Source organism: Beta vulgaris, chromosome 3 (assembly GCF_026745355.1).
Source record: "Beta vulgaris subsp. vulgaris cultivar EL10 chromosome 3, EL10.2, whole genome shotgun sequence".
Taxonomy (NCBI): Eukaryota; Viridiplantae; Streptophyta; class Magnoliopsida; order Caryophyllales; family Amaranthaceae; genus Beta; species Beta vulgaris.
This window is the reverse complement of record NC_079204.1, coordinates 43,107,853-43,179,941: the sequence shown is the minus strand read 5'-3', so window position 1 is coordinate 43,179,941 and position 72,089 is coordinate 43,107,853. Positions and strand designations below refer to the sequence as shown.

Here is a 72,089-nt window from a genome sequence, read left to right as displayed (position 1 = left end):
GATCCGCTATATGTGGATTTAGGTCCTATATTTGTAGACTCGTTGGATCTGGGACAGATCTGGATCTAACTTCTGAAAACGGATTTAGATTTGGGTTTATAAGGACTTGATCCATATCCGACTCGTTGCCATCCCTAGTCATACATAACTTGAAAATCATCTGCTAAACAATTACTCCCTCCGTCCCAAAATACTCTTGACACTTATCAAGGCACGTAGTTTTAAATGATAAATTGTTGTTTGGTTATCAATTGTTATTTTATTGAAAAGTAGATGTGATAGGAGTTAGTAGTTAGTCAAAGTAGTATTTTTTTATTTTAAGGAGAGAGAATGTGGGCCATGTTTAGAGTTGGTAGATAATAAGAGTAGTGTTATTTTATTTGGAGGAGAGAGAGTGTGGGACAATAGTTAAAAGGTAGAATGATTAAAGTATTAGTGGGTCTTATCCTAAAATAGAAGTGTAAACAGTATTATGGGACAGATATAAAAGAAAAGTGTAAAAAGTATTCTGGGACGGAGGGAGTACAATTTTAAGAATAAGAACCTCTCCGGATATTCGCAACTCAACATTATTGTGTACTAAGAATATCAACAAGTCAACTATATCAATCTGGCAGATGGATAAAGTTGTACATGGGTCGGGCGTCGTCCACTCGTCCTAACTCGACATGACTTTGACTTTGCCCTGGAAGATTCTGCTATTTAATTAACCCGACACTTAAGGCCTAATGATAGGCCAGAGGTTGTTTATGGATGTCCTTGGACTGCCACGATTGGCCAACCCGTAGCTTGTCAAGCTCTATTTCAAGCAAAAAGAAAAGAAGTATTAATCATTGAACAATTAATAAGTGAGCTTAATTATCGAATAAATATAAGTAAAGCGGGCTAAACAAACATACTTTTCAAAATACGGGACAAGGATGATATGATGACCTCCTAAACAAGATAGATGCTTTGAAACTCATTTCGATGTAATCTTTCATTTCGACTTTGTTTTTCAAGCAATTGTCATCTCGTAATATGTTTGGACATAACCAACCAAACATTATTGGGCCACTTGATGTTCCAATCAATTCATTATATAATAACTTGAGAAATCATATTGATTATAGTAAACTTACTATGGAAGTTGAATTGAAAACTAATTAAACATATATACTTATTATGTATTACCTCATGAAAGTTTGTATCATGAAACATTCAACTCTTCCCTACATAAGAATTCTTTATATCGACCTTAGAAATGAATGTCGATGACTCCTCAAGGTAGTTGAATTGTTGCGCCCCCAAAACAACCTCTATTACACTATCATCGGGTAAATCGCTAGCGCACTCATGCAACCAAAAGCATGGAATAGTATGCCTCGCAACACCTCCGGATCGAGAATAAGTGGGTTCTTTGCACATGAAACATTTACCTTCACCTTTTTATCAGGTGAACATGCCTTCTTTCTGTCATGTGAACCGACCTTCCTGAAACCTAGTAATTCGTTAAAAGTAAAGATATTAGTAGCTATATATCATAGGAAATAGAAAATAAGACGCATATATATATATATATATATATATATATATATATATATATATATATATATATATATATATATATATATATATATATATATATATATATATATATATATATATATATATATATAATATAATATATATATATAATTATATATATATATATATATACCAGGATTAGGCCAAGGATCTGGGGGTTTTAACAGATAATACAGAGATAAAATAAAATCTTAAAAATAAAACATTAAACAATTAAAACTAAGGCGGTTTAACCAGCCATTGCTTAAAATGAAAGACTTACAAATCGTCTTGATATGAAACTGAAAATACTAAAGAGAGCTACAAATTTATTTGTGGAAGAAGAGAGAGAGGGAGAGAGAGATTTTCTGAGGAGCTTTTGTTCTTGTGTATTTTGCTCTGCCCTTAAACTGAAGAAGAGTCTTCAATATATAGGCAGGGGAGAAGTAGTAATGTCACGTTGTTTTACTGTGTATGAACAATTTGTCTTCTGCTTTAAACTGTTCACAAATTTGTCTTGTAGAAGCTTTATACTGTTGATGAATAGTTTTGTAGCTTTATACTGTTGAGAAACTTGTCTGTTGCTGTTCAAAATTACTAGTAAGACTGTAGTTCTGAAGCATTTTGTCTGTTTGCTGCGTAAAACCTGTTGCTGCTTTGAGGATAGTGAGCGATATTTTTTTTTTTTTTTTTTTTTTTTTTTTTTTTTTTTAAGTCTGGAAACCAGCATCTTCTTCATCGTCACTCAGGTGGATGGAGGAGTCTGCTATTGTTTCATTGTCCGAGGTTATGGAGGATTCAGACATGCTATTAGCTAGCTGTCGAAGGATCCGTGCGTAATCTTCGGGGGTTTTAGCTGAGGCAAGCAAGGAATTTGCTTGTGATTTACGGGCTAGGAACTGAGATTGTTCTGCCCCTGATGTCATGATACCTGTGTTACTATTTTTCTTTAGCCATTCTCTAATGGCTGGTTCGAGAATAGACTGCGGAGCATTGAAATTTGACCACCATCTAGTTTTAAATTTTCTTTGTAGGACCATGCCCCCTTGATCTTGGTTGATTTCGAGGAACCATTGACAAACCCAAGGGAGGTAGAACTTCATTGAAAATAAACATAAGGCAGGAAAACGCCTTTCAATATTTGAAGGTTTATATTGGGTTCTAAAAGTATTATAGCTTTTTGTGACTTCAGGGTGAAGGATTTCTGTAGAAGAGCCATAGAATTTCCACCAATGTGTAAACCAAGATGGCAATTTTTCTGGCTGTATGGTTTTAGTGTTAAAGTAGATTAACCAAGAATGGGATAATCTATTGTTTTGTATTAGGAAGGTGGAGAACCAAGCCTGTTGGTAATCCCAATAATTAAAGGTTTTACAATGTGGGAAAGTGTTGTTGAAGCTAATAGGGAAGGCTTTGTGTTTTGAAAGGTCTTGATTCCAGTCGTGAGGACTGAGAACCTTTAGGATTTTGATGGTTGAATAAGAAGGCTCAGTATGTTCATTCTTATAGAAAAAATGCTTGAATTCAGCAGAGCCAGTGGTTTCAAGGATCGTCTGGTAATAATCTGTTGTTTTAGTACGATCCCATGGTTTGTAGAACCAGTTTTTCCCAAAAATCTTTTGAATTGAAACATAAGGATCATCATCATGATACCCATGTTCAATAGTTATAATGTTTTGAGAAGCAGTTTTTACAAAATATTCGGAAGTCTCATTTTTCTTTGGTTGAGCCAACACAACCTGAGAGCTGCCTGTTTTAACAAATTGTTTTTGAGGAAGGGTTTTTTGGGAAGATTCTCCTTCCTCTGGTTTTGAAGTAACTGTAATATTTTTACCTGCGTTATTTTTGTCTTCTATGACTGCTTTGTTGGAGTTAACCTGGCTTTGCTTTGAGCTTTGGAAAGCTTGGAGTATTTGGGGGTGTTTTAGGATAGAAGAAGGGTGCTCAGAGATGGAAAGGAGCCAGTCTTGAACTTCCTGAGTTCTATCAATGGAGGAGGTTTCACTTTCCATATTCTGAACTGCGTCGTACCAGGTTTTTATTGGCTTTTGTGTGGTGCATATGGTTTTCTCAGGAGGAGGTCGGGACTTCTCCTTATCTTTTGTCTTTTTGGCATTTCTGTAAGAAATTCACGGGTTAAGAAGTCAGGGATAGAATTCTCTTCTCCTTTTATATGCTCAATCTCAAATTCAAAAATGCTTAAAATAGACTGCCATCTGGCAAAAATGTGTTTTGCAGCAATGTTTTGGACATCCTTTTTTAAAACAGCTTTAGCAGCTTGACAATCAACTCGTAAGAGGAATTTTCTATTTAATAAATCAGACTGGAATTTAGTAATACAAAGAACAATTGACAACATTTCTTGTTTTATAGTAGAGTATTTTTTCTGGGTATCATTCCAGTGCCCTGAGGTAAACCTGATAATGTATTCTTTTCCATTGTCGACTTGTTTTAAGATACCTCCGTAACCTTTGTCACTGGCATCTGTTTCAACAATTTTAGATAGGTTAGGGTTTGCTAAACTAAGGCATGGAATTTCTAAAACACGGGTTTTTATTGTTTTAACAGCCTGGGTATGGACATCAGACCAAGGTGGTGGGTTTTTCTTTAATCTATCATGGAGAGGTTTGGCAATTCTACAAAGATTTGGATAAAAGTCTAAGACATAATTTAAGCTACCAAGAAATCTCTGTAGCTGTGTTTTGTCTAGGATTTTATCAGGAAATTTGCTGGTGAATTGGAGAGATCTATCAATAGGGGTAATAGTTCCACAAGACACCAAGTGACCAAGGAATCTAATCTTTGTTTGAAATAAGGAAATCTTTTTTGCTGAAACGACGAGACCATTTTTTTTTGATTAGATAGAAAAAGGTCTTTAGATTTTTGAAATGCTGGTCAATCGTGCTTGAGTAAACTAGCACATCATCAATGTAAACTATGCAAAATTCTGAATAGGGGTTAAAGATATCGTTCATTATCCGTTGATATTCAGAAGGAGCATTTTTAAGGCCAAAAGGCATTACATTCCATTCATATTGGCCAAAAGGAACAGTAAAAGCGGTTTTATAACGGTGTTGTGGTTTGATCTGTATCTGCCAGAATCCAGATTTCATATCAAATTTTGAAAAGATGAAAGCATGGTGTAACTTCTGCATCAAGTCTTTTTTATTGGGTATAGGATAACGAATCCATCTAAGGGCGTCGTTAAGAGGTTTATAATTTATAACTAATCTGGGTGTGCCACGTTCAATTTCTGAAGCTTTGTTAACGTAAAACGCTGCACAACTCCAAGGGGAGCGGGATTTTGAAATTAAGCCTTTACTTTCGAGAAATATAATCTCTTCATGACAATGACGTTCTAAATCGGCATTCATCTGGGTTGGCCGGGCCTTGGTAGGGATATTCTTCTCATCATAATCTGGTTCATAAGGTAAGTCGACCATGTGTTGCTTTCTATCCCAGAAGGCATTTGGAAGATCAGAGCAAACTTCACGTTCAAGGAGACTTTGGAAGTCAGCTATTTGGGTTTTTAGAGCACTACTTTGTAACTGATCTTCGATCTTTTGTAAATGGATTTTTTGTTTTAGATCGTGCACATCACTTTGCTTTCGGTTGATAAGAGAATTTATCTCACTATTGTAAATAGAACTTGCTTTTATAATGTTGAGATTCCTAGTTTTTGGTTTTTCTAGGAAAAGGAATTCTAGTTTCTTATTTTTGGTTTTGAAGGATATCCTATCATAGCTAACATTGTAAGGGGTTATTATATTTATGAAAGGTGTTCCCAAAATTACAGAATGGTGTATATTGGTAACAAGGACAAACTGGCTTTTTAGGAAAGACCTTGATTAAGAATGCTGGCTTCAGTTTTTCCTTCTATTTGCATCTTGGTGTTATTAGCCGAGCTAAGTCTTTCAGAAGTTTTTTGATGAAAACGTCTCGGGACAAGACTAGATTTAATACAATTTAAATCTGCCCCGGTATCGAATAAAGCTATGGTATTAATTATGAAATCACTAGAAAATTCAAGTGTAACCTTTATATAATATTTTCTAGAACTGATCTCTTTTAAAACAAAGAGGAAATCCTCTGGGACTTTTGGGCTATTTTCTTCACCTGGGTCGGTGTCAGGATCACTCTCGTTAGGGGTGTCTGTAGTAATATGAGAGGTTAGAAGTTGAATTATGGCAGAGTCATGCTGTTGTTTTGTTTTAAGATCTCTTATGTCAGCTTTAATGGTTTTAACTTCGGCCTGAAGATCCTGTATGGTTCTTTCTGGCTTCTTTCTAGAACTCCTCTTTTCTAAAATAGAGGTGAGGTTGTATGGTTCAGTGCTGGGGGAGGGGGGGTTGAGATCTTTTTCTTTAGGTTTTTCTTCAAGGGATTCACGAAGGCGCTCAAGGTATTGTTTTTGTAAATCAGGGTTGCTAATATCCTGGATAACATCTAGGATAAGGCTTTGTTCTTTGGTTAGAACGTTTAGGGATAAGGTTCATCTTCTTCCGAAGATGAGGATTCAATTTCATCAATCTGAGGTCCATGACTCTCAGCAGAATTATAAGATTCAGTCTCTTCATCAGAAGATTCTATTAGAAGAGCTGAAATTCTTCCTAGAGTCTCATCATCTAGGTCAAGATTTTGGATCTTGTTAGAAACTCTACAATATCTGGCAGTATGACCCTTTTTCCACATTTGAAACAAGTTATATTTTTAAAGTCGGTTTTGGGGTGGTTTGTTGGTGTTTCTTATGGGACTTCCATTTTCGTTGCTCAAAGGGTTTTTTATGGAAGACTTTCTCAGTCTTTTTATAAAACCTTCGGGTTCTATAGGGTTTTTGGTAAGTGGTTGGTTTACTACAACTTCCTTTGCAAGTTTTTGCTTGGGGGAAGGAGTTATCAAACTGTTGGCAGAAGGATCCTAACTCCTTTTTAGTTTCTTTTAACTCCTTCTTAAGATGTTTTTGAAGCTTAAATCCTGACATATTTGAAGGCCTTGTTTAGAGGTTAGGCTAACTAATTCACCGTAGGTTAGTCTATCATAAGGGATGATATGTTCCCCAAAGTCTTCCCGGATTCTGTTTCTGACTTTTTCTCCTAGGATGGTTGGGAGTCCTGCTAGGAATTTTTCTTTCCAAAAGGGTTGGTTAGAATCTTCCCTAAGCATAACCCTAGTGAGAAAAGTATTCTTATACCATTGAAAATCACTAAGTTTTTTGCACCTAAGATTAGATAAAAGATCTGCGTTTTTATCTCTTAGATGGGAGGAATCTCCAATGAAATGTAGAGATAAGGTAAAGATTAGGGTCGAGACAGAATCTTGGGTTGGTTTCCATTCTGGTTGAGAATGGGAACCCCATCTTCTGTTGTTTGGATAGCATTTAAAATGTCCAGTTGCTGTTGTTTGGTGAGATAGAAATCCCACCATCCCTTTAACTGGCCAGAGAAGCCTGCAATTAACAGTTCTGCAACCGTTTTATCTGACGTACCAGATTGGGTTTTATAAGCATTTGAAGCCATGGTCATCTGTTGTAAAAGGTTTAAAATCTGGTGTTCACTCATGCCATCTATGTTCCATTCATAAATGGAAGATGCGTTATATTTTGGTTAACAATTGTGTTAGGCTGACTTCCAACCTGGAATTCACTAGATCTTATAGGAATAACATCAAGAGGACCAGAATTTTGCCAAGAGAGCTTAGCTATTTCAGGTGTTTTGTCATGGATGGAGGTAGTCTCGGTATCGGTGTCTTCACCTAAGTTTAGGACACTGATAGTGTTATTCTGGACTGTTTCTTCCTCAACAACTCGTGAGGTAGAAGGTTCCACCCTGCTAAGTTGGTCTTTGATAGCGAAGAAATTCGGTTTTTGAAGTCATGACCTCGTTTTGTGCCTTTTGCGAAATCTGAAATGGTTTAAAAATCGGATTTCGGAGGATCTTATCTACAGGGGTTGAGACCGAGTTTGTATCAGTTTTAAGGTTATGTTTCTCAATTCTGGAAAGTTGCTTTCCTAACGTGTTGAAGGTAATATTGGTGAAGTTGTTTTGTAGGACAATATTTTTGAGGTTTGTGGTATCTTCATCTTGAGGTATCTTTAGAGGTGAGGCCTCTACCTTGTGTTCTCCTACGGAGAAGGTAATTTGTCGCAAGGGAGGATGGTCAGCTTGAACAGTGCCATCTGGAGTCTCCCAGACGGATGTCCTTTCTGCTGGTGTTTACAGGTTCTATGGATTTAAAAGGGTAAACAATGTTGTGGTCAAAACTATAGAGTTCAAACCAGTCAAAAAATAAAATATGAGCTTTGTGTTGAACTAAAAAGTTGTAGTAACTTTCTTGTATTTGTGCACGTATATCTAGGAAATGTTCAAAAAACCACGTTCTCTTTGAGAGATTATGTGTGGCATAAAAGTCTTCATGAACTAATTTTTTATTGACCTCAAAGTTCTTTTCAAGGACGTTTAGCTCATTTGCAATGTTCTCAGTTATAACCGAAGCCGATGGCGAGTCTGGAGGAGACTGTCGTTCAGCATAAACGGGGTGTGGAACTTGGGTTCTATATTCAACATTTTGGATGGAAGGTGAGGGTATATCTGAGGTAGAATACCTTGGCCTTTCTGGATAATTATTTCTAGGACAACTGATTTGTCGTTTGTAATGCATGTTGTTTATAGAAGGTAGATGAGAAGACCTTCCAAGGTTTTCAACAGAGGAATGGTCTGAATATCTGGAGCTAATGCTCCTGTTAAAACTAAGTTTTACACTACCATCAGAGTACTGTACAACTTGTTGTAAATCGGTGTTAGGTTCTGGAAGAGCTGGGGATTGCTCTTCAGGTTCAGCTGCTCCCTCGAGGAACCAATCATCAGGAAGACTGACGTCATTCCATTGTATTGGTCTAGGGATTCTTATGTTAGACCTAGAAAGGTCGGTTTGGAGGAGGAGAGTTTCTCCTTCTTCTTGCTATGTTGTATGTTTTTAGTATTAAAAGCAGACATCATGGCTTTGTAGTGGACTTTATAAATCAAAGCTACTGGTATAGAACCATCGAACATTTTGTAATTATGAGTTTTGATTTGCAAAAGCAAGGAGGATAAGATATTTTTATCACTTAAAGAGACACTGAAATTTGGATAACAATCGAACGAGACTGGACCCATGCATAAGCTTGACTCTATTGTTCCTAATAAGGAATCATTAAAGTCTTTGAATCGGCCATCTCTGAGAGCCACAAGGACTGAAGAATTCAATCCTTCTTTTGTAAGAGGTTTTAAACCTACTTGAACCAATCCTATATGGATGTAACGATATCCCTTTTCAACATGTTTTTGCAAGGTTTTAGCTGAAAACAATTTTATAGTATCAATAGGCTTTGTTAAATGTATATCACGTTCTTGGGTTTTGATAATATAATCAGTTTTAAAAATGTTATATCTACTCATTTTGTAAATTTGGTCTTTATTGACTCTGGGTATTTCCCAATTGTCAATACTTTGTTCAAGATTTTCAATAGTAAAAGTTTCATTTTTTACCAGCTTATTGGCTTTACTACTACTACCATGAGAAGAGGATGAAGTTCCTCTGCTCCAAATAGAACTCATGATTCTGGTTAAAAAACTTAGACCAGGGTTAACACTTGGTACAAGCCTTATAATCTACCTGCCATAGAGAAGGTGTAGCCCTATGGTCTGACCGCCACTTTTGGGACTTACTGCCTCTACAAACCTTAAAAATAGCCGAAATAAAAAGGACTGGAGCAAGAGTTAAGAATGGAAAGTACTATAACCAGAAAGATAAAGTTTTATAAGGAACAAAAATACTACAACCCCCTATATATATATATATATATATATATATATATATATATATATATATATATATATATATATATATATATAGTATGTTAATCAGTGTACCTCGTCTGAAAATCGCACCAATGAACCCGGCCATGGAACATAACTGCCAACTACATGGCTCAATGCAGTTCAACTTCTGGTTGCGGTAGCGGAAGAGGTAATTCTCCAAAACAAGACACAATTACATTGATGGTGACTACATAGTGGTTATCGTCCACTAACTAGTTATGCAATCGTACTCGGTGGTTATCGTCCTCCCCGATCTCATCCAGAATTGCAGCCTTGATAGACTCCACATCTACAACCATCGAATTCACACTACTTACACTTGATTTTGTCACTGTAGTGTATTGATCACCATATACCTTTCTCAAACCGAGGCAGACACCTCCTGTTATGCTCACGTGTCCACTGTGGTCTTTTCCTAAAGTTCCGTACAATGCATCGATGTGTCCTTTAGGAGTGAACTCACTGGATGCCTCTTTTTCTTTCAAGTCAATCTACATAAGGATAAGAGAGAAATGCTCGTGAATGCAAAAGTTATATTATACCTTATATAACCATTATAAAAAATTTAGGGGTTAAATGACTTAAAATCTAAGAATTTGACGCGAAATGACCTGTATATCTTTCCAATATGAGAGTTTCCAAAAAATCGACTCCTTTTTTACATAATCTTGTAGGTCCATCAACCTCAGTCACAGGTTTACAAAAGATTATTTCAATGCCCTTAACCTAATTATACACTTCGGTACCAGTTAATGGTCTACGAGCAACTTCCTCTTTAACTGTCCCATTGAATGCGTTCTTCTTAAACCGATAGGGATGGTTGCGTCTGAGGAGCCTTCATGTGCACATATAGACATGTTTGCAGCCCTTAAGGTGTGTAGACTTCATGTCATCTATACCAATTAGGCATGGTTGTTTTCCTTTAGTCTTATACCCAAATAAGTTCCTATAGGCAGGATAATCACACAAAAGCATGCATGGCACGCAGAGTGAAAATGTCATTAGCATACACATCAAATACTAACACTTCTTCGTTCCACATTTATGTCATTTCCAGGTTGTATCGACCCCGATATAAGAAGCAACAACATGATGTACTTGCGTTTCATGCACAACCAAGGAGGCAAGTTATAAACTACTAAAACTACTGGCCATGTACTATGCAGAGAACTAAGATTGCCAAAAGGGTTCATGCCATCCGTACATAATCCAAGCCTCAAGTTCCTATCCTCATTACCAAATGCCTTGTGCCCCCTGTTGATATTTTTCCACTCAGGCGATCAGTCGGATGCTTCGACAGATCGTCTTTCTTCTTACGATCTGCATGCCACATCAAATTCTTCACATCACCTTTAATTGAGAACATGCGCTTAACTAGGTATTATGGGTAGATACCATAACACCTTAGATGGTGGTCCTTTACTACCCACATCACCTTCACGCTTGTACCTCGACAATCTACAACGTGGACACTCATATAAATGCTCGTACTCATTACGATAAAGCACACAATCGTTAGGATAAGCATGTATCCGCTCGTACTCCAAACCGAAATGACACGTGAGTTTCTTAGCATAATAGTACGACTTTGGCAGTTCATTTCCACCAGGGAGCATATCAGCTTAAACTTCCAACAAGGATGTGAAACTAGAGTCGGTCCAACCAGATTTCGACTTAATGTTGAAGAGTATAATCACAACGGAAAGTTTGGTGTACTTTGTACAACCTGGATACAAAGGCTTTTTAGCAGCCTTCGACATAAACTCAAAAATACGAGGTTGTTTACACGACTGATCTTTAACCTCGTTTATCATCTCGTCTACCTGATCCCTATCATCATTCCCATACTCATCATACCAATTCTCATCCCCGACATCATCACCGAGCTCTAAATCTTTTTTTTCTTCACATACATCGCTCATTACTCTAGACCATCCTATATACTTCCCCTTCTCAACATGCCAAACCCATATGTGATATTGAGGCCTACACCCACGACAAAAGACATGCTCCCTAATAAAATGTATACTACGAACGTTGCTCACATTTCCACAATGGACACAACGACAATAAAAGTCGACTGCTCCGGAGGATGCTTGATACCATATCATAGATTGTCGTTGTCGTTGCTCACAAACTCAATCGATTCACGAATACCATACATCCAAGTACGATCCATTTCATTCAAGAAGACCTCTAATAATTAAACACAACAAATAATCATAGTGTATCAATCATTATTGAATTACATACACATGCAAGAAAGTTAGATATTCAAATCACACAAAGACACATGCAAGCTAATATAATGACATGTTCAAATGTATGCATGCAGTCGAAGGTCCTTTACACTCCAACCTAACCCAGCCTTGGACGTCTAATCTCACTAGTGAATATATGCCAACTTTTAGATTCTAAGGAAAATCCGGCAGCATTTCCCTATAGTTCTCCAAGTACACAATGTAGATAATTGCTTATCTACATATGTACCCACACTAGTAGAATAAATGTTATTTGCTGCGGTCAAAAAGTGGCCTATTGCTGCGGTATTGGGCGCGCAGCAATTAAGGGCGCAGCAATAGGTAATAATTATATTGCTGCGGTTTTAAACCGCAGCAATATCTACAAATATTGCTGCGGTTTTTAGTCCAAACCGCAACAATATTATTATGTATTAGCTATTTAACAGAGAATATTGCTGCGGTTTTGGGCCCAAAACCGCAGCAATATGTCCTAGTAACAATTTTTTTTTTTTTTTTTTTTTTTTTTGCATTTTGCAATCACATATGAAAAATTAAAATCAGGCAACAAACCAATCCACTATCCACAAAATTCGCATATGAATTGACACAAATTCAATGTGCACAAAATCTCAAAATAAACGATGAAAATAAGTTTGTTTATAAGATCTTATGACAACTTAAATTTTAATTACAATGACTATTACTAAAAGAAAAAATAACAAAAAATATATTAAAAAATCCTAAAATAAAAATTCTACCGATCTAAAATAACAAAAGAAACGAAAAAAAGGAAAAAAAAAACAGAACCCAAAAAACAGAATGAATCCTAAAAAAACAGAAAGTATGAAACCTAAGAAAAAAAAACGAGGGTTGAAATCAAACAAATCCTAAAACAAAGAATTTACATATCTAAATTACGAAACCTAAAGAACATAAATTCGAAATTATGAACACAAAAATTCTATAGATCTAAAAAAACAAAAATACCGAAAAAAAACGAAAAAAAAAAACGGATCTAAACTATGAAACCTAAAGGACACAAATTCGCGACCCAATTACAAGGTGTTGAAGAAGCCGGAGCGAACGAGCCGCCGGAGCGAACGAACCGCCGGATCGAACGAGCCGGAGGGAGGAAGCGCCGGAGCGAGGAACGAAGACGACTGCAAACGAACCGTCGGTGGTGTGAGGAGGAACGAAGACGAGTGCGACGAGGAGATCTGGAGAGATAGAGAGGAAGAAGGCTGATGGCGTGAGGAGGGAGTGAAGCGCACGGTGGGTGAGTAGGCATAAACCGCCGGTGGAGTGAGGAGGAAGGCTGGTAGTTGTTAGGTGAAGAGAGGGAGGAAGGAGATCTGGAGAGGGTGCGTGAGAAATAGAGAAGGAAGGAGATTTAGAGAGGGTGAGGTCGTGAAAAGAGGAATGAGTGTTATTATGAGAGGGAAGGGAACGGCCCTTTGAGTTTTATTAAACCCTAATGACCATATTGCTGCGGTTTCTAAAAAGAACCGCAGCAATATATTAAAATGATAATTTTTTTATATTATTTAATATATTGCTGCGGTTTTTCTCAGTAACCGCAGCAATATATTTGGTCAAATAGTCAAAAAGATTTTAAATTTTTTTTGTTGAAATCATATTGCTGCGGTTTTTCGCCAAAACCGCAGCAATATGGTTATTTTATTTTATTTTTTCCTTTTTACGTGATATATTGCTGCGTATGGGTAAAACCGCAGCAATATCACCGCAGCAAATAGCATTTATTCTACTAGTGCCAGAGAACAATGTAGAGAAACGATAAGCCAAGACTTTCCTCAGAATTGAAAAGAAGACACACATTCACTACCTAAATGAGATCAAACGACCAAGAACAGTCCCATACTCGGGATTATTCAAGACTTACTCCTAATGAGTAAGTCTTGAATGGGTATCTAGGCATATGATGATGATTTATAGCTAAAAACTACATTGTTTTCATATAATCTCATATCAAGAAATATATATACATCAATAAATTATCATAACTTAATCAAATTAAAATGCATGACAACTTTATCTAGCTCCTCAACAAATCAAACAAAAAAACATGCAAAGAAATTAAACTAGTTACCTCTTAACACCAATGAAAGTAAAAAAAAACAACACTCTCACTTGCATTAATGTTTTGAAATTAAAAAAAATGAAAAAGAGGGGAATCACAGGAAGAGGAGGAGAGGAGAGAGTGAAGGTGGCATTGCATCGTCGGTGGTGGTGCGTTGTCGGTGGTGGTTCGTCGCCATCGGTGGTTGAATTAGGGCTTCGGTGGTTAGTGTGCGTAAGTCAGTGAGAGTGAGAGGGAGTAAGTGAGTGAGTGATAGAGTTTAGCAAGGGAAATCGTGCGTAGTTTTTAGTAATAAATGTGTGCGCTTTCTTTTAGTAAAATGAAGGGCTTTTATTCCCTCACCGCAGCCCTTCACATAAAGGGTTGCAGTTACCTTAAAAGTCGCTAACCACAACCCTTCATACTTAAGGGTTGCGTTTTCTAAAAACACAGCCCTTAAAGCGCAACACTTTCAATTTTTTCTTCTAGTGCAAGTACAAATGGCTCATGAGTTTCACGTAGACGACCAAGGTCCACAAGAGTGAATCCGCAAGAATCATCTTTTTTGTGCACAACGTTGATTATCGTCAACACACTTGCAAAACAAGATGCAAATATGAAAAGTCCAGTAGTCCAGCTCCCATGTTTCTTCAATGTGCTCATAATAATTGTTGTCGGCAAGTACAAGCGACTTATCTTTCGAGTTTGCGTATTGTGTAGATGATGCCAAAAGTGAAACACCATTATTTGTTGCGATGTCGGCTTCAGATCTTGACGTTCAGTTCAAAACGTGTACCCATTAATGTCATAACCCTCATAAGAGCGTACAACTTCATGAGGAACAAATGTTAACCACTTGACTGTTTCAGGATCACTTTTATCCAAATCATTCACTACTCGTTTATGAAACCAATCAATGAACGTCTTCTTATGCATTTGCGTCAATGTCCTTATTGATTTTTCAGGGTTACTAACACGTAATTCCTTCATATATTCATCTAAATAAGGATGGATAGCTGATACGTGATGCAACATAAATAAGTGAGCTTGTGTAGGCTTCTCTACAGAAGGTGAGATGAATTTAGAACCAATTGTACCCTTGCCCTCAAGTCTGCCCTCGTGTCGAGATGTTGGAGTCCAACAGGATCAACACTAGCAAAATACTCAGCCACAAAATTACTGACTTCTTTACCCACAATCCCTTGAATTATACTACCTTCTGGTTGTGCAGGATTTCGGATTTTATCCTTCAAAGTACCCATATATTGCTCAAAAGGATAGCACCATCGCATAAACACTGGACTACACAACTTAATTTCTCGAACTAAATGGACAATGAGATGGACCATAATGTAAAGAATGCGGGGGAAAAACATCTCAAATTTGCATAGAGTTTCAACTACTCTGTCCTGCAAGGAATCGAGAGTCAACGGATCTAGGACTTTGCTGCATATTGTATGGAAAAATGAACAAAGTTCTGTAATTGTGTGCCTCAAATGCTCTGGAAGTATCCCACAAATTACAATCGATAAGAATATTTGCATCATGACATGACAAATCGTGAGATTTCATACTCGATAACTTCAACTCACCATTGAAAGTAACAAATCGTTTCATATTCAATGAGTAGCCAGTTGGAACATGTGTTTGATTATATTTGCGATTATATGATAGATGTTAAGAAATTGTTTTCTGAAAATTTGCTATATGCATCTATATATTCCTACACTACTAAGTAATACAAATTCACCACCTAACACATTACCTAGTAGCGAGTTTTACTATTGATGTTCATATTTATACATTAACTCTTAAGCTCTTACCTATACGGCTATACCTACTCCATCTTGAGGGGAAGGTGTGGTATGGAATCCACCTATTAGTTCCAACCTCATTTTCTCATGTGACTTCATAGTATGGTTTAGTCAGATTAAGTTCAAGTTATTATTTATGCTTTGATTTGGTTTGACTACTTTTTGCATATTATTGGTGTGATTATTTTAGATGAAATTTAACCGTCGTTTTACACTATTATATAAGAAAAGTATATGACTTATAAATTTGTCTCAACTTGTATTTTGAATAAAAGTTATTAATGGAAGTAAATTTTATGATAAATGTCAATTGTCACTTAAAATTATTGATGGAAATAAGTTTTATGAAATAAAAGATTATGTTTTGGATCATTACGGTGTGATCTGGTATGATTCAGATTTGTTGTCTTGTTATAATATGATTTTATACTAACAGGTACGAATTAAGTTATTAAAATAAAATAGGTTCGTATTATCATCCAAAAATATTCTTCAGATCCTTAGAGAGCTAGGCTAATCCCTATCAAAGATTTAACCTAAATTACTTTCCAGGGATTAAATAAACGCGTATGTAATTGCAAGAAATCCAAGAATCAGTTCTTTGCAATATTAAAAGGTGGATGTGGCTATTATGCACAGATAAAGTAGCACACACCCACTAAAAATCTCTGTATAATAATGATGTTAGCTTTACAATAAAGACCATATTCTTAAAAATTCATTAAACCTTGATTCACCCAGTTGTTTTTATTAGGCTATCCTTCCATTAGTTAGGTCAACTCTAATTGTGGAATCAAATATAGCCTATAATAATACATCTGATGGCTCTGTTAATATAAAAAAAAGAAATTTATTTTGTGTATTACTAAACTCCACCCTAATTTCATACACTGAAAATCCTATCGCATAATATATATATATATATATATATATATATATATATATATATATATATATCTATTATATAAGTCAAGAAAGGAGGTGTGGTGTCATCTTTTGAAATGACTAAAAGACCCTCTAATAATTTAAAACAATAATTTTCTTTTTATGAAAAATTGAAAAATGAGAATCAATGAAACTTGCCATATGAGTAGGTCAAAAATGGAATATGCAATACCATTAATATCTTGAAAAACTAGATTGACACAATCAATTCACGAAATCAATTAGAATCTTCAACAAAAAAAAAAATTAGCAATATATCGTGATAACATAATATTTCATAATTATAAAGTTCAAACAATATGGTTTATTAACATTTATAATTGTTAAAGAACTATACTAAAGTCGCTGAAAAGAAAGTTATTAAATTATCGACCAAATTTTACAGTGACGGTATTAAACAGTTAAAAATCATTCACCTTTAATTTAAAAAGATAATAACATCTACAAAAGAAGCTCAATAATTTACATCACTATCAAAATAATTTTAAATAAAAAAAACATGTTCATTTATATAACTACATAAGATTATTGACACACGCATTGTGTGCATTTGCAACTAGTATATAATAAATATATATATATATATATCACAATTCACATGTATGCCATTTGTTCTTATCGGTTGATTACTACTTCTTCAAATCAAAAAAGTAAATTAATTGATTCCACTAAGGGCACTATCTTTCCTTTTTCCCCTATCTTAGAGCTTCATATTACATCTTACTGTGCGCTTATGAGTTATGAGGCAAATATTGTCTTACTTTTCGTTGCAATGATTTAGCTCAAGAGCATTAAATTCAGAGAATTCATTATTTTCTTGGCAATTTCCAATAAAAAAAAGATGTCACTTTCATGAAAGGAATCCTAAGCAATTATATTTCAACTATTCAAGCAAGGTTGGTGAGTTGATTGGTATATTCTAGTATTAGCTCTGGAGTAGTAGAAACACTTTATTATATTTTTTCTTATTTGGCAATGAGAAAGCTAATTTTAACATTGATCTACTTTTTCTTTGGTAAGCCCCAAGAACTAAGAAATTTAGCCTTGATGAATTGTACAATATTGTTGTGTAGTGGAGTTTCAATCTCAATACAGTAGCTTAAGCATTATTATCTGGTTATGATGGATTGATGGTCTCTACAAGTCCAACTTATACTAATACCACTCTAGTAGATGTCCTTTCCATTTTGTCTCAAAACTCACAAATTATTTTGGTATTTGAAAATTGGAGTTCATCTTCTTCACTCCGGCATTATACAGTATTATAAATTTTAATGATTGTGATTGAAGTATATCAACATAATCTAATGTAATTATTTAATATGGAATTGGTTCATAGTTATTTTGGGAAGCAAGCAAGGATTTTTGGGCAGCAAGGTAATTTGGACGAGCAAGGAAAATTTGAACAGTCGTCCTAGTTAAAGTAGGACTTGTTACCATATTCCTAGTTATGTTAGAATTCTATACATCTTAGAACTTTAGTGTCGTTGAGCTTTTAATAAAGAGTCTAAGGTATAATGGAACTCTTCAGAGTAATAAAGTCTTATGATTAGAATTCTAGTCTGATTAGATAGTTTAATCTTATTAGAAATTTAACTGTGTTAGGTTTTTAGTCGTCTTAAAAGTCTTTTGCTTACTAGTTGTTTTTACTACCTTGCTACCTGGGATGAGTTTTTCTGGTTTGAAAAACTTTAAGGGTCTTATTTGTTTGAGATTCTTATTTAAATTATAATGCTAGTTATGACTAGCGCATTGTACTAGTCGTAGGGGACTCAAGCCTTTGTTGATTGAGACTAAAAGCTTGCTATTCACTCGATTGAAAGTCGGATCTTGCCTTAACTCCCATGATAGCATGCCTCACCTCAGAGCTTCACAAGAGCAATCACAGTCGAAAGAGCATTGCTGATTTACTTATTAACTAGATTAGGCGCGCGTGTGATTAGAGTAGGTTTATGATTGCTTTTTCTAGTTGGTTTACGATTGTATTAACACAATTACATTGGATAAAAGATAGTTTATAGTTTATAATTTTGAATGTGAGTTATTTGTAAATTTGGACTAAATTTCAAGCTCTTTGTTGAGTTTAAGAAGTGAACTTTTTTAAGATCAGGTGAGCTGTTTAGCAGGTAAAGCTAAATGAAATCATCTAAATCCTTCTAAATTGACTTAAAGGTGAGTAAATATCTTTAAACTGGTTTAAAATTCTTAACAATTAACAAACCATAACTGAATGAAGGTTTAAAGTTAAGTCAAATTTCGTTCATAGAATAATATCATTTAGTTAAAATGAGGCGTTCAATTATGTATTATTATTATTATCAAATCTATTTAATTATTTAATTGTATTATATATATAACTAATATAATCCAAAAGTCAATGTTGAAAGTTACCACATTTGGCGTCCTAATTAATTTGACTCCATTTGTCGCACCAACTAAGATATTAGGTCATGATTTTGTAATTTGAATAGAACATAAATAGAGTTTGAGATATGTGGTAGAGCACTCTCCTCTGATCCTTGAGGTCAGGGGTTCGATCATTACCCCCAACATTATGTTGGGGTATTTCCTTAGCATGCTTTGCATGCTTTACCAGCCAATGTGCTGGTAGTTCCTACAAGGCTAGTAGCCTTGGTAGGGGTTAGCCCTTGGGCTGACTTAATTTCCCAATCAAAAAAAAAAAAAAGTAGATACATAGATTAGTAAATTGCTTATAATTTTTTAATATATAATTATTAAAATTATAATATTTGTAACATTAGAAACAAGTTGAAAAATAATGTAAAGCAGATCCACTTATAATATATCTAAATTTCGTAAAAATAAAATCAACAATCTCTCTAAATTTTTATATAAAAAAAACTAAGATATTCTTTGATCAAGTCAATCAACGACTAACAGAGCATATATATATACTAATATATTAAAAGGTGTTCTTAACCAAGGAACGGCGTCACGTGACGCTCTCCCTTAGGTTGTTTTACTACACATGATTCATATGCAACCAAAAAAAATGTAAATACATTGTATATGATTTGATCCATGACTTCAAGATTATATATGTTACTATAGTCCTAACCACTAAACCAAATGATAACTATAAGTATCCGGAGCATAGACCGAACCTATAAATTAATGACACATGTCACAAGTCTAGTAGGAGTACAAGAAAAAGGAAAAAGAAACTCAGGAGTGATGGAAATTCAAGAAGGGCAACATTTTGGTCTTTTCTTCTTCCTTTTTTTTTCTCTTTTAAGCTAAAGCTAACTATTAATCCCTTCTTTATATTGATTGAAACAATTTTCTTCTCGTACTTGTCAATGCAACTTTAAATTTTTGTATTTTTATATATCAATTATTAAAATAGTAAAAGTTGATACTTCATAAATATATATGTTGAGACAAATTTAATATCTTTTTTTTTTTAGCCAGAAAAAAAGAAACTAGGGAGGAACCCAATTAACAGGCCACGCTAAAGCATCCTTACGGATGATCGTGGAAAAAGCAATATTAGGAGATTCAAACCAATAACAGAGATTAGTAGTGGAATGGCCATGATGTGTCATCCAGTCAGCAGCAGAATTCGCTTCTCTAAAAACATGCTGAATATTATACTTATCAAATTTTCTCAAATCATCCGCTGCATCATTAATAAGAGCATTGATGGACCAGGGAATTTTTCAGACTCTTTTGATAGCTTGAATGACCGAGAGATTATCACCCTCAATAATAATATTCTTAGCCCCCAGATAGAGAGCTCCCCTTATACCTTCTCGTAGACCCCAGGCCTCAGCAACTAAAATAGAATTATTATCAGCAATGGCATTAGCACCACTAAGCAAAAGATTTCCCACAACATCTCTAATAACAAAGCCATAAGCTGTGCTACCATCCTGTAACTTGAACCATCAAAATTAAGTTTAAGAAAATCAAGAGGAGGGGGGAACCAAATAATATTCTGTCTAGGCTTTTTAGCTTCTTTAACAACTTGTTGACTATATTCCAGATTGGAAAAATTAGAACAGGAACAATCTAGATTACGCATATAAGCTTTGATCATAGCTCCTAATCTGGCAGGAGAAAAGCTTTCCTGACGAAAAGTGATACTATTTCTAGCATACCAAATGAACCACCACACAATAGCATAGAAATTAAGGTTCTTAAGAGTCAAACAAGACTTAAGATTGCAAAAATACTCAATAAAAGAAAGATCATTATTATCAATAGGAAGGGAGAAAAAACTCCATTGACATTAACTATTTGTAAAACATCATGCATAAAAGGACAGTCTAGAAATAAATGATGGTCATCTTCAGAGTGAAAGTTACAAAAAACACACTCTAAAGGAAGGAAAATATGACTCATTTCTAATCTCTTTTGGTAGGAAGACCATTCTGACAAATTTTTCACAAAAAGAATTTAATCTTGGGTGGTATGGACAAACCCCAAATCCAAGAAAACCTAACCTGGTTGGACGGATCTAAGCCATACCCTTGAAGCAGAGCAGCACCTGATTTCACCGAATATTCTCCATCAGCAGTAAGACCCCAAAAAATCCTATCTGCCATCATATTATAATGGATAAAAATTTTACAATATCATTCACTACATTAATCGGAACATAATTTAAGAGAAGTTCTGTATTCCATTGAGCAGAATTTGTCATGAAAAAATTAACCATCAAGTCCTCTGTCCCACTAATAGGGGAGTACTTATTTTTAATGGTAATTAAACACCCAATTATCATTCCAAAATGAGATATTCTCCCCATTTCCCACCATCCATCTAAGCCCTTGCTTAAACGGCGTACGAAGCGACATTAGTTTACGCCATTGCCAAGATACATTAGCTTTAGTTGTATAAGTAAATAGGTGTCGTGTTTTAAATATTTTTGCTTTACGAGTTTACCCATAGATTATTAGGCATCTTAATTATTTTCCAAAGAAGTTTAAACTGAGAGCTAATTATTAATTTTAGCTTTTCTCAACCCCAATCCTCCAATTTTTTAGGGTACAAATCTTATCCCAACCTATCAAGTTAGGAGCTTTAGAATTCGATCTTTATTCCAAAGAAAATTCCTATAGTTTTTATCTAGAGAAGAGAGGATAAAGGAGGGAGAGTAAAACTTTGCATTTGAAAGCTAGCTTTAGAAGCTAGATTAGACTGATTAAAATGCTCTACCTGCTTGAGATAGAGAATTGGCTCTCCACTTGGTAAGCTGAGAGGAGACTTTTTCTTGAATGAACTAAAAGTTGCATTTTGACCTTGCTACTAATGATTGGGCAACCCAAATAGTTACCTAGTGATAGAGAATCTTCCATCTGGAGAATTCTGAAAAACACTTAATAATTCTGGGGTATTTGTAGTACATTGAAAAGCAGACTTATGAAAATTGACAAGTTGGCCTGACATTGAGCAGTACTTGTTAAGAATAGATTTTATAGCATGACAACTTTCTACTTTAGCTTTTGCAAAAATCATTGTATCATCCGCAAAAGTTAAAAAAGGAATGTTAACTCTAGAATGACCAAGGCTGACCCCAACAATCGAGAATCTATAGAACTAGCTTGAAAAATTGACGAGCTAAAATTTCTGCACATAGAAAAAAAATGTACGGAGAAAGAGGTCTCCTTGACGAATACCTCTAGAAGGGAAGAACATATCTCCAGGAATACCATTACATAATACGAAAAGGACACTATTGTGATGCATTGATGGAGCCAATTAATCCATTTTTCACAAAAACCCAATTTTTTAAAAGTTGCAAAAATAAAGCTCCACTCTAGTCTATCATAAGCTTTTTCCATATCTAATTTAATAGCTAACCACCCTTCTCTTCCTTTTTTATTCTTAAAAGAATGAAACACTTCATGAGCTAATAAAATATTATCTTGAATTTGTCTTTCAGGGACAAAAGCCCCTTGTAAAGGATGAATAATCCAACCAACACTACTTTCAATCTATTAGCCATAATTTTTGAAATAATTTTATAAATAGTTGAGCAAAGACTAATGGTCGAAAATGATTTGGGTTAGAAGGGCTTCTATTTTTGGAATTAGAGTGATAAAAGTATGATTAATTTCTTTTAAAATTTTTCCTGAGTGAAAAAGGCTTTAATAGCCCTATACACTGAGTTTCCCACAAGAGTCCAATACTTTTGATAAAAGAAAGGAGTAAACCCGTCTGGACCCGGAGATTTATCGGTGCTGATCAAACAGAGCAATATTTACTTCTTCTATCGATATATCAGCGCATAAGTCTATATTATCATTTTCGGAAATTATACACTCTAATAAAGAAAGATCAGAGTCATAATTAAAGCAACAATCCATATTCTTAGAAAATCTTTTCTTAAACGCATTAGTAATACATTCTTCTACTAATTTTGGTTGAGTAACTAAACGATCTGACGGGTCTTTAATAGAAGTGATTAAATTACGATTTCGTCTAATTGAAGCACACACGTGATAATACTTTGTGTTTGCATCCCCAAATTTTAAATTATTTGCCTTAGCCTTGATTTTCCAATACGAGTCTTGAAAATCTAATAATTTTGTTTGCTTAGCCAAGAACAAATTTTGTTGTCTAATTAGATGAGGGCAATCATTATGTTCAAGTAATTGATTTTGAATTCTACCCAACTTTCCTTCGACGTTACTTAATTGTCTAGCTATATTGCCAAATCTAGTAGTGACCCAAGATTTAGCCTTTTCCTTTAAAAGTTTACACTTTCTTGTCAAGCAATACATGTTCGAACCCTGAAACTTTTGACACCAAGTTTTCTTGATTAAAACATCAAAATCCTTTCGAGTTGTCCAGATTTTATCAAATTTAAAAGGAGGAGCTTTTAAATTACTATGGGTTTTGATTTCCAACGATATAGGACAGTGATCAGAAGATGTGAAAAGATGATGACTAATTTTCGCATTTGGGAAGGCATTTAGCCAACTTATACTCGCAACCCCTTATCTAACCGCTTCCAAAATATTATTTGAACCACTTCTTTTTCGCCAAGTATATGGGTTCCCTTCAAACGGGAGTTCTATGCATTCAATAGCAGAGTAGAGATAATTCATAATAGCTAATCTGGAGAATCTAAATTCAGCCCCACCTAGTTTATCTAAATGGGAACTTAACTCATTAAAGTCCCCTAATATAATGAAAGGACTTTCGAGCAGTCTAATAAAATCAATTATTCATCCCAAAATTCATACTTTGAATTATAATTAGGAGGAGCATAGATGAAAATAGCAATAATAAAGCTAAAATTAATGGCTAGAAGCTCAATTTTACAAGCCCAAAAACGAGAAGCTTTACTAATGGGTGATAGAACAAAAGGATTACAACTATCATTCTTCCACATTATCCACATACCCCCTGCTAAACCCATTGACGGAAGGAAGTCAGAGTGAGTGAAGCCACAATACCTAACACATCCCTCAGAAGGAGGAGTAGGCACTTTAGTCTCACAGAGCATCATAATTTTAACTTTATTAGATTTATAAAATACTTTCACTTCTTCCATAGCTAGTGGCCTCCTCGAACCTCTTATATTCCAACTACTGATAATCATAAAAATAAATATGTGGAAAGCAAGACTGAACTAAGTCTTGCCCTTCGTCAGATCTAATAATTATTTTCTCCAAACACACATTACATGATAAATACTTTAGTTGGGCAAGATTTCTGACATTGAAAAACCTCCATAAGATCTTACATGATAACAGGAGATAATGAATAACAGACAAACTGTAAATAGTCATCGGAAAAGGAGTAATAGCTTGCAAACAAACATTAAAGTTTTCTTTAGTTGATCTCTGTTGCACAGAATAGTCAAGGCCTTCTATTGGCATACTTTGAGAAAAAGATCTTTCTTCATTCCAATAGCTTCTGGGGCCTAAAATGGAATGAAACATTCCAATCCAATAGCTTCTATAGCCTAGATTAGAGTTTTTATAAAGGAAAAGGTTTTTGAAAAACAACCAACAAAATCCAATCCAATAACTTCTATCGTCTAGCTTGGATTTAGTTAAATTGGACAAAAAAGGAGCAGTCATTCCACAATCAGAGGTAACCAGAACAATATGAGAATAATTGAGAGACAAACCAACCATAGCTATGGGGTAGGACTTTAAGCAATATCCGAAAAATGGACATACTAGAAAAACGAGAATCCAAAAGAAGCCAATTAATATAATCTTAAGAAGGAATTGAAACTCCTTCTTAGCTTGCAAGTTTATGACTAAATCATAATAACTTGTAATTCTCACAAACAAATAAAGAAAATAAAACGTCATACTAGTTGGAACGAAGATAAACATCTCACCATATACTAGAAAAGAATTTACATATGAAAACTTTTCTAACAGAGCTAAAAACCATACATAGTCTCTATCCCATACAAATATATCAACAGCTACACAGTGACAGAGCCACCAGTAGCACACCGCAACAGACATTACCCAACAGTCATGAGGCTTGGTCGAGACTTTGGGCGCAATTATATATTGGGTGTAAATACGAAACAAATTCAAAAGAAATAGTAGGACAACTTTCGCAAGGATCCACAAAGCATCTATTCAACTACCCTTTAAAGGGAGTCCACCTGCCTTCATAGCATTCAATCTTATGAAATTAGCATTAGACTTAAGAAAGTTCATAACCAAGAATCTGTTCCAAGGCAATAATACATTTGTCTCATCCATTCTTACAACCAAAAAAATAGATTTTAAATGGTCTAACCAAGAGAAAGTGAAGAGAAATCTTTTAAGAACCAACCAAAGAAATCCGATCCAATAATTTTTACTGTCTAACTTAAATTTCGTTACTTTAGACAATAGAGGAGTGGACACTCCAAATCCAAGAGTAACCATAACAAGCTGAGAAGAGTTGAGATCAATATCAACCATGGCTATGGAATTTGACTTTAAACGACATATGAAAAAATGTATACAAACAGTATACTAATCCACACGAAGACACTAAGAGTAGTCTTTTGAAGCGATTGAAAAATCTTCTTAGCTTGCAAGATTATGAATAAAACATTATAACGTGAAATTCTAAAAAACAAACAAAGAAGATAAAACTTCATATAACTGGAAAGATGATAAACATCTCAACAAAAACTAAAACAGCAGAATTAACTACTGACTTTTTTCCTAAATAAGGTAAAAACCATACCTTATGATTCATCTTACATGAATCTAACTGAGGGAATTGAACACAATAGGGGAAATGGCTTGATATAGCCAACCTTATGAATCGACCATTACGAGCAGACAACGAGGATTTGGAGACTTCAACAACTACTCTAGAACCCACACCCATAGCAGCTACTACACGGTGGCAGAGCCACCTGCAGCACATCGCCGCAGACAAAACCCGCCTATCAGTAGGCTTGGTCGAAGCTTTGGACACCAACCCTTCAGCCGAAATCAAGAAACCGAGCACCAACAACACCAAATAAAGACCCACACCAAGAATTAAAAGAGGAACCCAACACAAATTGCCCCAAAAATCCCTAGCCATGAATCGAACTTTGAATTTGAATGGAAGGAAGATGAATCCTTTAATCCAATCAATTGATTGAACTCTGAATCCCATGAATGACAAAGAAGCTATTAAGAGCACTAACAAGAGGAGATGGGAATACCTCTCATAGCCGGACTTTTTTTTTTTCCCGAAGAAAATAACCTCTTCTGGAGGTTTTCTTTTTTACTGCTTACTGATTTTTTTGAGCAAAGGATTTTGTTAATTGCAATGAAAAATGATAACAGGAGGCTAGAAACAGTAACTAAGAGTAAGTTATCATGCTTGATGATTGAAGATTTCTCAAAATTGAATTGGGGATTTTTTTCATGGCTAGGGTTTTGATACTTGGAATTGGGGCTTTTTTCTCCTTTCTTTTCTCTTTCTCTCTCTACTTTTGTCTCTCTCATCTTTTTGTTTTTGAGACAAATTTAATATGATTCCACATAGTTGTTTTTTTTTTGTTACATGTATAACTTATTATCGATGACTAGAGTGAACTAAAGTATGTGAATAGCACGCTAACTAAATAGTTGCTATAAATATAAAAATATAGGGAATATATAGAAAAATGCAACTAGGAGTCTTATGACTCTTATAGCCTGTTCTCTTTGGCATAAAACAGCTGAATTGAACTAAACTGAACTGAATTGAACTAAACTGAACTGAACTGAATTGAACTGAACTGATCTGAACTGAACTGAACTGAACTGAATTGAACTGAACTGAAATGAATAGTGATATGTGAGAGTAAAAGTATTGTCAAGAGTTGGTCTGAACTGAACTGAACTGGTCTGAACTAAACTGAACTGATCTGAACTGAACTGATTTGAACTGAACTGAACTGAACTGAATTGAACTGAACTGAACTGAATTGAACTGAACTGAAAATAAGGTGTGGAGAACAGGCCCTATTAGTATAAAGAAAGTAAGAAACTCATGAACTTTTTATGAGCTTCTTTCTAATTGAAGATTGAAAAAAGTTGATTTTTTTTTAAAAAATAATCTATTCATTGCCTGAAAATCCAACTTTCCCTTTCACTCCTTGGTCTCACTCCTATATCTTAACGTTTGTACTCTCTCAATGTATCCTCTTCCTAGCCAGCAATTCACCGTATCATTCCTCCAACATTGAGTAATCTCATCTATTTTTCTTTATAAAGTTAAAACAATACGATTTTTCTAACCTATGCATCTAGTGCATAACTATTTGTTTTTATCTTTATTCAACTAAAATAAATATGGCATGGTTAATTAAAGATATTATTCACATAATAGGAATTAGATATTAATTATAAATATAATAACTTTAACTAACTATACTATATTTTTCAATTTTGTTGAATAAAGATAAAAACAAATAGTTAAATCTTTGCACTACGTGCATAGGTAAGAATAATTGAAAATAATATATTAATATCATTAAAAAAATATACAAATGAAAATATTCTCAAAATCTTATATGACATAAATATACAATAATTTATTATTTGATCTCGATGACTAATCTATTATATAATATCTTACTATTTTTAGGATAACATATACTACCTCTGTTTCAAATTAATTGTTACACTTACACTTTTCACGCATGTCAATGCAAAATTTTGAGGACATATATCTTTAGTTTTGTATTTGTAAAAATTATAAAAAGTACATATTAATAAAGTACATACTAATACGAATCTAACAAGATCCCACATGACTATGTTTTTATTCACGTATAAATTACAAACGAGGGTCAAAGTGCAATTTGTGAATAGGGTAAAATGTCAAAGTGCAACAATTAATTTGAAACGGAGGTAGTAATGTGTTACCATTAGTATGTATGTAAGAGTTGATGTATTTAACAGTGGAGGATTACACATTGAGAATCAGGATTTGGCTATTTAGTTACCAGCTCGGATCATATAAGTGTTCAAAGAGTATTTATACAATAGAAGGGTTTGTTTATTAACTATGCTTGAATTGTTTGATTAAGATATATTAATCACATCCATCATTTACAGTAAAGAGCATAAAGTAGTCACGGAAAAAGTTTGTAATTGCGTAATAATTTCAGGTGATGATCAATCATTTCCATTCATATCTAGAACTAATGGCTTCTGTTTATCGTTAGGGTGGAGGCCTAGATAATCCTGATCCAGGAAAGAAAAATAACAAAAAGAAGTTAAAGTAGAGAGCATACATTTTATCGCATATTATAGCGTAAAATAATAAGACTTCAAATTTTTTTGTCTTTTTTTCATCTCGCAATTTCATTTCATTGTCCAAGACTACTTTTTCATTGCAGCATGGAAGTGAGAGGGGTAGGGACAAGATAAGACATTTCTAATGATAAATAATGTTTGATACAAAATGTCATATTTTGCGTTTATTTTCAGGAATTTATAATAGCTATATTGAAATTGTAGCCATTATATTGGTTTTAATCTAACCATTCAAATCTAAGAAGCAACCTTGTACGTTCGTTTGTTTGAGTTAAAGAAAAATTAAATATATAGTGAAATTTAAGTGTCTATTCGATATTATGATTAGTTTTTCAATTTTGGTTTTATGAATATTAAAGTATATAATAGAAGGGGTATAATAAATTTAAAATTAGTCATACTTATACAAACATGTCAATTTTGAAAATTGACAACAGAAAACTTAAAACTACTTATAGTTTCCATACTTTTGTTCTTAGTTTTTAAAAAAATCTGAAAACTAAACACAAAAAAAGATAATAAACAAGCCATAAGCTTAAATTTAAACCAATAAATTAGTCATAACTAGGCTACAAATTTCCGTTAAGCTCTACAATAGTAATCATAAAAATGCATAGGCATCATTCCAAAGATCTGATGGGAAAAGAAATGCATTTATTCATAAAGATGCCATATCATCCCGTTTCTGGCCTCCAAAGTTGGGGTTGGATTTGACATTATATTTGCATGTGAAAGTTGAAAAGCAATACGGAAGTCTTGAATGGTTCGAGCAAGGGTAAAACACAAATTCTGAGTGGATCCGCAGCCGATAATATTAACAATTTAAGATAATAATATTTCGTATTATAAAATCCTATTTTTCATAAACGTACTAAACGCATTTAGGTAGATTGCCACTTTACTTGTGACTGTGTTCTGGCCGGCTTGATCTCTCTATCCTAAGTTCCTACAAATGTTCAGTTACCGAATATTTCACCAACGCACTGGGGTGTGCTTAGTTTGACTTCCACTTACACAAGTTTAGGGTTAGGAGTCTCCACTATATCCAAATTGAGAGAGGGTATTAAGATAATAAAAATGCATATTATTCTCGATAAGGATAGAAGTGTTGTTGATTATCTTCTATCTCTTGAAATCCTTTTAGGATTATATGTACTTTATCATGTACTTTTCTTCTGTTATGTTTGAAATGAAATGTAGGGCCTTTGCACAAAGATTTAGGAGAAAAAAGAGATATAAACTAGTAGAATAATTGCTTATTGCGGCGGCTTCTGAGTGGCCTACAAACTTTTAGATGGTTTGGTTGAACTTATATACATACTATAATAATTTACTTAGTTTATGGTTTGAATAGAAAGGGGTCAATGATAATTCCCGAGTTGTAGTTAACTTTTTACTTCCGCTGCAGTTTATTTTTTTTAAAAATGTTTTCATTTCAATAAGACTTGTGTTTCACCGTAGCGGTAACACTCCCAAAGTCGATGCAACGTAGTTTAGACGTTTATGGATTTTGGAGGTGTTACACCAAAACCGCACCACCGGCATCCGACTATAAGCTAACTCTTCTACTTTTCTTCTTCGAAATTCAATTTTCAATTTAGGGTTTGCAAATTGTGAAATTAGTTGTATATAATTTTCAATTGAAGGTTTTCAACTTTGTTTTTTTTGTAGTTGATTATTCAAGAACTCATTTTCTCTGTTTAGGTTTATACTTTATTCATTTTCTCCTTCATTTCTCAATTTATGGTTCATAAATTCCTTTTCAGTTTACTTATACTTGTTAAACTAATTGCTAATCATCTCTATATTTCCAATTGTATATAAAATACTGATTTGTTTCATTTAAGTTAGCTATATTTGAATCTAATTTTACAAGTTCCTGATTATGTGTTTACTATTATAGTTTACAAAATTTGCTTCTTGTTTGACAGAGTTGAATGTGAATATGACATGTGACCAAGTTGAACTTTCTTTGGAAAAAAAAGGAAAAATGAGTCGAGTAGCCTATAACCCAATGCGGGAAAACCGGTACCAGTTTTCCCGAGTCGGGTCATGGACCGCATTTTCAAGTACCCGCAAATGCGGGTACCCAAAAAGTCGAGAACCCGGTGATGGACACCCCTAAGTGTGGGTATCTAAGGGTAAATCACTAAAGAAAAGTGATAATGTTGGAATGAAAAGTGATAATAAGATCGGGGAAGAGGCGAGTATCCCAGATGAAGGGGAAAATGAACAAATGTGGTTGACAATATTCCTAGTTCATAACCTATTGATGATCCTAAGCTTGACATGAGCAATGCTGTTGCAAAGGATACTGGACAGGATAAGCACCATCCTCAACCTCCAGTATGGAATATTGTTACAAGAGGGCAAAAAGGGAAGGATGTGGAGATTGTAGGACAAGGGGTTGTCATAACTTAGTGGATGATGCTAGTGCCAATACATTCATCATCTCTCCTGGATGATGATATTGTGCACACGGAATGTTAGGGGACTGAATAGCCCGGCTAAAGTAAGGGAAGTTAAGAAGTTTTTAGGCCTTAATAAGATTTCTTGTGATGCTTTTCTTGAAACTAGAGTTGGAAGTTAAGAAGTTCTTGCAAAAATTTGGTGCTCAGTGGAAGTGGGAGACTACTTATGAGTGTTCTCCTAAGGGAATGATTTGGCTTCCCTGGCTCCCTACTAGTGTTGTTGTTCAAGTCTTACATAAGTCTCAGCAAATTCTTCATTGTTTACTGGAAGATAAGCTTACAGAGGAGAGATTTTCTTTCTCAGCTAATTATGGACTTCATACAATGGAGGATAGGAAAAATTTGTGGCATGGACTAGCTCAACTTAATGTAGGTATTCAGGAGCCCTGACTCTACTATGGGTGACTTTAATGCTGTGATCTTAGTTGATGATAGGATTAATGGTGCTCCAGTTACAACCTATGAAACTCAAGATTTTGTGCAACTTCTTGATAACTCGGATTTATGTGAATATTAGTCTAATGGGCATTTCTTTTCATGGTCTAATAATGGCCTTGGTGATACTAGAGTTAGTAGCAGAATTGACAAATGATTGGTTAAATCTTATTGGATTGATAGGTATCCTAATCTTGTTGTGGATTATATGAATCCAGGATTATCTGACCACTCTCCTCTTGTTATGCATTGCTATGCTAGAGTGCAGGAAAAAGGTAAACCTTTTAAGTTTTTCAATTACATGGCTGACCATGGTAATTTCATAAACATCATTGAAGATTTTTTAGGAGTGGTTGAGGATATACAGAGTATCTTGGGAACGCTTAAAACTATGAAGCTTCATATTAAGCAATAACAGATGAGGGATTTTGCTAATATGGATGATAGGATTACACAATTGAGGGATACTTGAGCAAGGTGCAGTGTCAATTGCAAAAGTTTCCTACTTCTGTTGAGCTCATCAATGATGAGAAACTGGTTGTCCTTGCTTTGAATAATATGTTGGTTATTGAAGAATCAGCTATCAGGAAAATTTTCTAGAATCCTCTGGCTTAAGCATGGTGATGATAACACCCATTTTTTCTTCCATGTTATGAAAGAAAGGTAATTGCAGAACAGTATTGATAATTTATACAATGCCAGAGGTGAAAAGACCACTTAGGTAAATGATATTCAACTTGAAATTATCAATTTTTATAAAAAATTGTTGGGCTCTGCTGCTGTTAGCCTACCTTCTGTGGATTTGACTGTTCTTATAGTCGGGAATCAAGTGTCTGGTCTTGTCCCTACTATGCTTTCTAATGATGTTTCATCTCATGAAATTGATATTGCAATATGGGCTATTGATGACTCTAAACCACCAGGTATTGATGGGTTTAATAGCCATTTCTGCAAAAAGGAATGGCATATCATTAAACTTGATGTTTATGATGTTGCTAGGACTTTCTTTTATACTAGTGAGTTTTATCATGTTATTAAATGTACCTTGGTTTCCCTAGTGCCTAAAGTCCATAATCCTTTTCATGTTAAGGACTTTAGACCTATAGCATGTTGCAAGGTCCTTTTTACAAAATTATAGCTAAAATTCTCACCAATAGAGTGTAACAGATGATTAGTACAGTTGTGGATCTTATTCAAGCTGTGTTCATGCTAGGTAGAAATGTATCTGATAATATTTTACTGGCCATTGAACTTATAAAGGGTTATACCACTAATAATATCTTCCCTAGATGTATGCTTAAAGTTGATTTGAAAAAAGCATATGACTCCATTTAGTGGCTTTTTTTAGAGGTTGTAGTGGAAGAATTGGGGTTTCCTAGCAAATTCATCAAATGGGTTATGGCTTGTGTTTCTAGTGTTTCATTTTTTAGTGCTCATTAATGATGAGCCTTGTAAGCCTTTTCAGGATAGAATGGGTTTAAGACAAGGGGACCCCATGTCTCCCTTTCTCTTTTCTCGGGGATGGAATATTTGTCTCGATGTTTAGGACAACTTAAACCTAAGTATGCCTTCAAGCTCCATCCTAGGTGTGCAAGATTGAATATTAAACACTTAATGTTTGCAGATGATCCTTTGCTCATTGCTAGAGCAGATCAAAACTCAATGCAGCTGTTGTTTGATGTTTATTTTACTAAGTTCTCTTCCACTTTAAGCGTTGAAGCTAACTTAGACAAGATCAATGTTTATATTGGTGGCGTTAACGATATAACCAGGCAAACTCAACAACAGATTGTGAATATCCCTGTAGGGAATTTCCCTTTCAAATATTTTGGTGTCCCCCTCACAACTAGGAAACTCTTCTATCATGAGTTCAAGCCCTTAATTGAGAAAACCTCTGCTAGAGTTAGACTTTAGTCAGTTAAAAAGCTAACCTATGCTACCAGATTACAATTGGTGAACTTTGTACTTCATGGATTTCAGTTGTATTGGTGCCAAATTTTTCTCATGCCTAAAAAATTCCTTCAAGAAATTCAGAGAATATATAGGGTATACTTATGGACTGGTCAGTGAGATAATTCGAAGAAAGCTTCAATTTCTTGGGATACACTTTACAAGCCTAAGGTGTGTGGTGGATGGAACATTAAAAACCTGATTGCCTAGAACCAAGCAGCCATTGAAAAGTACTCATGGTTTGTGTCTCAAAAACAGGATAAACCATGGATCGATCAACTAGATTCATGTTTATTACATTAAACACCATCAACTGGAGACTATGGCCATCCCTGATAGGTTATCTTGGGCCATGAAGAAGATTTTGGAAAGCATAAAGGTGTTCACTGATCATTATGTTGCTTATATGTTAGCTGAAGCTAGCTTTTCTAATAAAAAAACACTATGGCTTTATGCATGGTTAACAACCTAGAGTTAGAAGGAAAATAATAATATGTAATAACAAAGCCTCTCCCAAAGCTTTGTTTTACTTGACTGGCTCTTCAGGATAAACTAGATACTAAGGCTAGGCTTTGTGATTGGGGAATGATTTTTGATAACAGATGTATCTTTTGTGGCCATGCTTGTGAAACTGCAGATCATTTATTCTTGAATATCCAACCAGTATGTCTCTTTAATTTGGACTCTGTGTTTACAGTATATTGGCATCAGATGCAATAACAAACCCTTTGAAGAAGTGAGGCTTGTAGCTAGCAAATAAAGGAGTAAAAATCCTCAGTTCATTTTATATGCCATGATGTTTGCTGAGGTTATCTATCAAATTTGGCTGACTAGAAAAAGGTTTGTGCATGGGGTCGAGCAATTGATATTATTACTAGCTATAAAATTATCTTGTTTAAGTTGGCTTGCATGTGTCCTCATCATCTTAGAAGGTTGTTTGTAATGGTGTTGGTACTTTGGTGCTTTGTATTAGCATGAGCTTGTTCTGGTTAGTCTTGTTGTTTCATCTTGGTGTTTGGTTTATCCTTCAAACCCTTCCTAGAAGGTGGGGGAGGTTAAGCTTTAACTCCTTGACTGTGGAAACTTAAGTTGTATCATTATTTTTTTGATTATCAATAACAACTTTGAATTACCAAAAAAAAGAAAAAAGCAAATGTGTCAAGAAATAATGCAGGAATAATAATGGAAAGGAGAAAGTAAGATACTAAAGGTAAAAAATTCTCAAAGTTGTAACCATAAACATCGAAATGAGGAGAACCAAAAAAGAATAGAGGGGGAACTACCCTCTTGGAAGCGTCATAGACATATATTTGTTCAATGTTGTCATTTGGTACTCAATACTCCTCATATTGACACCAAATGCAAGGGAAAAAAAGTCAAAATAATAAATTAAAAATTCAATGGTACCTGAACCTTTTCCAAATGGTACACTTGTAAGATCTTTAAGTACCCATCTGAAAGCAATTTGGTGCATGTTTGATACCAATATGTATCATTTACTAAAAGTGTTTCTTACTCTCTTGAGTCTTTACCCTCCTCAGCCATGTCTTCCTCATCTACCATACCTTCCAAGCCACACTATCCCTCAACAACACTTTGGCTCTTGGGAAACAATCTTGCCTCCCCCTTCCCTAGCTAATAGCCACCACACACATGCCTATACAGGGGTGCTTATCAGTCGAGTCGAGCTCAATCTTTTGTTAGCTCGGCTCCTATTCGTTTAAGTTTATCCGACCTCGACGAGCTCAAAACTTGACGAACCAAGCTACGACAGAGTTGAGATGTATCCAAGCATTGACTGAGCCGTTATCGAACTCCTCACAAGGAAGCGTAACCTATTATTATATTTAGTTTACTCGTCTTTTTTTAATCGGTTTTTTGACCAAATACCCCTGACAAAAAAATTTATTCACCAAATACCCCAGGTTTTTTCAAAATTCACCATATACCCCTGACTTTTAACAAAATTCACCAGATACCCCTGAGTTTTTGAAAAATAACCCAAAATACCCTTTTTGGTTAACAGACGTTAGATCTCCGTTAATGGTAAGTATATATTCACCATATACCCCTAAGTATAATATTTATGCACCAGATACCCTTATTTTTGAATGACTTGTAACGGCTATTTTTCCAGTTTAAAAAAGTAGTCGTTAGCTTTATGTTTCCTATATAAATACATGGATAGGTTGCCTTTTCCTCACCCTTTTGTTATTGCAATTGTAAGGAGATTTACCATGAGTTACTCAAATAGTTCATCCACACAATCTTCATACATAAGAGTACCTAACTCCTACTGTAGTTGTAGAAAAAAATTTGCAATCCGAAGCTCTGAAACCACAACAAATCCTCAGCGACTCTATTACAAGTGTGATACATGCAACAATTTCAGATGGTGCAAAGGGAGTGTGGAGCACAATCAGAGCAACCAACATGAATCTCCACTGTGCAGAGAAGAAGGAGACAGTTCAGAGAAGAAGATGATGAAGGAAGAGCTTAAGCACTTGAAGAAAAAACTGAAGCAACAACAGAAACTAGTAAATGCAACCATAAGAGTAGGAGTACTCATGTTCGTAGTTGTAATATTTGTAATATTTAAATGAAAAATTGTAATTGGGGCAAAAGACCAAATGTAATATTGTTTTCCACAAATTAGCATGCGTTAACTGTTGTAGCATCAACTTAAAACCTATTGTAGCAAAAAAAATAATCACCATTTAAAGCACATCCTAATGTATCATCAACAAAATGATAGGCCTACATAATCACAAAAAACAAAATAATCTAAGACCTCCTAAAACAGTTCAGGCTTTCTTGTTCTTCCTCTTTGTCTTCATAGCTTGAGGTTGGCTGGTTGAGGCACTGTTAGCATCTGTTTCATTCCTTTTTCTTCCTCTCTTCTCAGTCCCTGGTGCAGCTGATGTAGACCCTTTCTCCTTCCTGGTCTGAGCAGTTGGTCCACCTCCACAGGTCCTTGCATTGTGGCCAACTTCTTTACATTTGCTGCACTTAACAGTGTGTCCTTTTGCCCTTCTTGGCTTCATTTGGACCTCTTTTCCTCTGCTTTTGAGGCCTTCCAGCACCTCTCTTAACATCAGGGGGAGAAATGAGGGGCAGGTCATGGTCAGGCCAGTGAGATGGATCAGCCATGGGGTGAATGTGCTCCCCATAGGTTGCCTTGTAAGCTGCCCCCTTAAAATAAGGAGATACAAAATCAGCAGCCTCCAATCTCTCATCAAAAATAACTCTCAACCCATGTTTGCAAGGTATACCACAACCTTGCCATTTTCCACACCCACACCTACCATCAACTAACCTAATGGGGAAACTCACATTCCCATCTCTAACCTCAAATTCACCCCCCACATGAAGTAGCATAGCAAAACCTTGATTCATCACTCCTAGTTTGTAGGACCTTCTTTGCATAATCAGTGAGCATGTTAACATCCATGTCAACTGCCTTATCAAACCTTGGCCCAATTCTCTTCATGGACCAGTTTCTTATGGCTGCACAAACAAGGAAACATGTTAAAATCAAAGCAATTTAAGCAAAGTGAAAACAGGAATAATTTAGTTTACTTACCCTCAAGCAAAGTGAAAACAGGAAGGTCCCTGTATGCTTTTGTGCATGCATTGAAGCTCTCCACAAATTATGTTGTGTTATGATCACAACAAACTAGTGGATCAAAGACATGCCTAGACCATTGCTCTGTGCATGAGTCCAAATAAGCCACTGCCTCAGGGTTGTATTCATGAATCTTCACATGGACTTCTTGAAGACAAAACTCATTGTATGCATCAGCAGCTGTCCAGAAGAGCTTGTGGAAGGCTGTCCCACTGTACCCTGCATTTTTGCAGTTCATGTACAAGTGTTGACAACAAACCCTCCTTGTTGCTCTTGGGAACACCTCATTCACTGCACTGTCAACACCCTAAGCAAGAGAATAAGAAATTAAATTAGTAGTGTAAAATAGATAAGAAAGTATGAAAATTAATCTATAACAACTGTATAACAACTTACCCTCATTCTATCACTGATGAATGTTCAATCATCTCTCTTGCATCCTTCTTTCTCAAAGCATATCTTTAAGTTTCTGAAGAAGTATGTCCAGCTAGGTGTACTCTCAGTGTCAACAATATCATATGCAATGAGAAAAATCTCATTGTTGCCATCAATCCCTAGGGCTGAAAGGAGTATGCCCTTGTAGTTGCCACTGAGGTGACCCCATCAATGCCTATTAGAGGTCTGCAACCACCTATGAACCCCCTGACATTAACAGCAAAGGCAAAGAAGCATGCCTTGAATTTGGGAACCACAACCCTTGTGTTCCCTGTCCAAGTAACCAAGGCATAAGATCCTGGGTTAGTTGCCTTGATCATCTCAGCATACCTTGGCAGCAGACCATAGGAGTCATCAAACCCTCCATGTATCTCCCTTTTAGCCAAGGTCTTCACCTTGTACAACAGCCTCTTCTTGACCTTGATCCTAAACTTCTCCATGGCCACCTTCTGTAGTGCTTCAACTGGCACCTCTTGGTTTGCAGCAATCTCCTCAGAGAGATTTTTACATAGCCACTTAGAGGACACCATGGGATTATCTTCCAATCTCCCACAAGTTAAATGTTCTCCCTTCAAAGTTTTAATAGCCCAACTGACCTTATCTGCTAACCTTGCAGCATGTATCCTCCACTCACACCCCTCAATTACACAGCAGGCTGTAAATCTAGTTGTGTCAGCTTTCTCAACAGTTAATGAAACCCCCTCTTGTATACAGAAATTCCTAAGGACATCCATGAACTCCTCTTTGCTGCTAAAAATCAACCAAGGCTCTAATCTTATGGATCCATATGGAACTTCATTCCATATTTTACCATTTTTGTAGATCTTATCCTTCTTAGAACCTCCATCTAGGCAATCCTCAAAACCTGGCTGATAAAGCTCATCATCATATGCCTCAATGTGTTCCTCAACAACAAAATCAGAATTGAAGATTGCATCTTCATCTGACTCACTCTCTTCATCATCCTCAAAGTCTTCATCTGATTCACTCCCTTCATCATCCTCATCCTCTCTTCCCTCATTAGCAGTATAAGAGGCAGTGTTGCCCCTTGACCTGGTGCTACTCATACCCCTAGAATATGTGCCCCTTTCCTTAGGCACATATGTCCCTAAATTTTTTGCAGTGCTCTTAGGAACTTTAAACCCAGATGGTCTTGTTCTTGGTGGTCTTACAGCTTTGGTTGTAGTGGAAGATTGTGCACTGGTTTGGGTTGGGTTTTGGGATGGTTGCACAGGGATACTGGATGGTGGTGGTGAAGGAGGGGATGTGGATGGTGGTGGTGAAGCAGTGTATGTTGGTGGTGGTGAAGTAGTGTATGTGGGTGGTGGTGAGGGAGGGGCTGTGGGTGGTGGTGAAGCAGTGTATGTAGGTGGTGGTGAGGGAGGGGATGTGGGTGGTGGTGAGGGAGGGGATGTAGGTGGTGGTGAAGGGTTCCTCACATGTGAGGGAGAGGATGTAGGTGGTGGTGAAGGGTTCCTCACAGGTGAGGGAGAGGATGTAGGTGGAGGAGTAGTGTCTCTAAATGGTGAGGCAGGGGGTGTTTGTTGTTGGGTAGGGGGATTAGGTTGGGAATCTCCAGGGAAAACCTCTTCTTGTGATTGATACACCCTCATGTACTCACAAATTGTAATGTCATCCACTGACAATACAGGTACCTCAATTGAAACTAGGTACCTCCTAGCCTCCTCAGCTTCCCTCTCCTCTTCTTCTTCTTTCCTCAGTCTCTCCTCTTCATTCCTCTTTCTGTCTCCTTTCTTCTTCTTCCCTCTCTTTCCTCAGTATCTCTTGTACCCTTTTAATGTTTTCAACCTTCTCTCTCTCAGCCTGATCCCTTAGATGTACATATGCCCTAAACACATTTCCTGGCTTGTCTGTTTCCTCAACCCACATCTCTATGGTGTCAGTTCCCCTCCCAAAACTCCACACCTTCTCTAAATCAGCATCACTACTTATTTCCATCTTCCTATTAGTTCTAGGGTTGTGCACCAATATTCTAAAGGATTTGGGGAGATACACATCCTGTTTTTCAGATTCCACAAATAAGTCTTCATATAATCCAATTAAGTGGCACAAGTCTGTGTCTTCCACCCTTACATCAAAATCATGCCCATTACAATGGACAAGCAACCAAATTGATGCCATCCTAAAATAAACAACAAACAACCCAAAAACAAGAAATTTCAAAAAACTAAGTACTTCAACTACCACATTGCACAAAAACAAGAAATTTCATAAAAAAATTCATGATCAAAATCAACCCTAACCATGCAAATAACTAACCAGAATACAATCGCAGTTCAAAAAATACTTTTTTCAAACATAAACAAGGCAATGAAGTTACTTACCTTCAAAGGGAGTAGAGATGATTTTGCGTTCCAACCCTTTTCTGAAATTTCGAAATCGTCTTTTTAAACCCCTTTTGAAGAACACCCAGTTCGCGAATCTATACTTTCCTCTTTGTCTTCCAAAATCGCAACTTTTTGTAAAGAAATCTTCAAATTTGCAGTTAGTTTGTAGGATTCTTTGATGTTTGAACACGCATGAACAACAGAGCAAGAGGGGGGGAGTTCAAAGGGCGTGGATTTTTTTTGCAGAAATTTTTTGTCAGGTTGGCAAAGGAACATAACCATAATGGCGCCACAAATTAAGGGCAAAGTTGTAGATACAACCTAATAGAGCACTAACGTCCGTTAAAACTAAGGGTATCTGGTGAATTTTGTTAAAAGTCAGCGGTATATGGTGAATTTTGAAAAAACCTGGGGTATTTGGTGAATAAATTTTTTTGTCAGGGGTATTTGGTGAAAAAACCGTTTTTTAATGTTTCTGTTTTTGATTTTATTATTTGACAATAAAAATATTGTTTTGTTATTGTATAATATATAAATATATTTATATACATACATAATACATTATTTTCATATATAAAAAAGTTATTGAGCATGTTCACGAGCCTTTCGAACTGAGCTTATCATAACTCAGCTCAGTTCGTTAAAGTCTCAAGTCGAGCCACAATGAGACGAATAAAGTACATATTAATATGTAAATAAAGATATTACAGTCATGTGGGCTCATTGTCTCAAGTCGAGCCACAATGAACTTTGACCTTAAATATCTTTAGTTACATATTAATATAAATTATAACGATCAAATACTAATAAACTACACAGTGAGACGAATCAAACAGAACCCCACATGAGTATATATTTTTTAATATATTGAGAAGAATGTAGAAGATATTCTCTTATTGTAAATAGTGTCAAAATTAAAAATATAAAAAAATAAAAGATAAAGAGAAAGTACTAATCAAGTAGAAATATTTTTTAAGTACTAGATTAAGTTCAATAATATTTTTGTTGATGGCAAAATATGCTTAAGAATTAAGATTATGCGGTACCAATTCCAAAGAAGAAAGACCAAGATACCCCTCGTAGTGTCCACAATTTGACTCCCAAGCCCTTATCCCCTCTCTCTTTCAACAAAATGGACTTTTTCTCTATACAAAGAACAAAAAAGAAATAAAAGCTCACATCACAAAACAAACAATTGGCATCTAATTCACGATCTACCACTGCATCATATTCATAATTGTACATCTGGTAGTACATGTGACAACGATCCTTCTATCAAATCTCATCTGATTAATTCTTCAAACATGGGACACTCCTCTTTCACGGGCCTTCTTTATACAACGCCCATAAATTAAACACAAACTCCAAAAACCGTCTATTGAGATCCAACCTTAGAACTCTTAACACCATTGTAGAAAAAACGTGGAAGTAGAATTATTGACACTGCATCCCTTCTGTGACAGCCAGGCTTTGCCTAATTCATATCCTACAAATAGTGAATATATTGACGATTGTAATTCTGTAGTAACTGGCTAGCGTTTTGGGTACCTTTCACTTTTCAGAACTATATAGGGGTGTTTTAAAAAGTTTACTTTTACAATATTACCCAAAATGCCACCAAAAATATGCAAATAGTGCACACATTATATAATTTTTTTAAGTTGAGATGAAGATCCTCTTGGAGGAATTTGGGGATCTCACTTTGCAATGAGCAAGAATCGAATCATCGTCACGTACAACTTGATTTCTTTGGGTGTGAATGAACGACTAAGCGTGGTAATGTAGACGGGATTCGATTTTAGGTCTTGGGTACTACCCTACAAGACTTTACTAACTAAGGGATTGTTTTCCCAAGCTTATTTTCAGTTCAGTTCAATTGCAATCAGTTCAGTTTAATTCAATTGCAATTAGTTCAGTTCGGCTCCAACTATCATTTCTATTAGTTGTAACAGTTCATTTCAGTTCAGTTGTAATAAGTTCAGTTCAATTCAATTCAATTAAGTTATTTTATGTCAAAGAGAAGAAGCCTAAGCTAAATGGCCTTGATTCTTACATAGTATATTGTATATATATTTTGTAATTTCTCGTGACAGTCCCCCCCCTCTACTGCTAAGAATTTATGTCATTTAACTACTTTGTCTTACTTCATCCAAAACCATCTATTATAACTCAACCACATATCACACACACTGACACACACACACACACAAACACACTTCCTCCCTCTCCCCTCTTCTTCACAAATATGTGCATCAGCAGCCTCTGCAGCACATTCAGAGCGCTCAGCCATCGTCAGACCCAGATACCAAAAGCTTGAAACCCAATAAATAACAGAAAAGAAGCAAAGAATGGGGATGTGTGCAAGCAAAAACAGATCAAAACATGCATGGAGTAATGACCCAAGTTTGCTCATACAAAAAATGAAGTTACTACAACGTGAGATCAATGCAATACTGAAGCAGAGGGAGGAAGAGAGCGAAGTTTACGAGCGTGAACTGCTGGTTTTCACGTACAGAGAGGCCGAATGGAAGAAAGAAAGTAAGAAGTTACGAGAAGAGGTGAAACGTTTGCGTAGAAGTCTAGAGGACAGAGAAGAAAGAATTAAACAGATGGAAGAGAAAGTTGGTATGGTAGGAAACAATGAAAATTTTCAAATGTGTTGTGATTCAGTTGATATCAGTAGTAGTACTGCTGCAACTAGCTTGCTTTTAGTGGAGCATTTGAGGGTAGAAAGAGCAAGAAGAGATGAAGCTGTTGAGAAATGGAAGATGTTGTATCTTGCTATTAAGCATGAATTAGATGATTTAATTAAGAGGACTCATGAAGGTACACTTTCTTCTTTAATTTCTTATTTCTCGTTTGGTTTGATTTGATTTGTGTAAGCAGTCAAAACTGGATAGTAGATTCTAATAAACAAGCTACAAAATTAAACTTAGAATATGTTCGTTTCACTTAAATTTATAATTAAAATGAACTTATTATATCTTATTAGTCTTAATTACACTTAACTGAATCAATGACCTTTATTTTTTTTAAGTTGAAGATAACACGCCCTGAGTATAAACATGCCTCATTAGAGAAAAAAAGTTGAGCAAATAATCTAACTAAAATTTTTAGTTTATCTATATATATGGTTTTGATGCATTAGATTTTATAATTATAAGAGTAAAATTAACATCTCAAATCAACTATAACGTAGTCGGTTCGTCTATATTACTCAGCTCGCACTAAAAACCAAAATCAATCAAGAATAGTCTTGTTTAATTTTCCCTACTTTAGATTATCTTGAATAATTCCAAGTGCTGCAACTATTGCATTTTCCAAACTTTTGGTACTATTGTGAGACATCAATATCACTTTGGATTATATGAACATACAAACCCCCGCAAAGATTAACTTTAGAAAATGGGTAAAAGTTTGGATTATAAATATTTCCTAAATAAAGATCTTAGAACCAAAGAAAAAGCACATTTGGATTAGTACTAAGATTGACAACATACCAAGGATGTCCTGGCCTAGTGGTTAAGATTGAGAAACTGTGAACGATAGGTCACAGGTTCGAATCCCCCCTCCCCTTCTTTGTACTTTGTACTGCCTTCGTGGCTCATATAGATCAAAAAAAAAAGATTGACAACAAGAACAATGCTACAAATTGTGTATCAGGAAGACTTTACTGGAGAGTGGAGGAAGAAGATTTTATGGAAGATGTGCAAAGGGAAATGAAGGCGAAGGATGAAACAATACAAGTGCTGAAAGCACAGATAGCTTCCATGGAAGATGAAGAATATAAGAGGAAGAGAGAAATTGACATTCTGAGACAAAGCTTGAGAATAATGACCAATAGTAATAGAGCAACTTCTTCTCCACATGTTAAAAGCTTCCCTAAGCCCTCAATTTGCTTTTCAAAGGGCCTCTCACAAAGCTTGCATTTGTAAACTAGAATATTATTATATAATTTTTGGAATCCATTGTATTTGTATGAAATTAAAGCTAAAAGTTTGCATTTATAGTAAAAATTTACTTTCAGTTATTTTACTTGTAGCTTTCTATTGTTTCTTGCTAAGATACCTTAAATAGGAAAATGTATCTTGAAAATAATTAGCTAGGTGGTTGTAATTTGAGCACTATCATCATGCACATGTATCAAAGTGTCGGACTTTACTATAATATGTAAATTTTCCAAGTATTTGCTCCAAAGTGAAGTTTGAAGTTTATGTAGTTGTATCGAATGTGAAATACCAATGTGAATGCTTGAGGTAAATTGAAGAGTGAAACAAATATGATAAACATACCCCTCAAGGCTCAATGGGACTATGGGAGTAAAACAAAACTCACTACAAAACTCTAGTGCGCAAAATAATGTAAAAGACGATGTGACAACTGACAAGACAGTAATTTGTGCGAGCAAGAGAATAATGTTAGAAACAACTGTTTTGGATAAGCAGCAAAAGCAAGCATTGAATATTGGCCTGCACTGGATAAGAAAAGAGTAAGTAATACACCACTTCAGCTGCAACGTCAAGGTGAAATGGTTCAATGGTTTTAGATAGTATATATTGGGAGAGCAGAGACGTGCTCAGACTGCTACGTATAAACATTTGGGCAAGCTTTGATTCACACAAATATACCAAAATTGTAGTACATGAGATTTTTGGATGCAATTTATATTTGATATATCTCCATTTTGAAGACAAAAATTTATACATCAATAATTACATTTACAAAGCAGGCACCATAAAGCAGTTGTCTCGTTTCAGCTGGCAGATGAATCATCGGCTTTCCTGCTCACTGACGTAGTAGAAGTCCGATAATTTGATTTCACATTCTGCCAAAATAGATAAAAGATAATCATCACTATATGGCAAAGATGACAAACTGAACAAGAAGGATCCATACATGCAGTATTAACTTCAACATTATAGATGTTCTAAAAGAAATTTATTTTTGTTTTCATATTTTCCAATTCCAATTAATAACAACTTCTAAATTTGTCCATACATGAAAAGGCTACGTTGCAAACCTAGAATATCAGCCACCAATTACAATACCACTTCAGCCAGAGTCCTAATTGCTAGCACCCGGCACCGCTCCAACCACCGGCCAACACCACTCCAACCATCAGCGCCCCCACCAAACCCTTCTTGAAACCACCCAATTACCTCCGAAAACCCACCCAAACCACCCTCGAAACCACCACCCACCCACAACAAAACCAGTCCCACAATGAAAGTTGAATAAGTGTCGGACTTTACTATAATATGCAAACCAGTAAGAAGTTGAATAAGTACCATCATCGTGCACTAATACGAAACGTTGAAACCACTCACCCACCACCAAATAGCTTTACCCTCGAAGATGACCCACCGCAAAAAAAAAAAAAAGAAAAAGAAAAACCTAGCCTCCCCAGAAGAACCCCAACTACTTCAAAATAGTCCTATCCACACCAAAAACAACCCCAACAACTTGAAAACCACACCACCTACCCTAAAAACAACCCCAATTAAGAAAATGCACAAAATAGCTAGATATAAGAAAGAGATGAAGACAAAGGGGTATAGAGAGGGGGGGGGGGGAGTTGCAGCAGAGTAAGGGAGGGGCAAGGGCAGCGGAGAAGGAGAGGGGCGGTGGTGGTGGCTGTAGATTAATGGGAAAGGGGTGGTGGTGGTGGTAGTTGTATGGGGTTTCCCTGTTTTTTTTTTTGTAAAACAAACAACTTAGGAGAATCAAGGGTTTTGCTTTCCTTTCCCTCTCTACAAGCACCTGCTCCACCCCATTAGAGGGACCTAATCTAGCCGCTATATGAGCAACAACATTCTCTATTCCTTTCACATGATTACAAGATCATGTTTAAATTTCATGCAAAGGAAAAAACATCCTCCAGCATTAAATCCATTGGGATCTTCCAAAATCTAGTTTAAAGATAGCCTTCACCACATTGATTGCATTGCACTCAAGCTCCACCTTAGTAAAGCCTGAGCAACCAACAACCCAAACCAAGTGGCCATAACTTCTCCCGTATGCGCATTCCATCCTACATCAAACCTTCCTCTATATTTCTTATCTACTGACGAAACCTACTGGGCAGCTTACATGAGTAAAATCTGAGTGTGTACATAAGGATATAATAAGAGAGGGATCTATAAATCCAATCCATGTGGAGCATGGCTATAATTCATAATAAGTGAGAGATCTATAATTGAAGACACATATACGTACGTTTGAGTTCCATAGGGAACTGATCATGCGAAAAGGGAGTTGCGTGAAGGGAAAAGTGCAAACATTTTTTACTTTTTTCTTTTTCCTCATTTCCCCTTCAAAGATACCTATATTATGAGCTTTATTTGTGCTGAGCAATATAAGTTGAGATAAAGCAATGTGGATTATTCTACTTCATGGGGATTATATAAAAAAGGTATTTGGTATTTGGATGTACATTTACTTCTTACTCTGACTAATACTCCATTAACATGAGCAATAATAATTTAGTTTACAGTAAGGACATTTTCAGAAATGTAATTTTTTTAAAATTATATTTATTAATTGTATAAATGTTAGCCTAATCCTAACTTCCCAATATCTACCTAAATAAATTGATACCTTTTAGAAAAAAAAAAACAAAAAAAAAAAAGCATACATTTCTGTCATATAAATTAGAAAAAATTGACATGAATAATCCCAACTTTCACCTATCTTCTTAAAATATTCCAAAGTTGAATTATTCTAGAATAATCCGAACTTCAGGGGGAGCCTTCTCAAAATAATCCGCACTCATAAATTTTCTATATATTATAAACCTAGAATGGACTAGTGTAGCAAGAAAATTAATAGTTTGGATTAGTTTGAAAAGGTTCCCCTAGAAGTTGGGATTATTCTGGGAAGATAAATGGAAATTGGGATAATTCATGTCCATTAGTCCTATAAATTAAGGCCGGTTTACTTCAACTTAAAAAAAATTCTGTAAATAAGTTTTGATTAGTCAAATTAATTTTAATCAGCCAAAATTACTCTCAATCAGTACAAATTAGTGAATTGTATAAGAGAAAAAGTGAATAACACTAGTCATCAAAGAAAAGTTTTAATCAGTAAATTCAATTTGTTCATTACAGATAAGTTTTGACCAATGAAAATCAATTTAATCAGTAAAAATGATTTCAGTGTAGTGAAAAGTTAGGTGAGATGAAATTGTGAGTAAAGCCTAATTAGAATCTTAAAAGATGTCAATGGAATCAAAGAAATTTGTACATGCATATTTGTATAGATGCATGCTTCCTCTCAACTATTGTTCAATCTCATTAGCAAATAAAGAATTGTGATGTTCAAATAAATTCAAGTGAAGAAACAATTTTAAAAAAATATTTCAGAAAGTACAGTAATTAATTGAATTGACAAGTGGAAATCAATATAATATACTCAATTTAATCTAGCTTTCGACTCACCTCACACAACTAGTGTACAGAATCACAGTAAATAGACCTACCTACAACATTTAGCAGTAGCCAGTAGGTACTCAGTAGAGAAACTACCTCTAACAGTGTGATATAGTAGAAGTCCTCCATATGTTGCATCAATGCGCTTCCATCTCTAATGGCACGGAAAATATTTATCTCTGTCTGCAGTATTCTGTCTACTAGTTCTTTCTCACCTTTCATCTGTATAATTACGCATCGGAAACGGTAAAAATTGGATCTCATTAGCATACCAAGCAGACATAAATTGGGTTAAAAGGAGATTAAACTTCAGTTACCATAAGCAAGAAGTTATATTTCCTCCAAAATAAGGATATACTGTGTTTACATCAAGTCATCAACTAAGAATCAAATCCACATTCTGAATTGTGTCACATAAACACTATACTAAGAATATATTTGCTCGTTTGCTGAAGTATACTAACATGGCCATCACAATGAATCTCTATTCTATTCCAATTCCACATTGCTAGCATTCATGATTCTTCGCAATCTGTTTGTGTTGATTCACCAACTTATTTATTTAAGACTAGAACTATCTGCAATGGACATTGAATATACTAAACAGTATTTACATTTGCAAATTTCAACAATGAATTTGCAAATTTGCTTAAAAGTACACACATGGAGAATCCAGGAGTAAAAGGTACAGAGCACACACAGAACAAATGCAATAAATTGGAGGACACAGCATGATAGCCAGATCACAGACCCAAACAGCTGATTACGAGCAACATTTTGGTTATTTACTACTCTAATTGCAAAAAGGTCCCCATCTTCCAGATAATCGAATAAGAACAAAGCAATAAACAAAAACAAAACCCACAAGACTGGAGGAGCACCCCTGGAACAACCTACACATGTTTTTGAAGTTTTGAGTTAGAAACCATCCAACAGCTATTCCATCGCCGTTGTCCATTGAGCCCGCTCTAAATAATCCTCCTTACGCAGGATTACTGCCAATGTAATCATAAAAAGCCAATTTCTCGGGAATTTTCGACCAAGCTTCCGATAAACTTTGATTTTCGAACCACCACCGGGCTCCAATAATCAGTCCAGCATCTAAGCAACACTTGAGGAATTGTCAAATGGAAAGCGCGCAATTCAGCTCTTAGCACACTTCAACATACACCAGAGAAATTGTGAAGGACTAGCAAGGGTGTTAAGATTGACACAGGATAAGCGATGTTCTTGCTCTTCTTTGTCTTAGAAGAAGAATGGCTGTTGTTGAATCAGTTTCAAGTGGTGGGATCATAGCCAATGCTTAGATCCGGCTCTACCCAACCTTTTCTGGTTCACTCCTAAGAATCCCCACTTGTCCGACTGCTTCTGAGCAGTTTTTGGATATACAACGTACCTCCCCAGAAGGCCATTTTAATGTGGCTGATTTCCCCTCTTCTGCAATCAAGCATGAAGTTCAGTCCACTCCAAGCTTTGGCTCTGCTACCTACACCTAGTTCTGAAAGAGTTGTTTCCCAATGTATACTCAAACTCCCACGATTTATGCAATTACATTCTAATTTATAAGCACAGAAGAAAGGATCCTATAAAAAAAGTAATAGAAGAGTAATTAAAGACAAGAGATAAGAAAAGAAACATACAAATTCACTAACTAAGACATCAGGTGTTGATTCCCCAATCACATCCCCTTGATAGCCATCTCCAGAGAGCTTGACATTTTCCTGTAAAGGTTGCTTACGAACAAATGAGCAATCATAAAGATGTCCAAATGGTAGCAAATTCATAGGTGACCATGGGAAAATGGTGTTACTTATCTATCTATGAAAAATAAACGTCCTAGAGAGGAGAACTTACTTCTAGTATCAAGAAAAAATGGCATTGGATATAACAGTGAATGAACTTACCAGGGCATTATCCTGATCTCCAGCAGCCAGATAAATAGGCTGAGCTACATGACAATAGCCCATCAAGCGAGGGACTGTGGGTATGATGTCTCTGTGATTCACCACCCTCCAGCTATCTTTCACTCTCTAGAATGATTTCGCCAAAATATAAATGAAAACATCATTCAGATTTAACAGCCTTAAATTTTTAGACACAGAAGTTCGAAGAAGTATCTCCTAGAGAAAGGAGAAAACTTGTCTTTGCTATCAATTGATTCCCGTGCAGAAATAAACATATAAGAAACAGACTTTATCGGAAGCTTGGTCGAAAAGGACAACAAGGTCAATGGAACATAAAGCAAATGTGGAGAAGTCAGAAACAAGCAGAGCACATTATGATCTAGGAAAACGCATGTACAATGGGAATAAAAACCAAAAGCAAGGCCTACAATGCTATAAGCGCAGTTAAAAAGGTCATCACACACATAATTGTCGGAGTATGGTAGCACAAGGAAATACTGCAGCTTCTTCAGAAGATTAAGAGTGAAGATTTGAAGAAGCATGGGATTTCCATGCCTTGTTACCATATACGAATTTTAACCAAGTGGTTTAAAAGTATTGTACTATTGTTGACGGAGCCTGCAACAATATATGACAAATGGGCATCAACAGTTTCTTGTCATGAAGATATTGATCATGAAAAAAATTGGATAGGCATCTCTGGAATCTGGATGCTCAAATCATATGACTGGAAATCGAGCGAAGCTTCAATATACGAAAAAAAAACCAGGAGAAAATCATGTGATCACAGCCAACTCCACATTGCCAATTACTCACATCAGCAAGAATACTATTGCATATCGCATTAGCTCTCAAAAAATAAAGCTACAGAATGGTTTCCATGCTCAAAGTGTTAAGAACTTTTTTTTCTGTTCCACAAATAATAATTTCCGAAAATTATGTTGTTTTGGGGTACAGAATGATGTCAAAGTATATCAATGTTGCCACTAAGTGCACCAATCATGGAAGCCAACAACCAGAATCCATGTATGTTATGTTGGCCCAAGAGGTGTATGTTGACAAGACAAGGAAAATCGAGACACCAAATTCTGCCAGGCAAGACTAGGACATGTAAGTTATTACATGCTCAGAATTATAATGAAAGAGGAATCACTTGAAGGCCTTTCCAATCTTAGTGTACGAGATGGCGTTGTATGTGCTCGATGTTAATATGGGAAAGCACATAAATTACCTTTTGAGAGTCCAACTATAAGGCTAAAGTTCCCTTGGAGTTGGTTTAGGTCAAATGGATTTGGGTGGATACGTCACAATTCACAGTAAAAAGAAGAGGACATGGGTATGGTAAAATATTATATAATATATTAAAATACTACTGCATTTCAAATATGAAAATTTCAAATATCTATGTAAGACGAAATAAATGAATACAACCTATATTACTCAGACGCGGATTAAGTGTCGACTCAGATACGAGTGTCTAAGCGTCCGACTCGGCTATTTTGTAGAAAAAAGTCGAGTTGTTATTTCAAAATGAAGTATCCAAGTGAAGAATCGTGTCGGACATGACACCCGGTTTTTTAGGTAAATGAAGGTGACGGCGTAACATAGCATAAAACTGATGCAAAGCCAATTAACGTGTCATACCTGCACCCTGTATAACTGTATTGATATGGCTACTGAAATAATGCTTCATATTAATTTATTCACAATCAAACAATCATCAATAAGTGGTTAAAAGTGCAAGATCACCTCTATTTATGACTATTGAATGTATGTTTGGGTGGATGTGATGAAAGAAATTTCAGCCGCTCAGGTTCATGACTTTCAAGGAGAAAGTGGAAAAAGAAGAGGTTACAGAAAAACGGCATATGCATTAATAATGGAGAAGAATGAGAATTTAGGGATTAAGGATTAATTGCTGCAAATTGCATATGTGGAAAATTGACATTTCCTTACACTCCACAACAGATTGGATTTGTGGAAAGAAAGAACCATGACCTAGCATAGACATGTCGAAGTATACTACATGCCCAGAATATACCTTCACGATTTTGAGCTGAATGTATGCAAACTGCAACGATGTGATAAATCAATTTCCCAAAGCTAGGCTTTGATTTGTCTCACAACTCCAAAACTTGATGAATTTAGCTGAATGTAAGTCATTTAATAGAGTTTTATGTATTTGTTCATCCAGATCATATGTGTACAATCTCTTGAAAGGAAGGATAGCAGAGACAAGTCGATGAAAAACTGATTCATACGTTCAGACTTCAGAAGGTAACAATCCTCCTGTAAAAACACCGAGGCAAATATCTGGAAGCATCACTCTCTCACTGATAGTAACAGAAAAAGATTAGCGATGACAGTTTAAACAATAGATGTCAGCTGATCCCAATGTCGTGAAATTGCCATGGCCAATGATACATTGACGTCAACATTATTCCCAATGACTTGTAAGTCGTAACAATCTCACACCCTTGGCAAATTAGGGGGTCAGATGTATTCGGCCTTACCCCTTAATAATAGAGAGCCTGTGTTCAATAAATCATTGTCGAATATGAAATCATCTATTGGTATTTCGTGCTAGAGGAGAAGGCAATTCGATGAGAAATTTTAATTCCTTTCATGATCATTCAAAAGCCAAAGCATATTTCACCCCATTGAAATGGACAGAGATAGTGATTGTAATATAAACAGAAAAAGGAAGAAGGTATAAGCATGGAAGTATGTAGATGCAAAACCAGTATTACGGAAGCTTAGCAAAGGAGGCTCAAGGATAAAGATATTTTGACTATAGCATTGAATCTCACTACCAAAAACAAGATGCTGAATTTCATCCAATAATTCAGCTACAAGCCTCCAGCATTAATGACTGATAGAAACCAAAATTACTTTAGAAAAGGAGGTACTTATTCCCTTACCGCCACACAACGTTTTAGTTGAATTTGTATAAATAATTAGGACTGTCACTAATACCGAAAACTAGGCGTAGAACAAAGCTCCTAAATAAGACAAATGACAATGGATTTGGAACAGCCAATTATGGAAGTATGAAAGTCATGGTGGCAGCCATGTAGATACATATCATACGTGATATATGAAGCTTGGAGTAAGCCGATGCAAGAAACAAAGACGCATACCTCATTGTAAACTTCCGCGAATCTTTTATTGCCGACTCTTGGAGATCCAAAGTTGTACATAGTGATGGATATAGCCCCACTCCTAGCACAAAAGAGTAGTAGTTAGAAAAATTATGATAGCATGGACAACTAAGCCCAGCAAAACACTAAGCATAACAAGAGCCAACTCACTTTGCCAATTGAGTTGAAGAAAGCTCGAGAGCAAGCAGAGTCGCCAAGGCACCACCAAGACTATGACCAGTGCAATAAACATGCCATTTAGCCAATGGTTGTTCAGCATCATCCCTGCAGCATATAAATATTATAAAACTAGCTAACGACATGAGTATTGCCACAGTTTTGTCTTACATAGTCCGGTGTATGTGGACTATAAGATGAATGAATCAGTTTCAATTATAAGTCTTAGTGACTAGAGATCAAGTCGAGTAATATGTAACCAACTTACATGAAACCAACAGCTTTCTTGATTAGAGACATAATTCTAGTCCTTACTGAATCATACGCACTCAGAAAACCGCTATGAGCCTGAAATACCCATTCAACATAATAGAACAGATGGAAGATTAATCACCAATCATTCTAACAATCACAAGAAAGAAAGAATGAGTCATACTTGAACTTCATCCTTAAAGTTTCCACCAATTCGTTCAGGATTTAACCTATAAGAACAGCAACGTGGTGTATCAGCAACATTTTACAGGATAAGAAAAGTAAGCACTACACATTTGATCTGTAATACCAACAAAATCTAAGCACTGAGATATGATTTCAGCCTACACATTGATATCATTACTTATGCAGTTAGACAAACTTTGCAGTCACTATTGACGAGTACAAACTTGCACGGACCTACCTCAATCTTAAACTCAGGCTCCCTTGATAGATGGAAACATCTTAGTATTAAGTTAGTAGATTATTCCTCTGATTGACCACATTTTACGAAATCTTTATAGAGTCTGTTTGACTCTCATCGCATGCGAATCTTCTAGCGACCTTTTGGACAAATTAAAATTTTCACCTGAGATTTTTGTCAAGAATGCTACATAGCTACCTACCCTCCTATCTCCAACTCCTCCTTGACCCACAAGTCCACAACTCCCTTCCACAACCTTCCCAAGCCTCCGTTGATAAAAATGACAAAGAGCAAATAAAGAAATTCAATAAGTTTCATCCAACAGAGATTCTACAGAGCCATCATATTTGACCTTGCAGTCTTACAAATTGGACAGCTGGTTCAATCATCATCATCAAATTAAAAGCAAGGGCTTAAAGGCCAGATTATAAAACCTATACTGAACTTGGCAGTCTGCAAGGTGATGTTCTGGGACATGTGTTTTAAGATTATGCTATGACAATCTTTATAGTCACTTTACCATATTAACTATTAACCATTATAATCTATTACAACCACTATTAAGCTTATTGATACAATTAGATTCACTTGTAAAATACGGTTATGCTCATATTTTAGTCAATAGAGAAGTTTAAAACGTCTTATCTATAAAAGATAACAAGATTAAGTTCTCAAATGTACTATTTTTAGCTATGCGATGAGAAAATGCCAATTTGTCAATTAACTCTACACAATGACCACGAATCGTGTTGTAACACCTGCAAGATGCTGCTTTCCACGAAACTGCAACCAACAAATCACCATCACAAATTTACAACCATGGTCCATGGCTGCAATTTTTTTCTATGGTCTGTATCACAGTCAGGTAGAAGTCAATTAGATTTCTGAGGGGCGTTCAGGGCATATAGGTCATTCAGGTTGCTAATCCATGATACTCAATTTAGGTTTTATTTCAAGATTCTACCTAAAAAAAATTAGTGGAATTAAACAATGAAAAACAAATCACATCTAATACCTGTATAATATAGGATGAAGCAATAGTTAACAGCTGGTAGTTTATGTTAATCAAATTCCTGAAGTCTAACAATCTAACTGTATTTTGAATAAAATAAACCACGTCAAAAGCATAAATGCTCATATCCAACCATAAATAACTTAACAAAACTTGATCCTCGAAAAACCTAAGATTTCACTCTTACATAACCAACATTGCTCCTTGAGGTTCTAAGATCATAACTGCATGCAACAATTTACGCATCTGGATAAAATCCTTAACTATTAACATAAATATACAACAATTGGGCAATGTTAACCCTATTGCTTTGCTTTTGTCATAGATTTACATTGCACTAGTTTACCAGAATTCCTGTAGAACTCATTACCCCTTTTCTAGACCATCAAATATAAACCAATGCATCCACATGATCTTCCCAAAATTAACTATTAACTATTAACAATAAAAGTACCTCTCAGTCGATATCAGAATGCAAGAAAGATCATCAACCTTTGGATAAAGCTTCATTAAACATCCTAACTCAAGCTAGAAACTGGCCATAGATTTTCAATAAGTTTCAATATTTCTCAACCGTTCTAACATATCAAAGTTCAAACTAAGACGTTATGCTTCGAATGCTCATAAAAAACAATATGCTGCTAATGCATAAAAGACAATAAGTAGAAATAGATTTAGAGAGCAACAAAGAGAATGAGTTCTGAATGATCCAAGATCATTAAAAAAATTAAGCTTAACTTCAGGTGAAAAAGGATCCACTAACATTGCTCACACCTTCCGAATACTATAAACAGGCTTCCCTTAGCTTAAGTCAAAACAATAACACAGTTGTTCCTTGATTGTCAAATTCAGCTCTCCTAGCATAATATACTTCCCTTCATAGCATAATTAATAAGAATGTCGTGTCGCCATACGATAGGCCATCTCAATGCATTCGAAATGAAAACCACAAAAATATTTATCAATAATCCACAAATTAAAAACACATAAATAGCTGACCACAAGACAAACACAAACAGAAACTCCTCATTTCACATCATGTTTGAAGAATATAATAGCTTTGATGTGTATCGGTAACTTTACCCAGCAGGAGCTAGCATTAAATCAGTCCGCAAATCCTTCCAGCTGGTCTGAAATATCAGCTAATCAGATACCTCGTTCCTCAATAAAAGCAAGAAATGCACTTGATCATTTATAGACACCTACTTGTTCAGTACCTCTGAATGCAACAACTAATCTTTTCCTCATGGAATCACGCCAAATTGCTACCTGCAGCCTCTTAATTTTTATCAATCAACGGAAACTATATTACATTACTATATGGTAAAATCTACTTCCTCTGTTTTCTTTAGTTGCAACACAAGAGGATGCATGGTATTTTAGGCGACCCATGTGGGCCATGGATAGGATAGAGATAGAGAGAGATACGGATAAGGTACCCATGTGATGAGAGGAGAGAGAGAGAGAGAGAGAGAGAGACAAAACCTATATAGCTAAAGAATGGTGTGCTGCAAATAGGGGTGCAAATGTGTTAATACATTCGTAAAGTAGCCGTGAACAAGCTGGGAAAAGACTCGTTTGTTAAGTCGATAAACAAGATTGAACTAAAATCTGAAACTCATAAACTAAACAAATCAAGCTCGAACAACTCCATGTTTGACTCGGTATTTTTCTTGAAAAACTCGTTTAAGTTCGTTTGTAAACACTTTCATGACAAAATATAAAATTCTTTTAGTACCTGTGTGTATCTTTCACAAGAAATTAAAACTATAAGAAATACAACCGATTTTATGTCACATTAATTTATGAATAAAAAATTAGACACAACTTATTTATATGAATGGGTGAAAAGAAAAAGAAAAAAAAAGAGCTATTAAATGAATGGATCAGATCCTCAAAGAAATCCCCACATAAGGTAACTCAGGCTCGATCATTAAAGCAAGCTCGATTTTGGCTCTTTAAACCTCGAGTTCATTGAGCATGTTCACAAAAAAACCAGGCCAAACACTTTACAAGCCAAGCTCGGAAAAGAATTTTGAAAGCTTGTTTGAGTTCGATGAGTATAGCATTGCTTGAACAGGCTCAAACTCGAGTTGACTCAATAGAATGTTGCAACCAATAAAAACGGAGGAATCAGTAACTTACAAAACTTCATATCTAACCATAAATTGACCTGTGTATCTGTAGTTGAATTATCCAAGAAACAGATCTTCTCAAACTCTGATTTAATTAAACTTCGCTGCCCCAACGCAGTGGCGAGCATAGCCCAAGCCTCCATGGCACTTTCTGCAGTTAGGAAAAGGGCTCTCGTCTCTTCAGCTCTCGTTTCATCCAAACCTACAACCCCATCACTCCTCAAAGATGTTAAGACATTATCATCCTCTTTCAATAAACCGTCTTCCTTGTTTTCAGCATTTTCTCCCTTCAATATATCCTTATTTAACAGAGGGCTGGCAGCAGACAAAACCATCAATGCACTGAAAATAGAATCAGTTTGCTTCAATATGTCTTCAGTTGCCTTCCTAATATCAGGAAGTGAAGACTGGATCCTGCCAATGTCAAGGGGGCCTGATTCTGCATCACTATCATTGCTAAGTTTCTTGTTTTCTGGAGTTGCTAGCCCTGATTCAATATAGCTAGCTTCTGCCACCTGCCTCGACTCAAAGCCCATATTCTTAATCAAGTCAAAAGCATCCCATTTCATTTTATCAGGAACAGGGATCCCCATTTTTTGAACCACATTCTGGTTAATAGCCTCACTAAAGCTCGTCCAATAATCCATGTTTGATTGTGTAGTGTCACTAGTATCATTTAATGGAAATTCCTCCCCATCATCTCCATCACTGAATTTACGATTGTCCAATGATCCTTCACATATATTATTCGATGACAATGGTGTACCAGACTCGACAGAAGATTCATTTGGCTCTTCAGTTGTCTCAGGCTTAACTGCACTCGGAAACCAGTTTTTCGGAAGGTATGATTCATTCAATGATTGTAACTGCGTGAAGGCATATTGCACAAATTGGCTTACTGGCACACTTTCAGATCCAGCAAGCATTTTAATAGCTGAATCAACCCCTTTTTTCCTAAGAAATTCAGAAACAAATGGTATCTGCCACCAGTTTTTATCTTCATCAATTTCACCAAAGCTCCTATATTTGACCTGGAAAGCATCAGATGTGCAAGTTAAAACTTAGGTTACCACTGAAGGAACAAAGGAAGACAAGCTATTCATTAGTTCTACATGCTCGGAATCGGGTTTCTGTCAATTTTCTATAATTACAAACATTTTTGGTGCATTTAGTACTAAAGAAAATAAGATGAAGCCTAGTAGAGTTTCCTTGGTATCCGGCAGAGTATATCTGATCCTACCTGAACTGTGTCCTTATATAACTTGCAGAATTATGAATGATACAATTTTCACAAGCAAGAAAAGAAAAATCTTTCTCGAGAAGATCACCACTTCATAAATCTTTCTGACCGAATATAATGGAAAACTAAATATGATTACTAAATGTCCATCTTTATTTCTTTAAGATTTTGATTCAATTGTTCAGAATCTTCAGATACCACAACTGCATTTAAGGAGGGGAAAGGAAGAGCGCTAAAAAAATCCCAACATTATTGAGCATAGCAATCCAAGTTAAGACGAAAAACCTCCAAATGTCAAGTATTACTCTCAAGGCTAAGTGATACAAAATCAGCACGCTGACCATTCCAATATATGTATGACTTTTCAAATTATCACAGGTCCGATAGGTTCACATGATTTAAGAAATTTTCGAATTTGACAAAAGTAGTACATTTGCCTTAAAAATACACGAATAAATATTACCAGGCATCAATTTCATATAAAGATGATCATACATAATTATCACATGATATCACAAACATATCTCTTAATCATCACTTAGTTCTTCCCCCGATCAAACTGTTTTATAATATTAGGACAACTAGATCCCAACATTATCAGAGTGACAGAGGCCACCGCTATATAATTTTAATTGTTTGATGAAACCGCTGATCTCCATATCAGAGTGACAGAGGCCACCGCTATATAACTTTAATTGTTTGATGAAACCGCTGATCTCCATATGGCGTGTTGGAAATTACACTGTCTTTTTAAGTGCAACGGAGAGAAAAGGCACACATTTTAAGGAACTTAGAGACAGAAAGTTGGAGACCGCAATTAGGAAATACCACCTTAATATTTCTCTCTCCAGCTTTTTAGTTTCTCTCCATCACTTTTCCCATTTCTCTCTCCATCTTTCAGTTGCTCTCTCTCCCTTTTAAAATTCCTCTTTGGTTTCCTTTCCAAAGTGAAGTGAGTAAATTAAAAGGGAACAAGGAGAGTAAAGAGTAATTTGATTAATTAAATAATACACTAGGTTTGCAAGTAAGCCTCTACGGACACTTGAGAATATGTGATCCACAACATAGATATAAAACGGCTCATAGTTCCTGACTGGTAGAGCAGAAAACTTCAGAAATCTATGTCCCTGGCATCAATGAGAAAGACAATCTCGGTGAAGAAATTCTTACAGAGTTACAGCACAATGAGAATGTGATGCAGATGCCTTCTTAATACTCCCTCCGTTGTATTCAGTTGTAATGTTTCGACTTGTATGGTTACCAACATATACAACATTGACCATTAATACCACCTCAATTTCTTAATACATGCACCATTTCCACTTTAGGATGTTCCATAATACATGCAACATTTGACTATTTAGTAAAGTTTCATAATATAATAGTACCAATATATCCCCTCCCCATGGATTATGGGTAAGTAAAGCAATTACAACACTCTCTCTCCTCACCCTTGGCTCTTGTACCCAAAAGAAATGGTGCATGTATAAAGAAACGGAGGTAATATCTTTCATTATATATAAGTAAAAGTTATAGAAGTTGATATTAACATGTTCGCAACTAACTATGGGTGCATATAACCTCTTACCCCAGTCTAGAAGCCTAAAAGCATTGGACTTAATAGCAGATTATGGTAAAAATAGCAAAGACACAAATAAGAAATTTACAGCATCCTTAAAGATGGTATTACATTTAGAGTCATACAATCTTGAATTCTTGATATGTAACCGATGAAGCATTTACAATGGCTTCAATCTTACACTCCCTCTGTTTCTTTTTAATTTACTCATTTCACTTTCGGGGAGAACCAAGGAGGAAGTCCAAAAGTAAGAGAGAGAAACTAAAAAGATGGAGAGGAGAAACTGAAAAGGTGGAGAGAAAAATATTAAGTGGACGACATGGGTAGAAAAGAGGATAAGTTAGATGGGACATGTTACCAAAAAATAGAAAAAGCAACAGTTTGCGAATTAAAAAGAACAATAAAAAAGGAAAGTGTGTAGATTAAAAAGAAGCAGAGGAAGTAGTAGTGAGTGCAACGAAAAAACCTACATTATTGATCACCGTGTGATGGCTCATACATTGAGGATAAAAGTTGTACATCATTTCATTTCAGTAGCTATGATATACTGGAAAACCCGAAAATTCTCCTACAATAACATGGTTTTATGGTTTCCTAATTTTAAAAACTTACCTCTAGTTGTATCTTTCCACCACCTCCCATGCCTTCCAATTCCACCAGCAACTCATGTAAATTTCCTATCAAAATATACTTTTATCATCTTATCGCTAAGACGCTGACTCAAGGAGTTCTTAATCCTTACTTCTCAAATGTCTCTACTTATAATATTTGAGAGAGAGAGGGTTATTGCATCTCTACTAAAAAGGCTCATTAGTAATGTTGACAATTTGAATTGGACAGAGTTTTTTATTCAAAAAATTAGATTATATCTTCATGATCAAAGAAAAGCTGCCAAATAAACAAAACCTCACACATAATGGGAAGATTAATCATTTATTTTTGAAAGAAATAATATATAGAATACTGATCAACCTTCTGGTTTAAGTAGAGACAATCGAGACTAAAAGAAAAGCATCATAACAGCTAGGAGAACAAGAAATTGAAGTGACATTCATACCATCGCATAAAGCTTCCAAATCAACACCTGCATTTCCCATGCGCTTGTGAGGTGTAACGAGATTTGCATCCCAAGCTGCCACCTAGAGTTCAAGAAAGATGTTACATGCAAAAAAGTGAGCTACATTACAATAGGCTGCCCTCAACTTCTGCAGCTCTGTTATGTGAAGTTATATTTCTCATCCTTTTTTGGTGCACAAAAGGTACTATAAAGAGAGAGATTTCAAACCCAGGATCCCCATACAACCACGTAAACATTTTGGTACTAATGAATCAAACTACTCGCATGGAACTCCCTACACACTTTACCAGGTACTGAGCTAAACTAGTCGCATTTTAACCCTTACACACTTTCACATCAAATGGGCTAGATATATGCTGATAGTTACTGAAAATCTTTCATCCCCATAATTAGAGAGTTAACTTAACAAGTTGTTCTGGAGCAATGTGAGAAGAGAGCTAGAGGGTTGACCCACACATGCAAAGTAGATATACCTGAAAAGGAGAATCATTCATTGTCTGTGGAACTCCACTCTTCAAATAATTTCACAAGTAGATGAAAATGCAATATGATTGATTTAAGACATAGTGAGTATGTAGGAGAATAAGATAATAGATGGAGTAATTCTAGTTATCCTTTTATGCTTGAAGTATATGCTAGTTTGTGGTTATCTAAGACGCTACTGATTATTCACCCCGTCCACTACTGATGTTCGTGTTTGTGCTTGCCAAGCCATATGGCTGAGAAGAATACAAGTAGAGTTGTAGTTCAGAGTTCAGACAACCTAAACTGCTAAATTACTATGTGATAGAAACTGAACAATCCATCAAGTCCTACATGATGATGCAAACAAATTGGTGTGCAATTTTATTTCTTCAGAGATCTCCACAATAATAATGAAAGAATAGAACTACAGCATTGCAAGATTGAAGACCAACTTGAGTATATTCACCATGGCGTTGAACTTGTTCAAGTGAGATCGGTTTGTGAAACTCCGAAAGTTAGTAGGTATATAATATGGATATATACATGAAACTCCATCAAAGTTTCAACTAACGTTACCAAGCATAAGTACCTTAAGGGAGGCCAGATTGTTGACAGGATTTATTTACTAAAGTTGTTAGTAGCCTAAAAATACCGTTGGCGCCATCTTTCATTCTTATTTCACGGCTTAGAGTAGAATGTGAATTTATCTTTAGGGACTTTTTGGTTTCTCGTCTACCTTATGTGCCTACAAAAGAACTATAGAGTACTGCAAAATATGTGGTAAGGTTCATCCATTCCTTTTCCTTTATTTTCATATTTACTTTTTTGATAACAGCATAGGGCATTAGATGTTTAGGGATATATCTTCAATAGCCAGATCTAGAAAACAGAGCTGCTACATAAGCAATAGCTTAACTCCAAGAAAATGAGAGCGTTAAAGAAAAGTGCAAGGCCTCATTCTTTTAACTTCCAAACTCCTTAAACTCATCACGATTCGTTTTAGTTGTGGAATCAACTTGGTAGCTCAGTTATATCATTATATAAAAATAATTTGAACTGAACTGAACTCATCTTAGCTTATTTCTTCAAACATAATTGGTAGTTCCCTAATGAACTTACCTAAATTTGTCTTAGCTTATTTCCTTATACTTAATTTTTCTTGATGTGAAGATAACAAGACCCATGTATCATATCAAATGTTCATAGGGAAACAATAAAAGTCTTCTACTTCCATAACTTTAAAAGGAAAAATATGATGCAAATAACACAATGTTTATGCACATATATCTTTCACTTCAGTCTTAATTGCAATATTAATTATTGAACCGGATCCGAGTGAATTCTAACAGGGTTGCCAAATAATTCCCCACATCTGTACCAGAAGTCTAATGAGAAGTTCTTCAGGGAGAGTGCATTTACCTGAAGAAATGCAGTGGATGTAAGCTTGATATTCATAGTAAATTCCTCATTCCAAGTTGGATCTTTTGTCCTGCAGCCATCAAGAAATAGATAGACAAAGGAGAATGGTAATATGTCCCATCAAAAGAGAAAACAGAAAGGAACAAACATGAACTATAAATTTGAAAAAAATAACACTTGCGCTCGTTAAGGGTAAAATGTCATGAATCTCTTTAGTAGTTAGTTTCATATGTTCTTCCATACTTCCTCTGTTTCATATTATATGCAACACTTGTACTTTTTACACTATTCACAAATTTCACTTTGACCATCGTTTGTGATTTAGACGTGAATAAAAATATAGTTATGTGGGATCTTGTTAGATTCATCTTGATATGTATTTTCTTAATATGTACTTTTTATAATTTTTACAAATACAAAATTAGAGATATATGTCCTCAAAATTTTGTATTGGCATGCGTGAAAAGTACCAAGTATTGCATGTATTATGAAACGGAGGAAGTATAAATAATACAATCCGCATGTTGAATCCTAAAAAAAGAAGCACAAAGTAAACACCAACAATCACTAAGAAGCACTCAGAAACTATGTTGTGTTGCAAAATTAAACGAAACATTATCTTGAAAAGAAAATGACCTACCCCCATTTTGTTTTACTCTTCACAACTTGACCATCAAATTCCATAACAACATATGGATCACTTGTTCCCTGAAACAAAACAATCCTGTTATGAGAGGTGGCCAGTGAATGGATACAAAGATATCTTTCCCTATTCAAACTCAAGAACTAAAGAGACCTAAAAGCAAAAAAAAAAAAAGGTAAATGAAGATAAATGAACTCATTGCACAACTGAACAAGTCCCAGATAACACAAGGTATACAAATTAAAGCAGAAATGACCAAAAGATTACAAACCCATGGATCCATGGCTGGGAAACTATTTCCTTTCTTCAACTTTATGAACAGCTGTCCATCATATATTTCTCGAACAAACGATCTGCATATAAAAAAGATCCTTTAGGCAATTTCAAATTTTGAATACTTCCTCCGTTTCTTTTTACTCGCTACACTTTCCATTATGGGAAGTTTCACATTACTTGCTACACTTCTTTTTTGGGCAATAAACTCTCTCTATCTCTCTCCTCCCACATGGGTCCCTTTTCTTTTTACTCTCTACCTCTCTCTTCTCCAAAAATTGCCTAGGAGTCCGTGAAATGAGAAGTGTAGCGAGTAAAAAGAAACGGAGGAAGTACTTCTTTCATTTTCTTTTTCATTTACTATACACAAATTGTCCCAGGAGTTCTCTCCTAAAGGGATGGTAAACTAAATAGCGTAATGATCAAACTCATACTGCACCAGAAAAAATATCATAAACTAGTAACTCAAAGAATATCATTATTTCAGCAAATAGAGAAGTACCACGCAGACTTCTATATATAAAGAAAAGAATGCTCAATAGCCACTCACAGTGTACACCCCTACTCGACAAGTCCATTTTGCGTTGTCAGCTTGCAAGTACTTCAGAATTACAAAGGTATTTATGGATGCAAAGAGAAACAATAACGTAGAAGTTTGATCACGGAACTCTCACCCTCTTAGGACACTTAACTTATAATTTATATAAAGAAGAACATTTGATACAAGAGTAGTGGATGCAAGTTTACTAGCTCTTGTACACAAGAATGTATCAGTAGACCTTGGCTCAATTGATGTACATGGAGGACTCTTCATGGGGATGACTACTAAGGTGGTAGCATGTTTGCTAACCAACTTAGGTGGCGTGTGAAATGGCACATGTCATGAGGGTTCTAGTTCTGTTAGTACTCATATCTTTATTGCTTTCCTAGTCTACTTGTATTAGGAATCATGGTTTTGCCTACGTTCTTAAAACGGTGGTTTTTACATGATTCAAGGAGTCTAGAGAGTATAGGACTTAGGGATTTGTCCTAAGCCTATTAGGGTTAGTCTATTTGTTTCCTATTAGAATTAGTGTGTTAAACTAGTATAAATAGGGTTATGTAGTTCGAATAATTACATAGTGAATAATAAAGATTTCGTGAGTTTATTAACTTGATTGTGCTTTCTTGATTGTTGGTGGCTTTGCCTTTGTATTCAAAACCCTTAGATTTATTCCTTGTGATGGCTATGCTTATATCATTGAATAAACTAAGTACTATCCTAGTACTTTTCTTTGTTCGAATATTAATACTTTGATTACACAATTTCCGCACTTGTTATTTGATCATAGAAGATTAAATACATCATCATTAAACTCGAGACTTTGAAGAACAATGCTACAAACTTAAAGACAAACTAACAATGTAGAACTCTCGCAACAACACATAGAAAATGACACGTGAAGCTGTATCTCAGGTACATTTACTCAAAACCAATTGAAAGACATTAAATTTGGCGCAAGCTCCTGACGGAGAATGCTCACTTGTTGTTTCAAAATTTTATGTCCGAGTCAGAAAATCTGTAAGCCAATGAATATTTCCAACAAGTTATCGAGCCCTCTCCAAAGCAATGATTATGATGCTTCAAGTGTTCTAAAAAAATGATAAGATCACAGTAAAAGTTCAACACCTAATACCAAAAACAGGTCAGGATAGTAAGGAAAATCAAATATTTTGAGGATGTAACCACTGTGCAACAATAGTGAGATCAGGAATTAGCAAAATTATGATGATTACAAAAATAACAACCTTAATTTCCTTGCAAAAACGATAACGAAGATATAGGATGTAACAAGAGTGAGATTGTGCCTCGTTACACTAATTATGATTGTATTGACACTGACAGTAAAAACGCAACTGACAAGTCGAAAAAACACCATAAAAAATTGTGACTGCCACTTTTTCCCTTGCAACTAGTTCAAGTTAAACTTATATAGAGAATCATTTATGCAGTTAATACTTAATCTCTCATCATATTATCACAAGGTGTAATAAACTCAGGAAAACTATCACATACTCCGAAAGATAAACCGTCATACAATCCGCAGCATCAGTTTCGCGTCGTCCAACATTATCCTGCACAACATCAAATATCATCAAACAGATTACTATACTTCTAACTCATAGCCAAAACTACAAGTTCAAATGCATCTAAACCATTGAAACTATACAGTCACTGAAACTGAGGTCGTTTTTTTTTCCAAATCATAATTTGAAGTAATTTACGAATTCCATGGAAGAAGATTTACAGGAGGAGTTGTATAAGCTTCAAAAGCGAAACCAGCTAAAATGACCGCGAGATTGATATCGAAAGACGGACGATCAATCTCCTCCACAATCTCATCCTTGTCGGCTTGCAAATTCACCTTGCAAAAACAACAGAGATTGCAAGTTCGAGCATTTACTTTCCCAAAATTGGAACTGAAAACCCTAATTTTGCTGGAAGGAAAGAGAGGACGAAGAAGAGAGAGAGAAAGAGGGACAGAGATCGATGGATGGCGGTGGAATTTGGAGGAGAGAGAAAATGGATAGTGAAGAGAACAGAGATCAAGGGGAGTAGCCATGGGTGGAAGAAGTGGAGGAGAGAGAATTTATGGCATTAACGGTCGAGAAGAGTGAGGGAGTAATGAGTATGATGTTTTTGCGCCAAAAAAATGGTGTCGTAGACGTAATTGAATTCGGGAATGTCCTGGAGTCGAAAGACGCCACGTTGCCTGCGCAAAAGGGAGGGATAATCTATACAAACTAGTCTTCTATGCTAAAGGAAAAACAAACTAAACAAGCTAGGAACTAAGACTTTTAACGACCAAAAAGTCTCTTCCCTAGGCGATTTTTAGGGTTTGAGAGCAGTAGTCTTGTTCGGCGAGTCGGGGTCTCTGATAGTGAGTTCTTGGTCCCTCGAGTGGGATCTTTGGCTTTGGTGTTGATTAACGTAATGGATGATGATATTCTCATACGATGTTCTGCGCTAAAAATTACGGAAGAGGAAGAGAGTATTGTTACTCTCGATGAAGCCCGATCACTAGATGAAAACCCTAGCATGGATCTGGCGATTGTTGTTAAGGTTATGACTTTGCGACCCTATAATTTTGAAGCGTTTAAACGAACAATGAACCAAATCTAGACAATATCTAAAGATGTCCTATTTCGTCCGATTGAACATGGTTTATTTGTTATTCAATTTGCTACGCTGCGGGATAAAAAGAAGGTGATGCAGGGCCGCCCTTGGACTTTTGATCAATATTTAGTAGCTATGGAGGAAATTGATGGTTCGCTTCAACCATCTGAAATTGCCCTACGCAGGAGCCCTCTGTGGGTTCGCCTTTACAACCTTCCTATGGATTCCAGGAGAAACATGTTCGACTAATCGGGGGTAATGTTGGCGAAATTCTGGAATTTGACTCTGATGGTGTTGATTGGGATAGTTCTGCAAGAATAAGGGTGTTGGTTGATATCACTAAACCGTTGCGTCGACTTATAAAGGTTCGAAATAGTAGTGGTCGTGTGGTGGTAGTTGAAGTAAAATATGAACGGCTGCCCATATTTTGCTTTGCTTGTGGGAGGATTGGCCATATGCAAAAAGATTGTATGGAGGCTGAGTTGGATGGTCTGGAAGGTGAGAAGCAATGGGGAGCATGGCTTAAGGCATCCCCACGTCGTGGTGGACTGAAGAAAAGAACGGAAGCAAAAAAAAAATTAATAGATTGTGTCTCTTTTTATTTTTTAGTTTGTTTTTCTTAGATGTGTAATTAACAGTGTATTGTTGTAACTGTGTTTATATTATAATTATATTATAGCTATCAAAAAATCTATGTCTACATAAATGAAAAAAAAAAAAATTTTAACCTGCCTTGTGTCTATTGCTGCGGTTTTGGGAAGAAACCGCAGCAATATACCTGTATTTTTAATGTTAAAAAAATACATATTGCTGCGGTTTTGCGTAGAAACCGCAGCAATATCTTGACCTATTGTTGCGGTTAAAAACCGCAGCAATATATTAATTACCTATTGTTCCCCCCTTAATTGTTGAGCGGCCAAAACCGCCGCATAGGCCACTTAATGATCGCAGCAATAAGCATTTATTCTACTAGTGACAAAACAGGAGACATGGTCTTAGAGTTTGATGATTTGGGAATACCAACAGGTAAATAGTTATAATTTATCATGCTTATTACAATTACATGTTTGAATTTCTAATTGTTTGCTTTATTAGGTCAATGGCGAGCCAAGTATGGTATTTGGTGTAAGTGTAACAGCCGGTAAATAATAAAAGATTAGTATATGATTAAATAACTTAAATCGTGAAATTTAAATGTGATCGTACGTAGATGATACGTATGATAAGCTGTGTGTAAAAATAATTTGTGCTTGTGTGTAATTAGTACTTAGAACGAATTATATAATGATAATAATATTACTAAGTTACATGGGAACATTTAGCATCGATATATTATTTTAAGCAGTTGATATGTGGAAATTGAGGACTAGTGGAAGATAGAAATCATGTTCAACTAGTAGGCAAATTGGTGGTTGTGCTTAATAGAATGGACTTTGGAGTTCTTTAATATATATATGGGCTAAGATAAATTAAGGAGTATATGTTATGGATGTTTTTGAGTAAAATAATCATCTTTGGGAAAGTTAGATCACTAATAGGCAATTTATAAAAAATTAGGCTTAGGATATTACAAAAGAAGAACAGAAATTCCTGCAGAGGATCAAGTAGGAACAAAGACCTCATTTGGCTTATTGAAGAAGAGATCACGAGATATAAAATATACCAAGACTTAGTTCACATGCATACCAACACCTCATAAAAATTTCAGCACATTATCACAACAAAATCTTACTGCCCACAACTCACCAATCTTCTTCCTCTCACTCGCCAGCTCCTGCGAGATTGCAGAGCTTGGTTTCTTCCTTCGTTTTCTTCCATTTTCCTCTATGAAACATTGCATGCAAAGCTTGATTCATGTTCTATACATATAGGAGCATATTGGAAAGCAAAAAGATCACCATTTAGTGGCCAAGAAGTTCAAGAAAAAGAACCATCTTCTTCAACCAGAAAAACAGTAGGTATGTTGATTTGTTTGGGTAAATTGAAGTACTTTCCTTAAGTCAATCCTTATGAATTTTTGTGTGGATATAAATAGGTGTTTAAGGATTCCAAATAAGTAAAAATCTCTTCCAAAAGAGAAGGATAAGTCGGATTATTGCTGTTAGAAGTGAAGGTACACATAAAACAACTCCATTTGGAAACCTAGTTATACAAAATTTGGTAAAATTATTGAGAACGATTTTGGGGATTTTCTTGGTTTTAGGTGATTATTTACTACTGTATATTAGTCTTAGATAAGGATTAACATTGCATGTTCATAAATCAAGTGGAAAATTATGTTCTTTCACTACATTAAACAGTTATGTGATTTTTGATGTTTTTCATGAAATTTTGTGTGTGTTTGGAATTTGAAGTATTTTGGAATGATGTTGGTTGATGAAACAGTAGGTTAAGTGATGATTAAGAGGTTGCATGTGTAGATATTCATGATTAAAAAGTACATCTTATTTGATAATTGATTTTTACATTAAAAGGGTGACTAAACTACCTTGATTTCAATGTTTTTATAAGATTATGTTTAGTAAATGATAAGTTGAAGTTTTGAGGAAATATACCAAAGGTTCTTATCACTAAGCTACTGTATTTTAGTATTGAACTTGTTTAAAGGTTTCTCTTATTCAATGACACACCAAAGTACGAGTATTACACTTTAAAAACCGCAGTTTTAGAAACAAACGTATGTTAGTTTTCGTTTGAGAATTTGGATAAATAATTTCCTTTACAATTGAGGAAATTTCCAGTAGGTTTAAGGTTGAAGAACTCCTAGTATAAATTTTAATGTTCAAATTGGAATTCAAGCTAAGTACATCTTTGTTTCCGGAATTTAAAACATCCTTTTACTTAAGATAACTCAAGTTCTTTACTAGATGGATTGTATGATCAAGTCTTGATTTCGATAAGTCTTATTACACCTCAAATTATCACTTAGCTACTGTCATAACCACCTTCACTCATTCCTATTGAAGTAACAAATAGTTTTCTTTCAATCACATAACATTGGTGACTTGTTTCGAAAGTGTGATAAATAGTTTTGAATTCTTTTTGCGTAAAGAAGAGGAACGTGTGTATATGTGTGAGGACATGTCCGATAAAAGCTTGCAAGCGAGTAAATAGTAGGAGTTTAACTCCGAATTGTGTGGAGGTTTGCATCTTGATGCACCTCACTATATGATATCTTCTTCTTACGCATAACTAGAAAACCGTTTTGACTCTGTGTGTGTATGGAGAAGTTTGGGATTATCTTTTAAACATTGAATTGTGTAAATTCATGATGAGATGGTGTTTTCCAAAACATGGATTTTGCAAAGTAAATTTGAATTGTGAATACATTTTATTTTCAGCCACCATAATTAGTTTTGGGTCGATATGTGTACCAGCGTAAGCTGATTTTTGTTATGAACCTGTCCTGGTGGGGGCAGACTTTTGTGCAGGAAAAGCAAGCTCAAGGTAGTCAGATGGAAGGCTGTAGTGAAGTCATGTCTCAACTATCATAGCAATATGCAAGCTTGAACATGATCTATTTTGAGACTTACTTCTGTTTGTGAATACTGTTTGATTTATGTTAAAATCTTATTTTGGGTTTGTAATAACTAACTAATTTCATGATTTGAATGTGAATGTTTAATTAGTGTAGCTCGTAGAGTCAATCAGCCATATTAATGGGTTGACTCCAGCAGGTGACAGCCTCCGTAACGTTTGATTATGATTTTGCTTCCGCTATTGCTAGAAAGTATAGTTTTTAATTAATATTTAACATAAGCTAGGACGGGGGCTGTTTTAAAGAAAAATGAAAACGTGATTTTGATACTTATCTTCATATAAGTATTCAATTGTTTTAAACATAGATGTTTTAAAATGATGGATTGATCATGTCCAAGGAAGCTAAGAAATGCTATGATGGTAAGAGTAACATGCTTAGTAGGGCAAATAATGTGTGTAGATTATGTGTGTGATACTTATGTGTGTTATCTAAATTATGTGTTATGTATGTGAATTAGATGTCTGCAAGTGGAAGTGGTAACGGTAATGGGTCAAGAGTAATATGGAGGAACAACGCATATTGGGTGATTGGTAGTGATGGAATTCGAAGGTACCAAGAAGAACCAGATGTTAAGAGAAATGAAGGAGAGGATCCTTTGGTATTTGCTAGAGAGAAACTTAATGTCATAGAAGAGTATAACCAGATGTATGGGAGTGGAAACCATAACCCTTTCACTCGCCGCTATTCAAGCATACACCCTCATCAAGACCTTACCGCAGTTTCATCCATGGGTGTGTTCCGTTGGACTTATTGGAAATTGCTAACTTTGTTTATGGCAACACCATCTTTGCTGAATTTGAATGATAGTACTGCTATGGATAATATTGATAAGAATCTGATCAGGTGGGAAGGAACACCGGAGGAGGTGTTAGATGAGATGGAACGGGCTAAGCAAGCAGCGGGTTTGCAAGATATGGGTCGGAATGCTCAGTACTGGATAGATATGTATAACAGAATAGCCACAGTAGAATACCAAAGGAGAAGAGGGGGAAGAGTTCCTACACCCCTAACTCTGCTGCTAGTATGGCACCACCTCAACCTCAAAGATCTGGAGATTCTGCTACGAGTATGGCTCCTCCCCAGTCACGTAATTCTAGAGGATCAAGCGATGATTCAGGAGTGCCCTCGGGGGTGCCAGGAGTAGTATTTCGAGGAAGTAACTCATGGATGAGTGACCCCGACTACATTCCCGAAACCCCGTCCTCCAGTAGTGATGACAGTGGATACGCATATGATCCGTATAATATTCTTTAGGAGGAAGTAGCGTAGTGATGATGCGGAAGGAAGTGGGTAGCTTAGTTGTTTATTGTATGTGTAAAAGAATTGTCAGGGTAGATGATGACTCTGGGCAATGGAACTAATGTATTGTACTTTGAAGTTAAATTTTCAAGTTATAATATATTTTGAATGATCTATGATATGAATATGTGTGCTTATATGTGTAAAGTGGGAAATTGCATCCTTTCTGGGAAAGGTGTTTAGTAACTTATATATAATGATTTGAAATTTTGGGGACTACTAAGAATATTCAGTTATCATTTTATAGGTTATGGCACACATCAACGTGACCAATGAGATCCAGCAGAATGTGGAAACTAATGAACCACAGGAACAACCGGAAAATTCTCAAGCCGAACAGATACGTCAGCTAAGGGAAATGAATACCCGATTGCTGGCAATTCTGGAAAAGCAGGAACAAAATAGGATAATGAGGAAGGGAATTCTATAAGAGGCTTGCTGCTCATAAGCGCGGGGCTATGATGGCGAAGCGGATCCAGTAAAATTCGAGACTGGATTGCATATATGGAAAAGCTGCTGGTGTGGTAAACTGTCCTGAGAACTTGAAGGTAAATGGCATCCTTTTACCTGGAAGGCCCTGCTGATATGTGATGGGGTACAGTCAAGAAAACCTCCACCCAAGCCATTTCCACCTGGGAAATGTTCGTGGAAAAGTTGAGGAATAAGTTTTTCCTCCAGCATTAAGAAGGAAAAAGAGAATGAATTCTTGTTCTTAAGGCAAGGGCAGATGACGGTAGTAGAATAGCTGCCAAATTTTGGAACTCTCGCGTTCGCTCCAGACTTTACTAGCAAGAAAGGGTAAATCCATGCGATTTTTTGAAGGGTTAAATCTGAAGTACCAGAAAAGAATGGGGTTTATAGCAGCTTTGAGGATTTGTATGATCGAGCCTTAGAACATGAACGGATTGAGCAAAAGGATGAAAGCTCAAAAGAAAGAGAAGGGAACGAAAAATCTGGAGCAGGGGTAGCAAGAAATTAGAGCGGATCCAGCCGGAACGTCTATGGCCTTAGTCCCCACAAAGAGTGAGGGGGGGGAAGGAGTGGAAGTGTCGACGTTGGGAAAGATCACTATGGGAAAAACTGTGAGGGCAAAGCATTTGTTTTAAATGCATGAAGACGGGGCATAGAATCAAAGAATGTCCCGTTTTAAACAATCATGGAATGCTAGGTAATCAACGGCCTGGTGAGGTGTTGCTCTGAAAGCGGCTGGTGAATCAAGCTCGGGTCGTAACCAAAAGGAGTATCGAAAGCACCTGGAAGGCATTTGCCCTTAAGTCTGACCATCTGAGGAGCCAGAGATTATAGAGCAGAAAGGTAATGTGATTACCGGGACCTTTGATGTGTGTAATTTACCTGCATTTGTATTATTTGATTCTGGAGCATCCCACTCTTTTATTTCAAATTATTTGCATTCCGCATAGAGCAAAAACCCAAAGTGA

The 72,089-nt window shown here is 35.6% G+C and overlaps 3 protein-coding genes across 6 annotated transcripts; 1 reads left to right on the top strand and 2 right to left on the bottom strand.

The window, feature by feature from the left end:
* Positions 1–35,657: 35,657 nt before the first annotated feature.
* On the bottom strand, positions 35,658–41,517 carry LOC104884069 (uncharacterized). Of its 2 annotated transcripts, XM_048641512.2 has the most exons (4): positions 39,483–41,517; positions 37,099–39,280; positions 36,661–37,009; positions 35,658–36,584 (listed from the first exon to the last, which is right to left on the bottom strand). In XM_048641512.2, exon 2 carries the CDS (start codon positions 38,748–38,750, stop codon positions 37,257–37,259), a length of 1,494 nt encoding a protein of 497 aa, XP_048497469.2. In that variant the 5' UTR covers positions 38,751–39,280; positions 39,483–41,517; the 3' UTR covers positions 35,658–36,584; positions 36,661–37,009; positions 37,099–37,256. The 2 variants fall into 2 exon arrangements, with proteins under 2 accessions (XP_048497469.2, XP_010666965.3); XM_010668663.3 differs by having other exon boundaries at positions 37,099–41,517.
* Positions 41,518–41,672: 155 nt separating this feature from the next.
* Positions 41,673–43,515, top strand: LOC104884070 (uncharacterized). Its single transcript, XM_010668665.4, has 2 exons — positions 41,673–42,311; positions 43,149–43,515. Exons 1-2 carry the CDS (start codon positions 41,834–41,836, stop codon positions 43,418–43,420), a joined length of 750 nt encoding a protein of 249 aa, XP_010666967.2. The 5' UTR covers positions 41,673–41,833; the 3' UTR covers positions 43,421–43,515.
* Positions 43,516–44,009: 494 nt separating this feature from the next.
* Positions 44,010–65,397, bottom strand: LOC104884071 (hypothetical protein). Of its 3 annotated transcripts, none has more exons than XM_019247509.3 (18): positions 64,942–65,391; positions 64,710–64,768; positions 62,652–62,751; positions 62,378–62,445; positions 61,738–61,807; positions 59,833–59,914; positions 59,388–59,452; positions 55,995–56,987; positions 55,028–55,090; positions 54,905–54,951; positions 52,570–52,615; positions 52,402–52,481; positions 52,128–52,241; positions 51,957–52,038; positions 48,817–48,942; positions 48,553–48,633; positions 47,009–47,134; positions 44,010–44,310 (listed from the first exon to the last, which is right to left on the bottom strand). In XM_019247509.3, the coding sequence occupies exons 1-18, from the start codon at positions 65,254–65,256 to the stop codon at positions 44,239–44,241; spliced, it is 2,589 nt and encodes an 862-aa protein (XP_019103054.2). In that variant the 5' UTR covers positions 65,257–65,391; the 3' UTR covers positions 44,010–44,238. The 3 variants fall into 3 exon arrangements, 2 of the variants coding, with proteins under 2 accessions (XP_019103054.2, XP_010666968.2); XM_010668666.3 differs by having other exon boundaries at positions 62,652–62,733; positions 64,942–65,389; XR_007272754.1 differs by lacking the exon at positions 44,010–44,310 and adding an exon at positions 47,810–48,410 and having other exon boundaries at positions 64,942–65,397.
* Positions 65,398–72,089: the final 6,692 nt, after the last annotated feature.

Bases quoted from the DNA above. Each gene is read 5' to 3' on its own strand.
- LOC104884069 (XM_010668663.3), bottom strand. From the start codon at position 38,750: ATGAGGGTGTATCAATCACAAGAAGAGGTTTTCCCTGGAGATTCCCAA.
- LOC104884070 (XM_010668665.4), top strand. From the start codon at position 41,834: ATGGGGATGTGTGCAAGCAAAAACAGATCAAAACATGCATGGAGTAAT. The intron at 42,312-43,148 runs GTACACTTTCTT...ATTGTGTATCAG, and splicing joins AATTAAGAGGACTCATGAAG to GAAGACTTTACTGGAGAGTG.
- LOC104884071 (XM_019247509.3), bottom strand. From the start codon at position 65,256: ATGGCTACTCCCCTTGATCTCTGTTCTCTTCACTATCCATTTTCTCTC. The intron at 64,769-64,941 runs GTAAATCTTCTT...GATGTTGTGCAG, and splicing joins AAGCTTATACAACTCCTCCT to GATAATGTTGGACGACGCGA. The intron at 48,634-48,816 runs GTAAGTTCATTC...CAACCTTTACAG, and splicing joins GAGATCAGGATAATGCCCTG to GAAAATGTCAAGCTCTCTGG.